Below are 67,500 nucleotides of genomic sequence, written 5' to 3' on the forward strand. Positions count from 1 at the left end.
TGTGTGTGTGAGGTGTGTGTGTGTGTGAGAGGTGTGTGTACCGTTCTGAGGTGTTTCCTGAGGATGTAGAGGATGAAGCCCCACAGTCTGCTCGCCACCCCGAGGAAGGTGCGGACCCCCAGCAGACACTGGCGGGTTTTCAACATGCTGGCGGCCGAGGAGCTGCTCTGGAGCCGGGGGGGGAGGCACACCGGGACCGCTGCTGCCCCGCTTTCTCAGTCTCGGTTAAAGACGCTGCTCAGGCCGACAGCCCCGTCAGCCGGGTGGGGAGGAGGCGGCCGCCGCGCTGAAGCCTCCTAATCTGCTCCCGGACCGAACCGAACCCGACCTGGCCCTAAAGCCGGAGCCGCATTATTTTCGCGGGGATTCTGGAAGCGCGAAGCGCGCGGACAGGGGGTGTATCTATGCTAAGCTAACACGAACACAGGCGCGAGCCGGCTAATGCTACACTAGCTTAGCTTAGCTTAGCTTGAGTCTGCTAGCCGGATAGCTTAGCCCGTGTTTAGGCGCGCTTTGGCCACTTTGTCCAGGCAGTAAAGCTCCAGAAACGGGCGGTATCCGAGCGCTTAAAAAGCTCGCAGAGAGCTCCGGGAGTTGAGGTGTAGCAGAAGCACCAGTCCGCCGCCGCCAAGCCGCTTCAGAGCAGCGAAACCCGGCCACAACTGCGGGCCGCCATCGGCACTCCAGCTCCGTCACTTCCGCCCAGCCGGCGGCGGAGCAGAGGGGTTTAAACCCCCCCCCTGCTGTCCCCCTGCTGTCCCCCTGAGGAACGCCTTAACACGCCTGTTTGATTGAATAAGGCCCACGGTTATTTTAGTATTGTTGTTGTCGCTGCTGTTGTTGTTTTGTTCTGTTTATAAACAATAGAGATTTTTCCCCTCAAAATAAAAAAATACTTAATATAACATTTCTCAAATTCTTTTGTGAATATTGTAATAATAATAACGATAAATTGGGATTTATTTTAAATAATCAGATCATTATTTCAACACAGTGCTTATTATTATATATATATAATATAATATATATATATATGCTATATTATTTGTTATTGTATTTGTCTAACTGCCACGCGACATCTTCTGTTTTATGCTCTGTATATTTTCAGGCCTGGAACAGTAGACAAGAAAAGACTCTTATCCTCCATTTATTTACACATATACATCTTTAAATTCCTTATAATGAACATTGTGGCCATAGAAATTATTTAAGGGTAGAACGACTGAATTCTGAGAAGTTATTCCGACAATTTCTTATCCAATATGGAAACATTATAGAGCCAATTATAATAATAACGTGATATTTCCTCTGAGCTTAAAAATAAGCTGTTATGATTTCTAAAAGTTGGTAATTGTGCTAAAATTGTGCAAACAATGAAGACCTGATTATATCAGTGCTCATATTTGACTAATCGGTGGTGTTACAGTTACACCTCTACATTAAAATAGTGTTTAAAATATTGGGTGTCGTTCTGGCTGTTAGGTGCTGATTGCTAGGGTGCATCATATTCATACATTACTGCACAATTTCAGAAAACAGAAAAGAGTTGTTAACAATATAAGGCAGGACTTTTATTTTGAAAAAACTAAACGTAATACTCCAGTGTTCTGTTGTAACGCTGCACTTTATCACACTATTAAAATAAATCCCTTTCTGAATTCTTACATATAATAAGCTGAACCTGTCTCCCGAGTGAAGTGTGTAGAGCTCATCTGTACTGATGTCAGAGGGAGCGCTTTGCTCTGTAGTTTGGAGACTTGGTGTTGGGGTGTGTGTGTGGGGGGGGGGGGGGGGGGGGTCTCTGCGTGGTCGTGGGGAACACACTTCAAGGACATGACCTGTCCACTAGTTGGCGACGACTCGAAACTTTTATTTTGAAAGGTCGCTGCTGCGTAAGACGTACTGCGCTGAATCCCAAGCAGCAAGCTGATAGGCGGACAGCTTGTGAGTAAGAACTACTAGCCAATCATAGAGTAGAAAAAGATATGACCACCCAATCGCAGCACAGGAGAGGCGGGACGGGCGGGAAAAGACTTCTATTATATTCATATGAGGAAATATTATTATTATTATTATTATTATTATTATTATTTTCATTATTATTATTATTATTATTTTCATTATTATTATTATTATTATTATTATTAATGCTAATATAGTAATTATGTTTATTTTTACTATTAATTTGCTCTTTAACTAGTTTTGCTCAATTAAAAATAATAAAAATAGCCCTGTGTCAGACTGAGTCTGAATGGTGGTCTGATCTCTGCATTCTTGTGAGCTGATTGTGTTGAGTGCTGATTGGCTGGGGTTTTTGCTACTGAGTGCTGAGTGGTTAGCACTCTGGATACTGTGTGCTGATTGGTTAGCACTCTGGATACTGTGTGCTGATTGGTTAGCACTCTGGATACTGAGTGCTGATTGGTTAGCACTCTGGATACTGTGTGCTGAGTGGTTAGCACTCTGGATACTGAGTGCTGAGTGGTTAGCACTCTGGATACTGTGTGCTGATTGGTTAGCACTCTGGATACTGAGTGCTGAGTGGTTAGCACTCTGGATACTGAGTGCTGATTGGTTAGCACTCTGGATACTGAGTGCTGATTGGTTAGCACTCTGGATACTGAGTGCTGAGTGGTTAGCACTCTGGATACTGTGTGCTGATTGGTTAGCACTCTGGATACTGAGTGCTGATTGGTTAGCACTCTGGATACTGAGTGCTGATTGGTTAGCACTCTGGATACTGAGTGCTGAGTGGTTAGCACTCTGGATACTGTGTGCTGATTGGTTAGCACTCTGGATACTGTGTGCTGAGTGGTTAGCACTCTGGATACTGTGTGCTGATTGGTTAGCACTCTGGATACTGAGTGCTGATTGGTTAGCACTCTGGATACTGAGTGCTGAGTGGTTAGCACTCTGGATACTGTGTGCTGATTGGTTAGCACTCTGGATACTGAGTGCTGATTGGTTAGCACTCTGGATACTGAGTGCTGAGTGGTTAGCACTCTGGATACTGTGTGCTGATTGGTTAGCACTCTGGATACTGAGTGCTGATTGGTTAGCACTCTGGATACTGAGTGCTGATTGGTTAGCACTCTGGATACTGAGTGCTGAGTGGTTAGCACTCTGGATACTGAGTGCTGATTGGTTAGCACTCTGGATACTGAGTGCTGAGTGGTTAGCACTCTGGATACTGAGTGCTGAGTGGTTAGCACTCTGGATACTGAGTGCTGATTGGTTAGCACTCTGGATACTGAGTGCTGATTGGTTAGCACTCTGGATACTGAGTGTTGAGTGGTTAGCACTCTGGATACTGTGTGCTGAGTGGTTAGCACTCTGGATACTGAGTGCTGATTGGTTAGCACTCTGGATACTGAGTGCTGAGTGGTTAGCACTCTGGATACTGAGTGCTGATTGGTTAGCACTCTGGATACTGTGTGCTGAGTGGTTAGCACTCTGGATACTGAGTGCTGAGTGGTTAGCACTCTGGATACTGAGTGCTGATTGGTTAGCACTCTGGATACTGAGTGCTGATTGGTTAGCACTCTGGATACTGAGTGCTGATTGGCTGGGGTTTTTGCTACTGAGTGCTGATTGGTTAGCCCTCTGGATACTGAGTGCTCTGGATACTGAGTGCTGATTGGTTAGCACTCTGGATACTGAGTGCTGATTGGTTAGCACTCTGGATACTGAGTGCTGATTGGCTGGGGTTTTTGCTACTGAGTGCTGATTGGTTAGCACTCTGGATACTGAGTGCTGATTGGTTAGCACTCTGGATACTGAGTGCTGATTGGTTAGCACTCTGGATACTGTGTGCTGATTGGTTAGCACTCTGGATACTGAGTGCTGATTGGTTAGCACTCTGGATACTGTGTGCTGATTGGTTAGCACTCTGAATACTGAGTGCTGAGTGGTTAGCACTCTGGATACTGAGTGCTGATTGGTTAGCACTCTGGATACTGAGTGCTGAGTGGTTAGCACTCTGGATACTGTGTGCTGATTGGTTAGTACTCTGGATACTGAGTGCTGAGTGGTTAGCACTCTGGATACTGAGTGCTGATTGGTTAGCACTCTGGATACTGAGTGCTGATTGGTTAGCACTCTGGATACTGAGTGCTGATTGGTTAGCACACTGGATACTGAGTGCTGATTGGTTAGCACTCTGGATACTGAGTGTTGAGTGGTTAGCACTCTGGATACTGAGTGCTGATTGGTTAGCACTCTGGATACTGAGTGCTGATTGGCTGGGGTTTTTGCTACTGAGTGCTGATTGGTTAGCCCTCTGGATACTGAGTGCTCTGGATACTGAGTGCTGATTGGTTAGCACTCTGGATACTGAGTGCTGATTGGTTAGCACTCTGGATACTGAGTGCTGATTGGTTAGCACTCTGGATACTGTGTGCTGATTGGTTAGCACTCTGGATACTGAGTGCTGATTGGTTAGCACTCTGGATACTGTGTGCTGATTGGTTAGCACTCTGAATACTGAGTGCTGAGTGGTTAGCACTCTGGATACTGAGTGCTGATTGGTTAGCACTCTGGATACTGAGTGCTGAGTGGTTAGCACTCTGGATACTGTGTGCTGATTGGTTAGTACTCTGGATACTGAGTGCTGAGTGGTTAGCACTCTGGATACTGAGTGCTGATTGGTTAGCACTCTGAATACTGAGTGCTGATTGGTTAGCACTCTGGATACTGAGTGCTGATTGGTTAGCACACTGGATACTGAGTGCTGATTGGTTAGCACTCTGGATACTGAGTGCTGATTGGTTAGCACTCTGGATACTGTGTGCTGATTGGTTAGCACTCTGGATACTGAGTGTTGAGTGGTTAGCACTCTGGATACTGAGTGCTGATTGGTTAGCACTCTGGATACTGAGTGCTGAGTGGTTAGCACTCTGGATACTGTGTGCTGATTGGTTAGCACTCTGGATACTGAGTGCTGAGTGGTTAGCACTCTGGATACTGAGTGCTGATTGGTTAGTACTCTGGATACTGAGTGCTGAGTGGTTAGCACTCTGGATACTGAGTGCTGAGTGGTTAGCACTCTGGATACTGAGTGCTGATTGGTTAGCACTCTGGATACTGTGTGCTGATTGGTTAGCACTCTGGATACTGTGTGCTGATTGGTTAGCACTCTGGATACTGAGAACTGAACTTTACATAACAAGTTCAGCTCAGGATAACTCAGGCTAACCCTAGCTAGCCGGGTTCATGGCGTTGCGGATTGCGCAGTAGGGGCTTGTGGGAGTGTGGGGAGAGGAATCAGGACGGAGCTCCTAATATGGGTGTAGTGTTGATTGCAGGATGGGGGGGTGAGCATGGAGGTGTGCTGTCAGGTGTGGTATTTTACAGTCAGACTCCGGGAGCGAGGGCGAGGACAGCTGTAAAGGTCAGCACTTGAAGCAGCTCTTAAAACGATAAAACTTTATGACCCCTGGATTCAAAGGGCAGTCAGTGGTGTTGCCGGCCCTCGCTGGGTGTAATGTCTGATCCCAGAGCAGATCTCCTCTCCAGCCTGCAGGAGAGAGGAAGAGGAGAGAGGAAGAGGAGAGAGGACGACTTCAGTCAGGTTGTGTTTTATTGATCACATGTATAAGCTGTACAGTCTGAGTCACAGTGTGAGCGTAGACTGTGTGTGTAGACGTACTTTAACTAATCAGATGTCAGAGATCAGATCATCTACATCAAATACAGTCAAATACAAGCATGTTAATGATCCCTAATCACAAAATATCATACACTTACCACATGAACTATATATGAACACACACACACACACACACACACACACACACACACATTACAGAGTTTTAAATAATTCCTCATGTAAAGTTAGAACCTTCAGCAGCGAGAGAACAGGTAGGTGTTCAGAACATCACAAAGCACATCCAATCACACAGTTCTGCTCCGACTGTTTGGCTTCATTAAATATAAAGATATTTATCATTTCACAATATTGAACAATATTCCAGTGTGACTACTCTGCCTGTCTCTACAAGAGCTTCCAGACTGTGAGGACAGCAACCGTATTAATCATAGGGCAACCTAGGAAATGGATGTTGGGTAACCATGGAAATGGGTGTAGGCGACGTAGTGTACCCATGGAAATTGCTGTAATGTGTCTGGTTCAACAACGGAAGTTGGTGTAATGTAACCATGATAATGGGGTAATATAGCCATAGAAATGGGTGTAGTGTAACTATGGATATGGAGATACTGCAACCATGGAAATGGGTGTAGTGTAACTATGGATATGGAGATACTGCAACCATGGAAATGGGTCTAGTGTAACTATGGATATGGAGATACTGCAACCATGGAAATGGGTGTAGTGTAACTATGGATATAGAGATACTACAACCATGGAAATGGGTGTAGTGTAACCATGCAGGTGAGAAGAATGTAACCACTGAAATCGTTCTAGTGCAAACATGGACATGTGGGTAATGTAACGATAGAAACTGTTGCAACCCTGAAAATGGGTCTGGTTTAACAATGAAAATGGGTGCAGTGTAACCATAGTAATGGGGTAATATAGCCATGGAAATGGGTCTAGTGTAACTATGGATGCAGAGTTTCTGTAACCATGGAAATGATTGTAATGTTACAATGAAAATGGGGGCAATGTAAACATTAAAACAATATAACAATGGAAATGGGTGTAGTGTAACCATGAAGATGAGAAGAATGTAACCATGGAAATTGTTTTAGTGCAAAGATGGAGATATGGGCAATGTAACCATGGAAAGGAGTGTACTGTAACCATGGAAATGTGGGTAATGTAATATTAGACCCAACATGTAACCATGGAAATGGAACAGGAGGAAGAAACCTTGGGAGGAACCGAGACTCACACAGAGGGACCGATCCTCCCCTGATCAGAACCACTTACAGACAGTGATATTAATATTATTAATAACAGCAATTAGGTAAAGGTAAATACACTGTATGTCCAAAAGTTTGTGGACACGCTTTCTAATAAATGTATTCAGCTACTTTAAGCTGCACCCATTGCTGATACAAATGTGCAAATGCACACACACAGCTTGTCTAGTCCCTGTAGAGAAGAAGTACTGCCAATAGAATAGGACCCTCTGGAGCAGATCAACATCATGACCCTATTGGCTCCATGCTGCCTAATAATGCCAGGCGTGGGCTAGAGGGGTATAAAGCCCCCCAGCATTGAGGAGCTGTGGAGCAGTGGAGGAGCTGTGTTCTCTGGAATGATGGTGGAGGAGCTCCATCCAGTACTTTTGGGATGAGTTGGGGATGATGAGGTGGGGTGGTGATCATCATCCTGACCTCACTAATGCACTTGTCACTGAATGCAATCAAATCCTCAAAGCAATGCTCCTCCTCCAGAATCTAGTAGAAAGTCTTCTTCTCTGGTCAGTAGAGACAGTTACTACAACAGAAGCAGGAGAAACTCTTTTAATACTCTTGATTTCAGAAGAAACAGTGAATGAGCAGGTGTCCCAATACTTTTGTCCAGGTAAACTTTGTCCAGTGTTTTTACTAGTGGCCTTAATGACACCTGCAGCCTCACACACTCCTCCCTGTTTGTGTACGTCAGAGAGAACACTGCTGTTTTATACCTCGGTGCTCTTCCTGAGCTGAACCCTCCACACACACACCACACACACCACACACACACACCACACACACTCTCTCTGTACAGGTGAGTTACTCTGGAGCTTTCATTATCATTTACAGACCAGTGCTTCTAGACTGACGATTTTACAGTGAAACTGGGTTCATTTGTAGTTAATCTGGATCTTAAAGCGTCTAAAGGTAAATAAAACTGTAGCTTTAATGGTTTATTAGATTTTACATTTAAAACATTTAAAATGACGTAGTGCGAAACCTTTATCATCTGAATCATTATTTAAGTTCACTTTTTTGATTATTTTAATTATTATCAAAAAGCAGTTGTGCAATATGTCTTGTGTAATGTTTAGTTGGTAACAATAATAATTTGTAATTGAATTATGTAATCGTAATCATATCGTTTATTTCTTGTGTATTAGAGTGTGAGATTTCCTCACCTCTGTTCTGAACAGTGTGTGTGAATCTTCACCAGTTCAACACAGCGGTAATCTCTTCTCTGGCAAAGCAGAGGCAGATAGGAGGTTTTATCACCTGCATTAGCAGCTATAAACAATCGCTAGCCAGAGGTGGAGCGTATAAAGAGACCATAAGGAATCAGACTGGTCTAATCTAATTAAAACTAAGAGTATTATTATTGAATTATTATCATTTCTTTAACTCTTCAACACTGAAGTCCTGCGTGGGTTCTTTCACTGAGTCGGTTTTCCTACTTGTTCTTTATGTTCTTTGCTTAATATCTCACACGTTATTGGTGTTTCGTTGTTTCGATGTTTTTGTTTAATTGTTAAGCTGTTTTAAACTCATAATGTTGCTTCAAGTGCAGAAGTGAATGCGGAAATGTTTACCAGAAATGTAGAAATTACAAAACTAAATTTACTGAAATATCGACATAAGTATGTCCTTAAATAAACAACCCTGCCGTATAGATGAATTAACATTAAATCAGTTCATTAAAACTGAAATATTGCTGATGGTCTCATTACTGATCAGTCATTCTTTAAACAATGACGATATTTTAGATCCATTTGAATACAATGGGCAAATCTTACAAATTTACAACTAAAATAATATTTAATTTGATCAATATGAACTTTAATTTGGCAAATATGAAATACAATGTTTTAGCAGTGAAGTGGGGAATGACTGCTTTTCAATATTTTATAAATACATATGAAGACTCCTAAATGGGACAAGAATCAAAATAGCAAGAGAAACCTGCATGAAAATACTGAATAAGTATCGTTTGACATACAACTTTATTTATGATTTATGATTTCACCTTAACTTAATTTCTATTTTTTAACAACATTTACATTCTAAACAGTTTCTGTGTTTATTTCCCTTTCAGAAACATGATGTGCTTTAGTCCAAGTTACAGTTACAGTAATTTAGTATTTTTAATTATTTGATGTTAAAGGATGTAATGATACTGATCCATTAAATAAACTCTTCTTTCATCATATCAGCTGTTCTCCAGACTATACTAGTGTAATGGCGAATTTACCACCCTATGGGTTCGCTGCTCCAGCTTATGGTATACCTGCAGCTCCACCTGGACTGGAGTATCTCACACAGGTAAGAGTCTTATACACAAACCAACAACACTGCTATTCTGTGTCATTAGAGCTTCATACTGGATATTAATGTCATTAGAGCTTCATACTGGATATTAATGTCATTAGAGCTTCATACTGGATATTAATGTCATTAGAGCTTCATACTGGATATTAATGTTATTAGAGCTTCATACTGGATATTAATGCTATTAGAGCTTCATACTGGATATTAATGATATTAGAACTTCGTACTGGATATTAATGTTATTAGAGATTCATACTGGATATTAATGTTATTAGAGCTTCATACTGGATATTAATGTCATTAGAGCTTCATACTGGATATTAATGTCATTAGAGCTTCATACTGGATATTAATGTTATTAGAACTTCATACTGGATATTAATGTCATTAGAGCTTCATACTGGATATTAATGATATTAGAACTTCACACTGGATATTAATGTTATTAGAACTTCATACTGGATATTAATGTTATTAGAGCTTCATACTGGATATTAATGTCATTAGAGCTTCATACTAGATATTAATGTTATTAGAGCTTCATACTGGATATTAATGTTATTAGAGCTTCATACTGGATATTAATGATATTAGAGCTTCATACTGGATATTAATGTTATTAGAGCTTCATACTGGATATTGATGCTATTAGAGCTTCATACTGGATATTAATGTTATTAGAGCTTCATACTGGATATTAATGTTATTAGAGCTTATACTGGATATTAATGATATTAGAGCTTCATACTGGATATTAATGTTATTAGAGCTTCATATTGGATATTAATGTTATTAGAGCTTCATACTAGATATTAATGTTATTAGAACTTCATACTGGATATTAATGTTATTAGAGCTTCATACTGGATATTAATGATATTAGAACTTCATACTGGATATTAATGTTATTAGAGCTTCATACTGGATATTAATGTTATTAGAACTTCATACTGGATATTAATGTTATGACAGCTTCATACTGGATATTATTGTTATTAGAGCTTCATACTGGATATTAATGATATTGTAATTTATTATATTAACCAGTCATTTGTAACAATGAACTGAAAGTGAACTTGGTTTATATTATTGGACATTACTGATTATACTTAATACTGTATCTTTGTTTAGGTCATTATCCTGCTGCCTTATCCACTACAGGTGTACCATAACTTTATGAACCTGTATTGACAGCAGGACTGTATCTCAGTTATCTGTGCCTTTTATTAGTAAGTGTGGAAACTGTGTCCTGAGTCACAGTAATAAACTGCAGCATTGCTCAATCTAACAGCTGCTATAAACTTTCAGACAGGAGTGTTTTATGAGGAGCCGGTGATTAGAACCAGTGAGTTCTAAAACTGTAGTGGAACCGTCTCCGGGTTGGATGGACTAGATTCTCTTTTTTGAAAAGTATTTAGTCTGAATGAAAATGCTACTTGCAACAATAACGCTGTACTTCATAACCCAGTTAATTCTGGATTAAATGAAAAATATTTACTTATATCCAGTCTGAAAAAAGCCAATAAATATGTGTTTAATTTATGCAACCATGCTAAATTTCAGAGTTTTCTGATGATTAAATTCTGATGGTTTACACGGTCAGATTTAAAAATCATATTTTAAATATTATATAACTGCTCAGAAAAAGAGCTGAACTGAGCTGAAATATTAACTGGGTATACATAAAAACAGCCTTTCACTGTAAATGGACTACATTCATCTAAAACATTCACACTTGTTAAAGTATTATTGGTTATGCTTCTTTCATCTAATCTTTCATCATCTAATCCTACGAAGTGTACTTTTAATTGTGAAGCTGTTTTGAAGTCACAGTGTAGCTTTAAATGTGTTATATATACATATATAAATATAGCTTCTCTATATACAAATAACATGACTTGATATAATATATAATATATACTAAGGTTAATAATAATAGGTTACTGGTTATTATTACGGGTAACTTTATTTTAAAATGATATGTTTATGTTTATTTAATCACTTTTAATTTTTTCAATAATTTTACAAAAATAATTACAAAGCTACCTGAGAGATTAAAGAACGTCTGACATAACTGACAGAAATACTTGAGTATCCTTGTATGTAGTGGTGGTGCAGTGGTGCAGTGGTGGCTTCCCGGGCTCGGCAAGCTGCCACTGTTGGGCCCTTGAGCAAGGCCCTTTACCCTCTCTGCTCCCCGGGCGCTGGAGTTGGCTGCCCATCGCTCTGGGTGTGTGTGTGTACTCACTGCCCCTAGTTCACTAGTGTGTGTGTGTGAGTGTGTGAGTGTGTTCACACCAGATGGGTTAAATGCAGAGAACACATTTCACTGTACAGTGACAAATACGCGCACCTTTACTTTACCTTTATGTATACTTATATTGAGTGTAATTATAAGTATTGAGTAATTTCTAGAAATGCAGCAGATCTAAAATCAAATGAATGATTTAATAGCACCCTTCATAATATTTTATTTTGTTTTTCAGATCGATCAGATTTTAGTCCACCAGAAAGTCGAGCTTCTAGAAGGTAAAATATATATTTCTAAAATGTACTTTATATATGTACGTGTTTTATCATATATTGATGGTTGATAGCAAATATATTATATAATATATTATATATCCATAATCTTTCTCTGTATATATATATATATATATATATATATATATATATATATATATAGAGAGAGAGAGAGAGAGAGAGACCATGTATTGTACACTACACAATGTGTACACAAAGGTATCAAATAGGTACTATTTGTTGGCCATTGTATTTAAATGCATTATTAGTTATAGTATAATATATTACAAATGCTGATCCGGAGATAAGGTTTTGTGGGACAATGACAATTAATATATTTACATAAGCTATACAATATTACAACACTGTTTAAAATGTTGCAATATTAGACTTGAAAATTGCACAATTTAAACTGGTGACATCATCAGTGTCAGAAGTGTCAGTGTATTTACAGATGTTGTTTATGTGCAGCTATCATCGGCTACGAGACGAACAACCGCTATGAGATAAAGAACAGTATGGGTCAGAAGATCTACAGCGCGAAAGAGCAGAACGACTGCTGCACACGCAACTGCTGCGGCCCCAACCGGAGCTTCGACCTCAAAATCACCGACCACGCCGAACAGGAGGTCATTCACCTAGTCAAACCCTTCCGCTGCACTTCCTGCTGGTGCCCCTGCTGCCTGCAAGAGGTACTGCAGCTCAGTACATCTCAGCACACATTAGTACATCTCAACACGTCTCAAAACATCTCAACACATCTGATAAAATCTCAACACGTCTCAAAAGATCTCAACACGTCTCAAAACATCTCAACACGTCTCAAAACATCTCAACACGTCTGAACACATCTGAAAACATCTCAACACGTCTCAACACATCTGAAAACATCTCAACACGTCTCAAAACATCTCAACACGTCTCAACACATCTGAAAACATCTCAACACGTCTCAAAACATCTCAACACGTCTCAACACACCTGCAAACATCTCAACACGTCTCAAAACATCTCAACACGTCTCAACACATCTGAAAACATCTCAACACGTCTCAAAACATCTCAACACGTCTCAACACACCTGCAAACATCTCAACACGTCTCAAAACATCTCAACACGTCTCAACACATCTGAAAACATCTCAACACGTCTCAAAACATCTCAACACACCTGAAAACATCGCAACACGTCTCAAAACATCTCAACACACCTGAAAACATCTCAACATGTCTCAAAACATCTTAACACACCTGAAAACATCGCAACACGTCTCAAAACATCTCAACACACCTGAAAATATTTCAACACGTCTCAAAACATCTCAACACACCTGAAAACATCTCAACACACCTGAAAACATCTCAACACGTCTCAAAACATCTCAACACATCTGAAAACATCTCAATACACTTCAACACATCTCAACACACCTGCAAACATCTCAACATGTCTCAAAACATCTCAACACGTCTCAACACATCTGAAAACATCTCAACACGTCTCAAAACATCTCAACACGTCTCAAAACATCTCAACACACCTGAAAACATCTCAACACGTCTCAAAACATCTCAACACACCTGAAAACATCTCAACACGTCTCAAAACATCTCAACACACCTGAAAACATCTCAACACGTCTCAAAACATCTCAACACACCTGAAAACATCGCAACACGTCTGAAAACATCTCAACACACCTTATTTTCTTTTTGGACAAAAAGGAACCTGTAGGTAGTTTTGTACTATAATGTTGGTGTTGGCGTGTTGTTAGAGTTGTGTGTTCAGCCGGGTTTACTGAACACTTTACTATCAGTATTTTATCTTTGAGATGTTGCTGAACGAGCAGATTAATTATTAAACCTGCAGATTAACTTTATTACCTTTATATGACAGATTCACCTCAGCCTTAAAAACGTATCCGTTCCTCTGTGGGTTCATCTGCTCCTGTTCTAAATACACAGAGGAGGCGGAGCTACAGTCTCTCATTAGGGTGAATATTAATAACGCTCTAAATGTAGGTATTGTGATATACACTGAGGAGGCGGAGCTACAGTCTCTCATTAGGGTGAATATTAATAACGCTCTAAATGTAGGTATTGTGATATACACTGAGGAGGCGGAGCTACAGTCTCTCATTAGGGTGAATATTAATAACTCTAAATGTAGGTATTGTGATATACAATGAGGAGGAGGAGCTACAGTCTCTCATTAGGGTGAATATTAATAACGCTCTAAATGTAGGTATTGTGATATACACTGAGGAGGCGGAGCTACAGTCTCTCATTAGGGTGAATATTAATAACGCTCTAAATGTAGGTATTGTGATATACACTGAGGAGGAGGAGCTACAGTCTCTCATTAGGGTGAATATTAATAATGCTCTAAATGTAGGTATTGTGATATACACTGAGGAGGCGGAGCTACAGTCTCTCATTAGGGTGAATATTAATAACGCTCTAAATGTAGGTATCATAATATACACCGAGGAGGCGGAGCTACAGTCTCTCATTAGGGGGAATATTAATAATGCTCTAAATGTAGGTATTGTGATATACAATGAGGAGGAGGAGCTACAGTCTCTCATTAGGGTGAATATTAATAACGCTCTAAATGTAGGTATTGTGATATACACTGAGGAGGCGGAGCTACAGTCTCTCATTAGGGGGAATATTAATAATGCTCTAAATGTGATATACACTGAGGAGGCGGAGCTACAGTCTCTCATCAGGGTGAATATTAATAAGGCTCTAAATGTAGGTATTGTGATATACACTGAGGAGGCGGAGCTACAGTCTCTCATTAGGGTGAATATTAATAACGCTGTAAATGTAGGTATTGTGATATACACTGAGGAGGAGCTACAGTCTCTCATTAGTGTGAATATTAATAACTCTAAATGTAGGTATTGTGATATACACTGAGGAGGAGGAGCTACAGTCTCTCATTAGGGTGAATATTAATAACGCTCTAAATGTAGGTATTGTGATATACACTGAGGAGGAGGAGCTACAGTCTCTCATTATGGTGAATATTAATAACTCTAAATGTAGGTATTGTGATATACACTGAGGAGGCGGAGCTACAGTCTCTCATTAGGATGAATATTAATAACACTCTAAATGTAGGTATTGTGATATACACTGAGGAGGAGGAGCTACAGTCTCTCATTAGGGTGAATATTAATAACACTCTGATTGTAGGTATTGTGATATACACTGAGGAGGCGGAGCTACAGTCTCTCGTTAGGGTGAATATTAATAACACTCTAATTGTAGGTATTGTGATATACACTGAGGAGGAGGAGCTACAGTCTCTCATTAGGGTGAATATTAATAATGCTCTAAATGTAGGTATTGTGATATACACTGAGGAGGCGGAGCTACAGTCTCTTATTAGGGTGAATATTAATAACGCTCTAAATGTAGGTATTGTGATGCGCAGTCTTACAGTGTATTGATTATGGATTATTTGATTGATGATTGGTTGCAGATGGAGGTTCAGGCTCCTCCAGGAAACCCAATCGGGTACGTGGTTCAGAACTGGCATCCGTTTCTGCCCAAGATCTCTCTGCTGGGAGCGGCACGTGAAACCCTGCTGACCATCGAGGGCCCGATGTGCACTATCAGCTGCTGCGGAGACGTTGACTTTGATGTAGGTGTGTGTGTGTGTGTGTGTGTGTGTACCAGCCTGAAAATCACCTGTAACACACTTTTACAGCTGTACCTGACCTGTACCACACCTGCTCACCAAAAACTCACCTGTCAACATGTAACACACCTGTACACACCTGCACTGTACTTGCTCACTTATAACACACCTCCACACCTATACCACACCTATATCACCTCTGTAACACACACACCTGCAGCACACCTGCACACCTGTAACACACCTGTGCTATGCCCTGTCAGGTGAAAGGTAAGGACGGCAGTGTGATTGGCCGGATCAGTAAGCAGTGGAGTGGACTGATTCAAGAGGGGCTGACCGACGCAGATCATTTCGGCATTAACTTCCCTCTGGATCTGGACGTCAGGCTGAAGGCCACTCTGCTGGGGGCCTGCTTCCTCATAGTGAGTCCCTCCCTTTACTCACTCCTTCACTTCTTCACTTATTTACCCATCTACATGTTCACTCCTTCACTTAATCATCTTTTCACTCCTTCACTTAATCACTACTTCTCTTATTCACTCCTTCACTCCATCAGTCATTTAAATATTCACTCCTTCATGCATGTACCTGTTTCCTCTTTCACTTGCTCACTCCATCACTTATTCACTCATTCACTTTCTCACTTGCTCACTCCATCACTTATTCACTCATTCACTTTCTCACTTGCTCACTCCATCACTTATTCACTCATTCACTTTCTCACTCCATCACTTATTCACTCATTCACTTTCTCACTTGCTCACTCCATCACTTATTCACTTGCTCACTCCATCACTTATTCACTCATTCACTTTCTCACTTGCTCACTCCATCACTTATTCACTCATTCACTTTCTCACTTGCTCACTCCATCACTTATTCACTCATTCACTTTCTCACTTGCTCACTCCATCACTTATTCACTTGCTCACTCCATCACTTATTCACTCATTCACTTTCTCACTTGCTCACTCCATCACTTATTCACTTATTCACTTTCTCACTTGCTCACTTGCTCACTGCATCACTTATTTACTTGTTCACTTTCTCACTTGCTCACTCCATCACTTATTCACTTGTTTACCTATTCCTCGCCCCTCTCTCTCTCTGCAGGATTTCATGTTCTTTGAGAATGTTGGGGACTCGGGTCAGCGCTGCAGTGTGTTCGGGTGAAGCTGAAGGACGGGTGGAGCTGAAGGACGGGTGGAGCTGAAGGATGGGTGGAGCTGAAGGATGGGTGGAGCTGAAGGACGGGTGGAGCTGAAGGACGGGTTCTGTGGTTGATGCTGATTGTGCTGTGTGTGTGTGTGTGTTTGTTTGTGTGTGTTTGTGTGTGTGTGTGTGTGTTGGTGTGTGTGTGTTTGGTGTGTGTGTGTGTGTGTTGGTGTGTGTGTGTTTGGTGTGTGTTAAGAGCACTGTATCACCTCTGTTGGTCGTTTGCCTCAAATTTGCATAAAAATGAGGAAGATGCGCCGCCGCCAGTCTCATCAATCAGAAATCATGACCAGTCACACTGCGGAGACCCGGATCTGTCCAAGACCAGCTGGACCCCACCCCGAGATCCTCACAGGTTCTGATGAGCTCTGTGCAAATCTGTGGAAGACCACCTCCACCAGCCCAGATATAAGATCCAGCACCTTTATTATGATAGATTATAACCTGTCATCACTGTAAGATATTGGGTCATTCGTTTGATTATCAGACATGCAGAGTTAGTGTTGTACATCCAGCTTATTAAAGCGTCTCAGAGAGTGAACGCAGAGGAGGATGTACTCGCTAATAAGCTCCCAGTAACAGAAACTTTACATTTAAATTATTTCTTAAAATAAAATCTGAAAAAATATATATATAATTTTCCCACCCTGTTACAGAAGACCTTTTCAATGTGAATGTAAAAATGATATTAATAAACACGTCAATAAAACAAGAATCAGGTAAAGTCAAACTGATGTGTGTGTTTACGCTGTGCGGTGGGAGGCGGTTGGACCAGTGGTTGATGTAGATGCAGGTACATGTAGACCAGGGGCCTCGTTTTCCAGAGTCTTCCTAAGAATGAAATGAGCTGCTGAGGGACGTCCTAACAGGACGCCTGGGTCAGACTGATGAGCTCTGCTCTTATAGAGATCATCCCCTCACTGTCCTTCACGCTCAGAGGAGTCGAGTAACACAGTACAGTTACTTCATTACTTTACTCAAGTAGAAATGCTGATTATCTAAACTGCAGTAATTAAATACTCCTACATTTTAAACACAGCCTACATTACATTTCCCTTTGTTTTCATCAATAAAACCCCTCTCCAGATAAATCTCTCCATCCGGAAAGTGAGAGTCTGATCCTGATTGGATGAGAAGTATAAACAGACTCCATTCTGACTCCCTATTGGTTTATAAGAGATCCATCACACCTGCACCCGTCCCGTCCCTCTCCAGCGAGCTCACAGCAGACGTCTGTAGTCTAGTATGAAGACTGTGTCCGTGGCAGAGACTCAAGAGAGCTGCAGTGAAACGTCCCGACTGAGCCCCACATTTACACTCCAATAAAGCTTATTGATCACACGCCTCTGAAGTCTGACTTTCTGCAGCTTTACAGAACTTCTAGACAACGACTCCTCATATTTTCCTCCATGAAGCTCATGTTGATGCTCAGTAGAGCACAGAGACGCTCCTTTAATAGAGCTGATATTACTGAAATGCTTCATTTTCAATGGGCAGATCTGCAGCTGAAACAGGAGCCTAGTGCAGCCCAACATTTTTAACATCAACATTTTAATAGATCATTCTCCTCATTATGACTTTTAGAGAAATGGGTTTTTGGGGAGGGGGGGGGTAGTGCACTATAGACCCCTGTGGCGCGGCCTAAGCTTTCAGTCTTTGTTTTCATTAGGTGAAGAACTTTCTGGGAGGAGCTTTTATTAGAGCTTCAAACGTCTGCTTCCCTTCACCTCCACTGTAGAACCACAGCTCTGACTGGGGGAGCTTATCTAGAACCTCCACTGTAGAACCACAGCTCTGACTGGGGAGCTTATCTAGAACCTCCACAGCTCTGACTGGGGGACCTTATCTAGAACCTCCACTGTAGAACTCTAGCTCTGACTGGGGAGCTTATCTAGAACCTCCACAGCACTGACTGAGGAAGGTTATCTAGAACCTCCACTGGAGAACTCCAGCTCTGACTGGGGAGCTTATCTAAAACCTCCACTGTAGAACTCCAGCTCTGACTGGGGAAGGTTATCTAGAACCTCCACTGTAGAACTCCAGCTCTGACTGGGGAGCTTATCTAGAACCTCCACTGTAGAACTCTAGCTCTGACTGGGGAGCTTATCTAGAACCTCCACAGCTCTGACTGAGGAAGGTAATCTAGAACCTCCACTGTAGAACTCTAGCTCTGACTGGGGAGCTTATCTAGAACCTCCACTGTAGAACTCCAGCTCTGACAGGGGAGGTTATCTAGAAATGGTGCAGGTAGTGGTGCAGGTAGTGGTGCAGGTAGTGTTGCAGGTAGTGGTGCAGGTAGTGGTGCAGGTAATGGTGCAGGTAATGGTGCAGGTAGTGGTGCAGGTAATGGTGAAGGTAGTGGTGCAGGTAATGGTGAAGGTAGTGGTGCAGGTAATGGTGCAGGTAGTGGTGCAGGTAATGGTGCAGGTAATGGTGAAGGTAGTGGTGCATGTAATGGTGCAGGTAGTGGTGCAGGTAGTGCTGCAGGTAATGGTGCAGGTAGTGGTGCAGGTAATGGTGCAGGTAGTGGTGCAGGTAATGGTGCAGGTAGTGGTGCAGGTAGTGGTGCAGGTAGTGGTGCAGGTAATGGTGCAGGTAGTGGTGCAGGTAATGGTGCAGGTAATGGTGCAGGTAGTGGTGCAGGTAGTGGTGCAGGTAATGGTGCAGGTAGTGGTGCAGGTAATGGTGCAGGTAGTGGTGCAGGTAGTGGTGCAGGTAGTGGTGCAGGTAGTGGTGCAGGTAATGGTGCAGGTAGTGGTGCAGGTAGTGGTGCAGGTAATGGTGCAGGTAGTGGTGCAGGTAGTGGTGCAGGTAATGGTGCAGGTAGTGGTGCAGGTAGTGGTGCAGGTAGTGGTGCAGGTAATGGTGCAGGTAGTGGTGCAGGTAATGGTGCAGGTAGTGGTGCAGGTAGTGGTGCAGGTAATGGTGCAGGTAGTGGTGCAGGTAGTGGTGCAGGTAATGGTGCAGGTAGTGGTGCAGGTAATGGTGCAGGTAATGGTGCAGGTAGTGGTGCAGGTAATGGTGCAGGTAGTGGTGCAGGTAATGGTGAAGGTAGTGGTGCAGGTAATGGTGCAGGTAGTGGTGCAGGTAGTGGTGCAGGTAATGGTGCAGGTAGTGGTGCAGGTAATGGTGCAGGTAGTGGTGCAGGTAGTGGTGCAGGTAATGGTGCAGGTAGTGGTGCAGGTAGTGGTGCAGGTAATGGTGCAGGTAATGGTGCAGGTAGTGGTGCAGGTAATGGTGCAGGTAGTGGTGCAGGTAATGGTGCAGGTAATGGTGCAGGTAGTGGTGCAGGTAGTGGTGCAGGTCTGGGGTTAAGGTGATATTAAACTGTAGGTGAATAAGGGCGTGTTGGCTGCAGGAAGGATGGGGTGTTCAGGCTACAGCAGAACCCCAGCGTCTCTTACTCGCTACTGTTTTAAATAAATGCATTATTCATGAGCACTGTTGTGTGCGCGGCTATGATTGGTCAGACCGAATCCCGAGTTTCGGATCGCGGGTTCTGATTGGAGATTCCCCGCGTGAGGTCATCTGCGCGCGGCGGAAGCGGAGTGTTTTCGCCGTAAAGTCGCGCCGGCGCTCAATGAATGAGACCCAAACAGAAGCCGAGGCGAAATTAAACCGAATCAAACCGAATTAAACCGAATTAGCCCGAATTTTATTGTTTAGATCGGTTTAGAATCGGTTTCTGCTCCTAAGAAAGAGAGTAAACTCGACCGATCTCGCGCTGGGGGAGCTCCGGGCTGCAGGTGAGTGTTCAACCGAACACACACACACACACACTGAACACACACACACACACACACACACACACACACTGAACACACACACACACACACACACACTGAACACACACACACACTGAACACACACACACACACACTGAACACACACACACTGAACACACACACACACACACACACACTGAACACACACACACACACACTGAACACACACACACTGAACACACACACACTGAACACACACACACACACACACTGAACACACACACACACACACACACACACACACTGAACACACACACACACACTGAACACACACACACACACCGCTCTAATTAAGCACTCTAACACACTCCTGCTGCAGTGTTTCCTGGCTCGGTTCGTGTAAACAGTCCTCCGGGTTCGGGTTCGGGTCCGGGTTCGGGTCTGTGGATCAGAGACAGAAATAAAGTGATCAATTAATTTCCAGCGTAAATCTGTTAATTAAACCTTCCTGATTGACACAGGGTATTATTATTTAGTGCAGAGTGGACGGACCTGTTATTAATATATATATATATATATATATATATATATATATATATATATATATATATATATATAAAATCAGGCATATAAACGTATTTACATGGTCGAATAGACAGTTAATAAGGTTTTAACACAATTACAAAATAAAAGTCCCTTTAACAGAAAGCTTTACTATTAGTATACTGCAGCGCCTCCCTGAGCACAGAGGTGAAGGGCCTCGCTGAAGGGCCCAACAGAGGCAGTATAGCAGACCTGGGTATCAAACCCACAACCCTGTAATCAATAACTCGAATGACGGCGAGCTGTTACTGTGCACAAATACACAGTCTTTATGCACAGGTCTCAAAGCCACATGTTGCTGCTGATTCTGACTGGAAATAACTGAATAATTCTGCTACAGAAACCTTCCAGACACACTTACTTACTTTTGCACACAGTCCATATCCATAAAAATATCAAATAAAATGATCCAATCTGTTACATTTATACAATAATGTGTATTAAAATGTTGGTCTCTGAGGATGATGACTTATTAACACTCAACATCAGTAATACATGGAGCACGAACTAATCAGGTGCACTTTCAGTTAAGATCAGTTTCCACATAATCACACATATATTAACTTATAATGAATGTATATATATATATAAATTATACATGTAATTGTATCTCTGATCATTTGTTGTTCTCGTATTACGTACCATCCGCCAACCCTGTTATGCTAATCTCCCTCATGCTCAGTGATATTTGACACATTATCATAAAGTAATATGAGTAAACATGATGTGTAGAAAGCCATAGAGAATAGAAACCGATTCCCTGACTGTTTTAAATTATTTGAAATTAGCCCAGTTTTGGCCCAAAAGAGAGAAACCCACACACTGCTCATATTTAACACAGTGAATAGGTGTAATATGAAATCCTTCACTCATTAAAAGGGGAATTCTGAGCTGAGCTCAGTCAGAGTCGGGGGTCCGATCTGAGCTTCACTGTAGAGAAACTGACCCACTCTGATCTCTGTACTGAGGAGGTGAATGGAAGCAGGCGTCGGTCGCCATGACTACAACAACACAGATACATCCCATAATTTATCTCCTATCCAAACCCACCAGTGCAGCTACACGAGTCTTCTGAGTTTTATATGGAATGATGATGATGATGATGATGATGATGAAGGTAAAATAGTGAATAGAGAATCTGAACTAATGCAGTTTTCTTTAGGGACTACTTTCTGTAGCAGCACTACACCCTGCAGCATGTATCCCTCCACCATTTTAATGATCTGGTTCTAAAAGCAGGTTCTAGAGCCGAACTCTTCTCAGAACTCTGGTAGAACCGTGTCTCAGGCATCAGGCAGCGTCTTCATCACCATTAGGTGAAGAACTTTCTGTGAGGGAGCTCTAATTACTCTATAATGCTCTATAATGTTCATATGATCCACACGCTCATTCTGACAGACTGTAATACACTACAGGAAGCGTAGGGGGCGCTCTATAATGCTCTATAATGTTCATATGATCCACACACTCATTCTGACAGACTGTAATACACTACAGGAAGCGTAGGGGGCGCTCTATAATGCTCTATAATGCTCATATGATCCACACGCTCATTCTGACAGACTGTAATACACTACAGGAAGCGTAGGGGGCGCTCTATAATGCTCTATAATGTTCATATGATCCACACGCTCATTCTGACAGACTGTAATACACTACAGGAAGCGTAGGGGGCGCTCTATAATGCTCTATAATGATCATATGATCCACACGCTCATTCTGACAGACTGTAATACACTACAGGAAGCGTAGGGGGCGCTCTATAATGCTCTATAATGCTCATATGATCCACACGCTCATTCTGACAGACTGTAATACACTACAGGAAGCGTAGGGGGCGCTCTATAATGCTCTATAATGTTCATATGATCCACACGCTCATTCTGACAGACTGTAATACACTACAGGAAGCGTAGGGGGCGCTCTATAATGCTCTATAATGATCATATGATCCACACGCTCATTCTGACAGACTGTAATACACTACAGGAAGCGTAGGGGGTGATATTCCATTGTTTCAGTATTAGTCTGGTGATTGTTGTTGTTTTTTGTTTTTCAGTCTTGAATTCCTGCTGAAGTGTGTGTGCTCTGTCTGGCCTGCTGTTGCAGTGTGTGTGTTAGCGTGTTAGCGCGGAGTCAGGCTGGCGCAGGTAGTGGGCTGCTCGTGGACCATGAGGGACAGTGCTAGCGGCCTAGCGCAGACGCACTGGCCCGATGAGCTAACGCTAACGGCGGATGAAGATGGCTCCGCCAGCGGGGGCTCAATCGGAGGGGGGCATCTGATGAACCCTTCGGCAGCTCAGTACGCGCCCAGCCCGGCTCAGCTCAAACTGGGCCGCGGGGCGGAGGACATTAACACGTGGGGCGCGGAGTACACCGTCCCTGAAGAAGAGGAGGATGAGGAGGAGCTGGACGGAGAAGAAGATGAGGAAATGGAGGAGGATGGAGAGGCGGTGGATGAAGACTTGAGTTTCCGTGGAAACGATACAAGAGAAGGAAACTGCAGGTTGTTGGTGGCGGCCTTGCGGCCAGCGCACAATCAGGTAGGCCTTAAAGCCAGGGACTTTACTGAGTACCCCTCCCAGGCCTGGCCCAGCGGGCTGGGGTTGAGTCGACAGGTGCGGTTGGGCCACAGAAACCGGAGATGTCTCAGCATTCGGTTCCGACTAGCGCAGCAGTGGAGAACCTGGCGGCAGAGGGCGAGGTGGGTGGGGTCTGTGGGGTTCAGAAGGACTCGCTGGAGGACCAAGAGGAGGCGCCAGAGGCAGCCAGAGAGGGCGCTGTCACACAAAGAGCTGCAGAACCACCAAGGGGACGGAGACGCAGCAGGTGAGTGATCAGCAGTGATCTCTGGCTGTATCCTGTGTGTGTGTGTGTGTGTGTGTGTGGGAGACTCTGCGGTGGTAGTTTTTAAAGGCAGATTAATAATGCAGTGTGATTTTCACCCAGCATGTATCTGACAGGTGTGGTTTTAGACTCTGACAGTAAATTCATGTTAATCCAGTATGAATTGTAACTATTTGGAGTGTAAACTGTGGTGTTTACAGTATAACACAAATAATAATAAAAAACAGTACTGATACACAACATGAAGAACATTTGCACTAGGATTATTGCACAGCTGTGCAGATGTTCATTTTCTGTACATGTTTTTTCTTATTATTCTTTTGATTATTCATTGTTTAGTGTGTGTTTCTCTGTGTAGTGCTTGTTTGTGTGTTTTCTTAAATGTGTTGCATTTGAGTGATTTGAGTCCAGTATGAATCTGAATCCAGTGTGAATTCTAATCCAGCGAGAGCTCAGAGCTGTCCAGAGCTGCCAGTGCTGGACTATCTGTGTTCAGTTTCTTCTGAGTTGTTTACACCTAGGTTTTCTAGCAAACCTAAAATATATTATATGTACTCTAAAAACAAGGTTCTTCAAGGGTTCTTTAGTGAAGGCAGTGGTTCTGTGTAGACTCTAGGTGCTGAAATAGTTCTTTGGGTTGGTGGAGAGAAACTCGTGTTGCTTATTTATAGCACAGAAAAGGGTTTGCAGGACTAGAGAACCCTTTCTTAATAAATATCAACAGTGCAGACTCTAATCAGTCTACAATTAATTAAAAATTAATAGACTATAAGCTTTCAAACTGTTTTAAATAATCATATTAATAATAATACCTTTAGGCTTATTAAGGGTCTGGACTCTGTGATGTCCACAGGTGGAGCGGTACTGATGAGAGTGAACCTAAAGCCCTGTGGGTCTTGTTTGTTTTCTCAGACTGCAGCTCAAACAGACTCTCCGTGTGTAAAGATGGTCACGGCTCCGTCACGCCGGACGGTGATGGACAGAACTCTCCCTGTGGTCTCCCAGCAACCCGAGACCGGCCCAACCCTCAGAACCAGCTCAGCAGCGAGCACATCTCCTGTGTACAAGGTACAGATAACGGCCTGCGGGTTCTCCATCCCAGTCCTGGTGATGGACTCCTGCGGGCTGAGTGGGTGGGGCTAAAGTGCTGCGGGCTGAGTGGGTGGGGCTAAAGTGCTGCGGGCTGAGTGGGTGGGGCTAAAGTGCTGCGGGTTGATTGGGTTCTGGTGTTCTGCAGGTATTCTGGATGAGTTCCTGCAGCAGTACGGCAGTCTGATCCCCATCCACGTGGACGAGGTGGTGGAGAGGCTGCAGAGCCTCTTCAGCGAGAGCTTCTCCAGCCCACACAGGTCTCCCACACCTTCATCATCCGTCATCTTCAGATGACCTTAGCCTACAGTCGGTGTGTGTGTTCTCGCTTTATCGAGCTGTGTGTGAGGCTGTGATTTGCTGGTCTGCCCTCAGGAAGGTGATGGTGCAGCACCTAATGCAGTCGTATCAGCGCATGTCCGGAACGGCGATGATGAGGGACTTCCGGGTGAACTACAAACGCCACGTTCTGACCATGGATGACCTGAGCACACTGTACGGACAGAACTGGCTCAATGACCAGGTACAACTTTAATCATTACTGTGGCGCCCCCTGTCCCGTCTGTCCCGATGAGCTACAGCACATTAGACTCACCTTTACCTTCTATTTCCTGTAGTCTTCATATTAATTGGGATAGTTATTGTTTTTAGATGTTTTTGTTATTAGGAATTTTTAATTTAATGATTACTGTAAGAGAATCCTTTATTAGTCCCACAGTGGGGAAATAGTTTTTATTATTTGAGTTGTGTAATTTTTGAAAAGTCGTACTGTTAGTGTTGTAATTTCATATTGTTTGGTATTATTAATTGTTGTTATTGTAAATTCTATGTTTTTAAAATAGTGTTTTTTATAGTCTTATTGTTTTATTAGTAATCTTTTTATAATTATTACTGTTATTAGAATTTTTTTGTTTTTATTATTTTATTAGTGTTTAAGTAATTGTTACTGTTAGGTTAGAATTTCATGTTTTACTTTCTATTGTTTTAATGTTTTTATTATTGTAAATTAATAATTAGTGTTATAGGATTATAATTTTGTATTGTGTGCTATTGGACTTTTTAATGCTGTAACCACGGACACACACTGTTTATTATTATTATTTAAAAATGTATTTCTTAATATCGTGTGTAATGTCTTTAATGGTCTGTTTCCTCAAGGTGATGAACATGTACGGAGATTTAGTCATGGACTCAGTTCCTGATAGGGTAGGAATCACACACACACACACACACACACACACACACACACACACACACACACACACACACACACACCAGATTCCATCTATCAGACATGTTTGGTATCTTCAGTCTAGAGATGCTAGGCTAACACTGCTAACAGACACTGGACTCAGACTGTCACCAGTTTACTCATCTCTGGAGACACGCCCCCTAAACCCGTTCCTCTCTCAGAGCTCCTCCAGATCTTCATTAGCTGGTAGATGGATGAGGTTTAGGAGACGGTGGGACTTCCTTTAGTCTGTAAACCCAAACAGAACCAGAACCACAGAGCTGAGGAACGCTGGAGGAACCGGAACCACCTTCACCTCAGCACAGTGTGTGGTATCGCTCCGCCCACTGCGCTCCAGTCTGAGGGTGGAGCAGCTCTACAGAGCGGGACGTGATGAGGAGGAAGCGTAGCTCCGGTTCTGGATTAGATGTGTGAATATGGTGTAGCAGTGCTGATTTTGGGGGGACATGTCTACACAGATGAGCAAATCAGTGTTTGTTAGCAGCGTTAGCCTAGCATCTCCTGTTGTACAGTACAGAGGCTCTCCTCAGATACCGAACACATCTGGACTGATCGAGTGAATCCTGATAATCTCTCTCTCTCTCTCTCTGTGTGTCTCTCTCTCTCTCTCTCTCTCTCTGTCTCTCTCTCTCTCTGTCTCTCTCTCTCTCTCTGTCTCTCTCTCTCTCTGTCTCTCTCTCTCTCTCTCTCTCTCTCTGTCTCTCTCTCTCTCTCTCTCTCTCTGTCTTGCTCTCTCTGTCTCTCTCTCGCTCTCTCTCGCTCTCGCTCTCTCTCGCTCTCTCTCTCTGTCTCTCTCTCTCTCTGTCTCTCTCTCTCTGTCTCTCTCTCTCTGTCTCTCTCTCTCTCTGTCTCTCCCTCTCTCTCTCTCTCTCTCTGTCTCTGTCTCTCTCTGTCCCTCTCTCTCTCTCTCTCTCTCTCTCTCTCTGTCTCCCTCTCTCTCTCTCTCTGTCTCTGTCTCTGTCTCTCTCTCTCTGTCTCTCTCTCTCTCTCTCTCTCTCTCTCTCTCTCTCTCTCTGTCTCTCTCTCTCTCGCAGGTTCATTTCTTCAACAGCTTCTTTTATGATAAGTTGAGGACAAAAGGATATGAAGGTGTCAAACGGTGGACAAAAAATGTTAGTACCCCTGTGTGTGTGTGTGTGTGTGTGTTTTAGAGACTCAGTTCTGCATTATTTTAACATGTTTGTTATTGTTGATGATAATAATATTAATAATAATATTAATTAACAGTGCTGGGGAGGGTGAAGCCTAGCATATCCTCCTGGTAACTGTTAGCACTTAGACAGCTGCTCCACTCTGGAGGCAGAAGAAGCTTATTTAACCCTCCTGTTGTGTTGGAGGTCAAATTGATGCAAATTGATGAGTTTAAAAATACATTTGTTGGGCTATGAACTGTGTTCAGCTGAATTAGTGCAATGAAAAAGTGTTTGAAGAGAGACATTCATTCATTCATTCATTCATTGAAAGACATGCCAAGCCTGCAGCCACAAATATTACATCTAAATAAAGTGTAAATAAAGTCATTTCAATAAAACGTGTTTTTTTAATCAAAATAAAATCAGTGACAAATAATTGAGTTATTATTCTGAACTAGCTGTAATCTGTCAGTTAATTACACTAAAATGTTTCAAACTGTAAATATGTTAAATGAATAGTAATGGAGGTGAAGACGCTGCTTGCTCAGTTAGTTGAACGGGCGTCTGTTTGACCCGGGTCACAGTCTCTGTTCCATCGTGTGCAGGTGGATATTTTCCAGAAGAAGTATCTGCTGATTCCCATCCATCTGGAGGTCCACTGGTCTCTGGTGTGCGTCAACGTTCTCGAGCGCACCATCACCTACTTCGACTCTCAGAGGACCCTCAACCGCCGCTGCCCCAAGGTCAGGGGGCTTCCTGTGTTGGTGTAGATGGATGTCTTGGTGGGCTGCTGTTTAATGCTGGAGGGAGCTTGTGTACTGTAAATAAAGCCACGAGGTCTTAGTTACAGTAGCAGTGTGTGAAACTACCTTCACCATGTTTGGAAGCTGTACTTTAGCCTGGCTAGCTCTCACTGTGAGCTGAAGCTGACCTGATTCTAAACGGTGCTCTATTACACCACCTAGAGGAGATTCAGATAACATAGGAGTTCTGGGACTTCTACACACCTCAGTCATCACACACACTCACCGTGAACTCACACACTGTTAAGGAGGAAGTCTTTAGGGGAATCTGTCCGATTGGTGGGGAAAGTGCTGTTGCTATGGCAACACGAGAAAATGACCAATAGCATGTTGTACTGGAAGCAGTGTTACAGGGTGGGGGTGGGTGTTCTGATGGGGTTCTGGTTAAATTGTGGTTCTGTTGTTTCAGCACATCGCCAAGTACCTGCTGGCGGAGGCCATCAAGAGACAGCAGAGAGACTTCTACACCGGCTGGAGGGGCCTGTTCAAAATGGTAAGCTGCCTGCCTGCCTTCCTGCCTGCCTTCCTGTCAGCCTGCCTTCCTGCCTTCCTGCCTGCCTGCCTGCCTGCCTTCCTGTCTGCCTGCCTTCCTGCCTTCCTGTCTGCCTGCCTTCCTGTCTGCCTGCCTTCCTGTCTTCCTGTCTGCCTGCCTTCCTGTCTTCCTGTCTGCCTGCCTTCCTGCCTTCCTGTCTGCCTGCCTTCCTGTCTTCCTGCCTTCCTGTCTGCCTGCCTTCCTGTCTGCCTTCCTGTCTGCCTGCCTTCCTGTCTGCCTTCCTGTCTGCCTTCCTGTCTGCCTGCCTGTCTGCCTGCCTGTCTGCCTGCCTGTCTGCCTGCCTGTCTGCCTGCCTGTCTGCCTTCCTGTCTGCCTTCCTGCTATCCTGCCTTCCTGCTATCCTGCCTGCCTGCTATCCTGCCTGCTATCCTGCCTGCTATCCTGCCTGCCTGTGTGCAGTGTTGACTCCTGTGTTTTGGACTGTTCTAGAACGTGGCCCGGCAGAACAATGACAGTGACTGTGGAGCTTTTGTCCTGCAGGTGAGGCGCCTCCTCTCTCCTCTCTGCTCTAGTTTGAAACAGATGAAACTCAGTTTATGTTGATTTAATTACTGGATATTTTAATAATTACTGGATATTTTATTGATTATTGGATATATAAACAGAGCTGCAGAATTGAATTCAGTGTATGTTCAGAACAGCCTGACCCGTCTGAGACCCATCTGAGACCCGTCTGAGACCGCTTTTTAGAAACCAAGACTGATATAATTGATCATTTTGGCTGAATTAATTTAGTAAAATTTATGCATGTGATTTTATTTATTTATTTTATAGTTAGCTTTAAGAGAACCTCCATACTTTACATTACATTTACTTTACTTTTACCTTCCATTCAGATCATTTAAATTACTGTTAAATTATTTTAGTTTAAATTTGCTTTACTTTTAGTTTCATTTACTTTTGATTTATGTTTCATTTAAATTACCTTTATACCGTTTCATTTTGCCCGCTTTAAGTTTGCCTTCACTTTTGACTTACTTTGCTTTAGTTTAGTTTATTTGAGTGGAGTTGACTGGTCTCTGTATCTGCTAATACTGAAGACTTCAAGATGGGCGTTGTAACAGGAATGGGGCTATAGCGCCACCTCTGGTTTAGATTTTCTTTTCTGAAAAGTAGGAGTTTAATTTTGGTTTCAGCTTCAGTTTTACTCTCATTCTTCTCACCATTAAACCCACACTGACACAGTCTCTCTGCGCTGCAGGGTGGTGTTAGTGGTAATAACCCTTATACGTACAAGCCTCCTAACTCCCCCTCTCCCTCGTTCTCTCAGTACTGTAAGTGCCTGGCGTTGGAGCAGGATTTCAGTTTTGGGCAGCAGGACATGCCGAAGCTGCGCCGGCTGATGTATAAGGAGTTGTGTCACTGCAGACTGTCCCTGTGAGGACGTCCCCCGGACCACCCGCCAAGAAGAGAGAGGGGTCCAACGCCTCTGTTTCCACCCGGAGTTCAGTGGACAGACGCGGCGATCTGCGATTTCTGATCTTTTTCCAGATGTGTTAGCCTTTTGTGGTTTGTTTTTGTTTCCTCTTCATTTTAGTTCTTTTTCCTGCGGCTCTCCGGCCGCTCGTTTACTGGGACAGTTAAAGAGGACGTTTTCTGACCGTGTGGGAGACATGGACATAAACTTACCTGGTGCCGGCCATTTCTTTGGCAATTTTTGTATTTTTTGTTATTATTATTATTGTTATTGTTATTGTTGTTATTATGGCTATTGTTGTTACTGTTTTTTTTCTTTTGTGTTGTTCTTGATGCTGGTGACTTGTATGCTAAGTGCTGAGGCACTTCCATATGTTCTAAACAAGACATATCCGTCGTATTCCCCGACGACGGAGTGGACCACGACGCCATGTTCCTGTTTCTGTTCTGTTCGGTCACTATTGTTTGTAGTTGCTGTGTTTGAGTGATCGCCATGGCAACAGAGCAGCTGTAAATTAAACCATTTTATATCTTTTCAGATGCAAACGATGTTGAACGCGTCCTAATAATAAAGCCACGCTCAGCACAAAGTAGGAGTTTCCAATAAAGTGGCCAGTATGAAGCACCAGGCATGTGTTTCCAATAAAGTGGAAACAGTGAGTGAAAACACTAGTTAGGTGTTTCTAATAAAGTGGCCCATGATGGAGGCACAAGGCAGGGGGTTCTAATAAAGTGGCCAGTCTGAGGAAGCATCTAGTGGAGGTATCTAATAAAGTGTCTGGTGAATAAAAGCGCAAGAGAGGTGTTTCTAATAAAGTGGCCGGTCTGTGGAAGCGTGAGGTAGGGGTTTCTAATAAAGTGGCCGGTCTGGGGAAGAGTGAGGTAGGGGTTTCTAATAAGGTGGCCGGTCTGGGGAAGCGTGTGGTAGGGGTTTCTAATAAAGTGGCCGGTCTGGGGAAGAGTGAGGTAGGGGTTTCTAATAAGGTGGCCGGTCTGTGGAAGCGTGTGGTAGGGGTTTCTAATAAAGTGGCCGGTCTGGGGAAGAGTGAGGTAGGGGTTTCTAATAAAGTGGCCGGTCTGGGGAAGCGTGAGGTAGGGGTTTCTAATAAAGTGGCCGCTCTGTGGAAGCAAAAGTAACAATTTATAAACCTTTTTTCATTTATTTTCTTCTAAAACGTATTTTCAATTACCAAAGTAATGTAATTTAATTACACCAACAGTTCAGTACTGTCCCTTTAATTACTACAAAAATTCTGGAGCCAAAAAAGTTCGCAGCTAAAACGTCATCTGCGACGTCAGCCAAATCATCCAATCACGTTGTGTCTGCTCATATCTATGTCCAATAGGGATACATCGAGGGTGGTCCTCCACAGAGTCCCGCCTCCTTTTCTCATTTTTTGGCTCGGTGAGGCGGTGATCATCCGTTACGCCGCACGTCGACCAATGAAAAGCGAGAGAGTGCTGTGCGGCACGTGATGGATGGCGCAGTGCTCCAATCAGCAGCAAGAGTTTGACTCGTGACGTGGAGGTATAAAAGCCGCTTTCGCCGCGAGTTCGCCCTTTGTCATAATGTCGGCAGGTTATGAAGAGAGGTAGGAGAGCGCTGAGGCGCGCTGTTTTCTCACTTTGTCGATTTTGACGCGTTTTGTGACTTTCCAGACGTCGATTAGACGACAGGGTGTTGTGTAGTGCTCTGTGTTTCTCATAAATGGTGAGGTTTAAGGGTCGGTAGCGCGCTTTCCCGGCGCGGTGGCGAAAAGGGAGGAGAAGGAGAGCAGTTGGTTAGCCTGCAAGCTAACGCGGACTAGCTGTAAAATAACCCCCAATCTGTGGAAATTACACCCATCACCCTGCGCCATGCTTACCTTTTCTTTATAAAGAGAGGCTCTGTCGATTGTTTTGGCAGATTAGGGGGACACATTGGTCGAGATTTGCCAGTTTATGGGGAGTAAACGTCAGTAGCATCAGTTACCGTTTAAAATGTCCCTCACACACTAGCCCTGTTCCCTATGCCCTAAACCCTACATCCTACACCCTCAGTGTCCCACATGACGCCCTGAACTCGAGCCAGGTCCCTTCCAGATGACGTCTGTGTAGGTTTCCAGTGGTGTACTCGACGCTGTGGGCTCTGGGAAGTGTGCACAGGTTCCCTCAATAAGGCAGTCCTGGTTCTGCTGCGGTGTGGTTCTGCAATTGACTGTCAAGTTCATCTCCGCTGGAAATGTAGTGTAGCTCACAGCGCCCCTAGAGGCAGACTGAGGGACTGCAGGGGGGTCTGGGAACACTAACAAATGCAGTCTTTTGTTTTTATGGTCTTTACTAATCACTTCACTGATTATTTTATGTGATATCCAGGCTAGTGGTGTGGAACTGACCCGGTGTCGATGTGTTTACTGATCCAAAACAATCCTTTTTTATGATTTGCAGAACCAGGGAGCGGGACAATGGGCCCGAGGGCATGGAGCCCGATGGTGTCATTGAGGTGAGCAGTCCAGGACCACCTTTCGCTTTCTGTTGGTGGAGATGGTAATTCTCTGTCTGGATCCGGTCTGTTTACAATGTCTCCTGTTGCTGCTGGTGGACCAGGACAGGTCTTGACCCCTGTCCTGACCCTCTGAAAGAATGTTCTTGCACTTGGATGTCAACTTTCCACAGCTGTATGTGCTGAGGGGGTGTAAAGAACACCTAGATAAGACCTAAGGGAGGTGTGTGTGTGTGTGTGTGTGTGTGTGTGTGTGTGTGTGTGTGTGTGTGTGATCAGCAGGACGAGTGTTAAACAGAATTTCTGTGATTTCTTTCTCCAGAGCAACTGGCATGAGATCGTGGACACGTTTGACGATATGAACCTGCGCGAGACTCTTCTCAGGGGGATCTACGCTTATGGTTTCGAGAAGCCTTCCGCCATCCAGCAGAGGGCCATCCTCCCTTGTATCAAGGGTAAGAGCGCAGCAGTGCAGATGTTACAGCTGTGAGAGCGCGGTGGTGGGCGTCCAGAGATGCGTTTAAGCACCGACAGCAGGTTTGCTGCAGCAGCTGCTCGTCTCGGTTAACTCCTCTCTGCGGACTGGCTGATATTTTAAAATTGGACAAAATGGCCGCAAATATCAGTGTTTACAAAAGTGCCCCTCCTCCTGGGAGAAGAATCCGACAGTCCAATTAATCTAGACTCTTCCTCACTGTTTAACAAAAGTCCAACCAGTATCCAAAACATTAGGACCGCTCCCAAATGAAGATAACAGTGTTGAAGTGGTAGCAGGCGGTAACGGTTCCCCTAGTCGTGGAGAGATGGGCAGCGTGTGAAGGCCTGAGACACTTTGACAACTCGGCAGTGATCTGAGGAAGGACAGAACCCCAAAACACGAGGCACATTGACTCGCCAACCCAGCTGTGTGGAACTGACAGAAGTTCTGCTGCAGCACCACAGGAACAGAACTGGATGATGGTTAAGGGAGGAGGAACAGTCAGCACCATGCAGTGATCCATGCTGCATATGGAGCTGGGTAGAGCTGCAGACTGGTGGGAGTGCCCATGCCAAACCCCATCCAGTCACATGAGCGTCAGAACTGGCCTTTAGAGTGCTGGAAAGTGGCGGTCTGGTCTGACGAGTCCGGTTTTCTTCATCCTTTGGACAGGACGCGTCTGATCCGCCTTCAGAGGCCCTGTAGAGGGAGTGAGTGAGGATGTCTGTTTGATTTATTAAGTTTATTAATTTGATTTATTGATGTTTGTGTTTACAGGTTACGATGTGATCGCACAGGCTCAGTCTGGAACAGGTAAAACTGCCACCTTTGCCATTTCCATCCTGCAGCAGCTGGACCCAGAGCTGAGGGCCACACAGGCACTGGTTCTGGCCCCCACCCGCGAGCTTGCCCAGCAGGTTGGTACTGCAGCACACACTGGATCTAGACTGGATATGCTTTTTGTTTTTTTATTTTAATATTTATAAAGTTACATTTTTTCTTTACTGTTGAAAGTGAATCTGTTTCTTAGTTTTAAGAATCTGTGCACTAATTATGCTTTTAAAATGCTTTATATATAAAAATCACACAAACATCAACATGGCAGGTTTACAGGATAACGGCCTCACTTTCGGAGGACAGTGTAAAGTTTCAGTGTCTCTATCGCACCGTGCACAGGCGCAGTAGATCTGCGGTGTCTGATTACACTTTTTAAGCCTTTCTGTTGCTTTGTCTAGATCTAGGGTTTTATTAATCTTACCATGTTAACATCGTAGTAAACACTGCAGAGCAAAACACAGCAATGCCAGATTTGTTATGGTGAAGGGGATGACTCTGCTGTGTTTGTGTGTGTGTAGATCCAGAAGGTTGTGATGGCTCTTGGAGACTATATGGGAGCAAATTGTCATGCGTGTATCGGTGGAACCAACGTGCGCAACGAAGTGGCGAAGCTGCAGGCCGAGGCCCCGCACATCGTCGTGGGAACGCCAGGCCGCGTCTTCGACATGCTGAGCCGCAAATTCCTCTGTACGTACATTAAATTCAGGTTGCTTACTGGGCTTTAACGAAATCTCACCTTTTACTATATCTGTTGTTTTTCATTAAACTGTTCTCTCATTTCCTCGCAATTTGCTTCCACAACCACGCCATCGCTCAGACCTATCCAGCTACGTCCTCACTAATGCTTTCATTAGAAAACGATCTCAAACAGATACAGCTTCCTGTCTGATCTGTCCTCGCTAAACCGCCGGAAATCCAGCACACGGTTTGCTGAGTGGCAGGAAATACCATAAAGGAGGACGGCAGTATAATCTTCTGTACCATCGTTCTGTTTTCAGTGTTTTCATGTCTTGAATCCAGTGAATGTAACCTCCATCACTGTACAAACTTGGACCCCAGTGTCAGAACACACCCGCCACAGCAGAGACAGATACTCTTTCTCCCTCATCACTCTCGTCTAGATCACACATCAGCGGAGCTGTTTACCTGGCTTTACTAAGAGTTTGGTATCTAGAGAGTATCTGGATCTACTTTTATTGTTTTCTTTACACTCATCATCAAACTTTCCACTGAGATCAGATGAGCTCGGACTCCCGCTTAAAAAAACACACCAGCATGTTCATTTCCATTTCACTTCCTGTAAACAATGGTTTTTCATCCTGCTCCTAGATGGACTCGTGTCTGTCTGACACTATTAATATCACCACTATTAACTTTCTGTTGTACCTGGTTTGGTAATTTTTATCATTAATGTTTAAAACTGTCTGGCCAGAGGAGGATGGGTCCCCCTTGTGAGTCTTGGTTCCTCCCAAGGTTTCTTCCTCCAGCTCTGAGGGAGTTTTTCCTTGCCACTGTCGCCGTTGGCTTGCTCACGGGGGTCTTTGACGCTTCATGTTATTTCTTCTTTCTTCTCTGTCTGTTCTTTATTAAGTAATAATTATGTAAAGCTGCTTTGTGACGACAACAGTTGTAAAAAGCTCTATACAAATAAATTTGACTTGACTTGACTTGACTTGACTCTAGGAGACTGGGGGTTCTTCTACAACGAGCAGTGGAAGGTTCTTGCGTTCCTTTAACGACTCTATCAGGAAAATGACAGCAGGGAACTCTACTGCTCTCAAGCATGAGCGTACACAGCGAGAGATGGAAAGAGAAGCGAAGATCCTCAGTAATTAGCCTCTGAATGTTTGAATGATGAACATTCGTTATTGGTCAGTGTGTAGAGGGTCATCCAGGTCCTGTACTCGGCTGCTAGTTGAGGCTGCTGCCTCTTGCCTGTCGGAGCGTTTCCAGAAGTCTGCAGTTCTGCCCGTCCACTCACTGACACTCCCTAACTAAGAGCCTTCATAGACCCTGGTCTGCTTTCTCCATGAGTTCAGTACATTTGGTCAAGTGTGGAAGCTGGTGATGAGCCCTGCAGCTGGCGGAGAACCCATCTCGGGTCCTTCTCAGTGGTGCTCTTAGGTTCTTGTCGGAAAGGCTTGTTGTGGACAGTGGAGGTGGAAGGCCGTGTAGATATGGAGGGCTGTTCCTCGCCACTTGAGTGTTCCTATCCGAGCCAAATAATAAAGCATGTCTTGCAGAAAAGTGACGTATGGAATTGCACAATTAATCCACGGTTCGGGTGGAGTTCGCCTGAATACGACTGGCCGTAATGAGCACCTCCGCCAGACGAGCCCCCCATCGAGTGTCCGTCTTAACGGCTTGGAAATGCCGGGGGAGTGTAGGCAGGTGTAAACGTGGCAAGAGTGATTAAACACAAGTGCTTTAAGGCAGATGTAGGGAGGTGGACAAGCTTCAAACAGACTGCGCCTTCAAGACCGATATATGTAAATGAGACTGGGTTTGATTGGCTGCCCTGTACTGAGCCTCGTTCAGAAAGCGGCCTGTGCTGAAACGCGCCTAATAACTCCACAGTGAAGTGAATGTGAGACTAAGTGAGTGGCAGACGGAGACGCTGGGCTCGGTTTCTGACAGAAAGGCCGCACTGTGAGCTGCTCCTTTAGAGTGCGGCTGAAGTCTGGGGCTGCCGGCTGATTGGTCTGCAGGTTGTTTACGTTGGGGGACCCGGCTTTTCCGGTGTAGATGCCCAATAGTTCCTGCAGCAGAGTGATACTACATTTGAACAGTCGCTCACTGTTGGCACACGTGCGAAAGAAGGACCTGTGTGTTAAAGCAGGACCTGGGTGTTGCGCTACGCAGTGGTGGTCAGATTAGAATCCAGCCTCTAGTGTGGCTGTAAATGTGCTGCATTGTTTACGTTTGACGTCCCGGTGTGTTTATAAAAGCGAGAAAGACCCTTCCCTGTAATATGGGCTCTTAAACTAAACCACGTCTGATTTCTGTAAATCATCAGGCCCCTGCAACTCATCCAGAACACAGCAGGTCGGGTCGTCTTCAATGTTCCTAAACTCAGCCATGTCTCTTCACTGGCTTCCTGTAGCTGCTGCCCTCTTCAGATTCAGACCCTGACTCTGGTCTACAAAGCCAGACTGGACCAGCCAGCCCCTCCGTACTTGATGGCGATGGTCAGAAGCTGATCTGCACCAAGAGCCCTTCCAGCTTCAAGTACGGCTCGGCTCGACCCGCCATCCTTTAAGATCCACGGAAGACGAGGGTCCAGACTTTTTACTGTCCTGCACCAAAGTGGAGGAACGAACTTCCCCTGGGTGTCTGAACAGCAGAGTCCAACGCTCGCTGTCCTCAAACCCAGACTGAAGACCCTCCTCTTCTGAGAGGACTTGGGTGAATAGAGTTCTATGGTCACCTTACTGTCGTGTTTAGTAATGTCTAAAGATTAGAGGATCTTTGAATTATTAGTCTATTCTAACTAGCTGAGGTTTTTTTGGGTAAATAGCAAAGCACTTTGTAAGTCGCTCTGGAGAAGAGCATCTGCTAAATGCCGTAAATGTAATTGTGTGGCTTTGTTCGCTCTGTTGGTGACGCCTGTCTCTGTTTCCTCCTCAGCTTCCAAAAATATTAAAATGTTTGTGCTGGATGAGGCTGACGAGATGCTGAGTCGTGGCTTTAAGGACCAGATCTACGAGATTTTCCAGAAGCTCCCCAGCAGCACGCAGGTGAGGCTGGGAAACAGGGCTGCACTCAGCTGAGTGGGATGGCGTCGGTGGAGTAGTATTCACTAGGGGCGTGTTTAGGGTGACATCTGAGCTCTTGCTCAGTTTGGGGTCTAAGTTTATCTAATGTGTAAAATAAGCAAACACCAATAGAGCTGGTTATGATAACAGTAAGCTATTCTGATCATATGGAGGAGACTGTTAGTGCTTAATAAACACTGATCAGCTGCAGGGTTTATTACTAACAGTGTAATTAGACTGAAGGGTTCATTAGATGAAGAGCAGCAGATGTTGAGTAGAAATCAGTGTTCAGTACAGGAGAGGACCTGAACAGAAGTTTATAAGAATCTGATACTCATGTATTTAGTCTGTAGTTACATGTATTGTGATCAATATTGATTATTGCAAAGATATCTTTCAATATTGTGATATAGTATTTTTGCCTTGGTGTCCAGCCCTACACTTGATTTGACACATTGGAATTGAATCTTGGGATTGAACTTGTAGAATATTGTAGGAAATTGTGTTTTCAGATAGACTCCAGGTCCAAGGCAGTGAAATGCAGTAAATGTCTACAAGAAATGCAGTTAAAAATAATAGCTTATAAGAGCAGAATGTGCTGTGAAGAAGAGCTGGGCAATATGACACTTTATTATGTTGTGATGAATTAAATTTATCACATGATACAATATGCTTTTGGAAGCATATGGAGGATATTGGTGCTTAATAGACACTGATCAACCAACAGTGTAATTAGATGAAGAGCAGCAGATGTTGAGTGTTACTGTATTCTGTGTGGGAGAGGATCTGAACAGTAGTGTTTAGATGTCGTTTATCTCCCATGCCTCTATTGTGATATAGTATCTCATATCGGTATTTCATATCGCCCAGCCCTGGTGTGAATATCAATCTGATTTTAGGAAATATTCCAAAATGTAATCTTTTCATAGAAATGTTGGGAACTTTTGGCAACAGCAGACATGAAGGCTTAATAATACAAATAACTGATGGTTGCAGCTGCCAGGTTTCTAGAATCATCTGGGTGTGTGCTGAACATGTGCTGAGGGGAATGAACAGTGAATTTAGGGGGTGTGGTCTCAATAGCCCTTCAGTGTGTAATGTGCCTGAGATTTAGGAGCAGCTTTGCTATTCAACTGTTTTGGGATCAGATCTAATTATTTTAGCCAGGATTATGCTTCCATATATTTTTATCAACTATATGATGAAAGTCTTACCTTTAGCTTCATATGTTCCCCTTTTATTCCCCATTTTACAACCTCATATATGATGAATTAAAAATCCTTGTACAAATTGGTAGAAAAGTGCAGAATATTACTTACAGTCTGTTCCAGATAAATGTCTATAGTGTTCAGTGAAGAGTGAGTAAATGCTAGGGTTAATTAGGTCTAGTGTCCAGGAATACCACTGAAGTATTATTGCTGTACAACAAACCCTTAAATAGCTGTGTTTTAATACCATGTGCAGTTTATTTTTGTCAGTGGCTCTTGGACTGAATTTCACTCTATGGTGTAACTCTGATTCCACTAGACTAGTCTAATCAACCTAATCAATAACGTGGCGTCGTCTCTAATCAGGACTGTCAGTCAGTCTAACTCAGGACGACGGTCAGTGTTCAGTCCTGAGTGAATGTGCTGAATGTAACTGTAGGCTTTGTGTGTGTTGGCCTGTAGGTGGTGCTCTTATCCGCCACCATGCCCGTGGAGGTGCTGGAGGTCACCACCAAGTTCATGCGTGAGCCGGTGCGTATCCTGGTGAAGAAAGATGAGCTGACCCTGGAGGGTATCCGCCAGTTCTACATCAACGTGGAGAAAGAGGTGAGAGCAGTTCTGCAGATCAGAGGTTTCCTCAGTAGTGATGATCATATTAATTTAACGAGGCGTGTTTACAGCAGACTTCATTCACTGTGATTCAGGTAGCTTACATAAACACACCACAGCTTGGGTGAAATGGGCATCAAATACAGGGCTTATAGAAGAGTAGTTGCCTCCCTTTACTGTTTACCTGCATTTCCTCAGTATAAGTGATTAATGCGTTTTGAAATTTCCCATCAAACTAACTCTGTGATGAACATCCTGCATAACGGCATGCTGCTGAAAGACGTTTGACGTGTCTGTTTCTGAGGCTATGTTCACATTATCAGACTGAAGTGACTCAAATCAGATTGTTTTGCTTTGATGTGATGCAGATCTGTGTGGACGTGCCAAATCCCATCTTTTCAAATCCGGTTTGAGTCACTTTTGTGCTCATGGATCAGAAACGAGACGTCTTCATCTCTTTGCCTGATGTACACAAGTGTACATGTGCTGTAATCAGACGGCACCAGCAGTGCGGCATAACCTGAGACACTCTGGTCAGGCTGGCCAAATCCCATCTGAGTAAAAATGTGGATGAATGAGGCTGTGGTTTGAACGTAGCCGAAGCTTGTGCTGTAAACTGGGATCAGTGTGGTCACTGAGGGAAATGGTCACTAAATGTGTAAGGATCATTTTTCCTGAAAACGCTGGATGACTAATGTTTGATAGTGTTTTATATAAGATACTAGATGAAGCTGAACTGTTACTTTACGTTATGGTTCCGTACGTCTCCAAACAAAGGAAAGGCAAGCGTAACTAGATTAAACCTTAAGGTTAAAATTGATTATAGTTTATTACTTTTGGAAAGTGTTTTTTTTATTTTGGCTGTCATCTCTGAGCCTACAGCCTTTCGGTTGGCTTTCTTGGCCTCTGATATGAGCAGGGCTTCTATTGGCTGCTTTTGCTCCACTGAATAACCTATAAGATCGTTCAGTCACATCGTAAACCCCCGGCCCTCGTGGTGAGGGTCCCAGCACTCTGCTTTTATAGCACCCTCTAGTGCTTTAGCGCAGTAGTAGTGTCTGGAAGAGTGAGAGGCTGTTCTCCACTGTGGCCGGGCTTCTCATCCCTCTCCACAACTAAAACACAGCACACACTCGTACACACACAGCTCTGCACTGCTGTCGTGTGTGTGTGATTAATTTCTACAGTGTAGGTTTCAGTGTAATTCATACTGATGTTTCACTGATGTTTATTATTGAGTAAGAACTTAAAATATTTAATCAAATGACGTTTAGTGAAACGTTGCGTTCTGAATTAAGATGTTCTAGATTTTAGATATTTTAGATTGTAACTCCTGCATCATGGGCCGTCAAAGACTGAAGACTGGTCATAGGAGCTGCTTATAGCTGATTCAGTGTTTTAGCAGTTCCTACAGTTTTAGTTCTGTTTTTAATGGTTTATTTTAGAAAAAGGTGTTTAGATGTAGTTAAATGACGTTATGGGGCTCTTTTACTCAGTGTCTTGCTTTTCCTCCTCTTGATCTTGTTAGGAGTGGAAGTTGGACACCTTGTGTGATCTGTACGAGACTCTGACCATCACCCAGGCTGTGATTTTCATCAACACTCGCCGGAAGGTGGACTGGCTGACTGAGAAAATGCACGCCAGGGATTTCACCGTCTCTGCTCTGGTGAGAACACACACCTGTTTAACTGCCCTTGTGAACTGTGACTGTACAGTTGGCGAGGCTGTTTGGGAGTTTTCAGCAGAGGTTCAAACGCTGGTCCAGTATTTTCTCTTTATAAATTAAAATAACTGCAGCTTTTTAGGTTCTGATTTGGGACCCTGGGCCTGTTTACACCTGGCATTAACATGCCTTTCATATGCAGATGGCACCTGGATCTACTCTCCTTGTGTTCTGCTTACACTCGTCACAGAAATGCGTCTCATTACTGTTCTGTGTAAAAGAGTACAAAATTTCCCTTTTACTTCCTGTAGCCGCCAGGTTCTCAAGGTTGGTGGGGGGGGGTCCCACAGCAGTGGAACAGTAGATGCTTCTCATTCTAATTACAGCTGTAAAATGGCTACGACTATTGAACACGGTCATCCTGCTGTCATCTACCAGTACATGTGTGAGAACGCAAGAGAGCATAAGAAACCAGTAGTTCTAACCGTAATAAACATCTTCAGCTGAAACCGAACAAAATTAAACTTTAGGTTGAAGCCCAAATAATAATGAGGGTTTTATTTAATTAGCATGTTCATTTTATTTATTATATAAACATTAATTTATTATATAAAATTAATGTTGCCACTTTTTTCACTACTGCATAAATTAAAGCCTAATTGTCTTCTCAAAGAAAAAACTATTTGAATAATTTACTGAACACTGAATATTTACCTCCCAGCAGACACAACAAAGCATAATGACTTAAATCAAAAGCATTTAATTAAAGTGGGAAAGCTGTGGCTTTTAAGGTGAAAGGGAAAATTGGGGGTGAGTCTGTCTAATAAAGGGTCTGATCTTCAGCTTCATGACTGATTCAGTGAAACTCGAGCTGAACCTGGTGTCTGACTGCTCTCTGTCCTGTGTTTAAACACGCGAGTGATTCTCAGGTTTTCTGACGGGACGTTCTGCTGACTGCTGCAGTAGTGGTGCACTGTAGACCGTGTTGGTGTGTCTGACAGGCTGCTGCTGAGCTAGTGGGACTGACTGTTAATGGACTGTAGGAGGAGCCAAAGCCGTCTGTGTTTGTAATTAAATAAAAAAAAATCCAACAAAACTGTGTTAACTGCATCTCTCACTCGCATTCTCTCTCTCTCCCTCACAGCATGGGGATATGGACCAAAAGGATCGTGATGTGATCATGAGGGAATTCCGCTCTGGGTCCAGCAGAGTCCTGATTACCACTGATCTGCTGGTGAGTGTGTGCACACAGCTCTCAGACCTCTACACAGACCTCGACCCCTGACTGCACTGGCATATGAGCGATAACATACTGCAGTAAGGAGCGGACAGACGCACTCTCCGTTCTCAGCAGTTACTCAGTGTGTTCTGATCCTGCTGGTGAACACCAGCACAGTCTCCACAACCATATTTATTCAGTCCACTGAATAACCTGTAACCTGTAACTGCATGATCCACACACTACGCTAGTACAGTAGGGTTCCAGAACTCAGACTCTTTAGCACCCCCTAGTGCTTCAGGGCAGTAGTCGTGTCTGGGAGATTGAGAGGCTGTTCTCCACTGTGGTCGGGCTTCTCGTCCCACTCCACAACTAAAACACAGCACACACTCGTACACACAGCTCTGCACTGCTTTCATGTGTACAGTTATTTGTACAGTTTGGATTTAACTATAAATAAAGGTATTTATAAATTGATAATTAAATATTTGAAGTAATTTGGGAAAACTGCATAAATTGTAAGTGATTTTGAGATTAAACATTCTGGATATTAATGTTAAATGAACCTGATTAAATTAAATGATTAAATCTTTTAATGCATTTGGGAATGGCAGTCTCTAAATTATACTAATGTTTGGTGTTTCCAGATGTGTAAACACTGTTGTGTGTCCTGTGATTATTTCTGAGCAATAAGAATATAATGTTTAATTTGTTTAAGTAAATATCATGAGCAGTTTAGCACTGAATGGAGGTTGGTGTGGCACAACAGAACCACTTCCAGCCAGTGAGCTATTACACCACTGGGGTTCGATTCCTGGTCTGGGTGACTGTGCTGCGCTACACCAATAAGAGTCCTTGGGCAGAACTCCTAACACTGCACTGACCCTCCTCTGTAATCCCAGTAACCTTGTAAGTCACTCTGGAAAAGAGCGTCAGATAAATGCCGTAAATGAATGGCTACAAATGAAGAGTCTTCCCCTCAGGGTTAATGACACTGACCCGAAGTGTTTCTCCTGCAGGCTAGAGGTATTGATGTCCAGCAGGTGTCTCTGGTCATCAACTATGACCTGCCGACCAACCGGGAGAACTATATTCACAGGTAAACACTTAACACCCAGCACTGCACAGAAGGGCCTGTCCCAATCCAGTGAAAACTACTCCCCTATTCACTACTGCTGTTCCCCTATACGTCACTGCTTCTCCTCAGAGAGGCGGCTGTTTTTTAGGCCTGTGATATAAGCAGGGTTTCTATTGGCTGGTAAAGACCAGTAAAATCTCTCAATTTGTTTACATTCTGTTTCTACCCCCGAATACCTGGAAGATCTGGGACTGACATTTGCTCATTCAATTTTAACTCCAGCACTCATGCTGTGGGGCTCCAGCACTCTTTAGCACCCCCTAGTGCTTTAGAGCAGTAGTGATCTGATCCCTCTCCTCAACTGAAATATGGTAAATCCACTCTGTATGGTAAAGTCAGAATGATGGATAATCACCTCACCTCATCCCCAACTTGTCCCCAAAAGTACTGGATGGAGCTCCTCCACCATCATTCCAGAGAACACAGCTCCTCCACTGCTCCACAGCTCCTCAATGCTGGGGGGCTTTATACCCCTCTAGTCCACGCCTGGCATTATTAGGCAGCATGGAGCCAATAGGGTCATGATGTTGATCTGCTGCAGAGAGTCCTATTCTATTGGCAGTACCTCTCTACAATAGGTGCAGCAGAAAATAGCTGAATTAGAAAAGGGTGTCCACAAACATTTGGACATAGTGTCTGTGGTAATACTGCCACTGCTACAAACCTGTGTACTTAAATGTGTCTCCTCTGATTGGCAGGATTGGCAGAGGAGGCCGTTTCGGCAGGAAGGGCGTGGCCATTAACATGGTGACTGAAGACGACAAGCGTACGCTGCGCGACATCGAGACCTTCTACAACACCACCGTCGAGGAGATGCCCATGAACGTGGCCGACCTCATCTAAAGAGCCAATCAGAACACAGAACCGTCTCCATCCTCCCCGTCATCCTGAGGGTAGCGCACAAATCGGGGTTTCCTCACTAAACCCGGATTGTTGAGGCTTATAGTGAGGGCTGTCCAATAGGAATGTTCCTGATCTCCTATTGGATGGGCTGGCCTCAGCCTTAAAGCGATAGTTTGTCCAGAAAAGGTTTTCCTCAGATGTAGCCATGAGGCTACGCTACGAGCAACAAGCAGTAGAACCCGTATCCCAGCGATCAGCCTCATGTCTATTTTCCTGCAGCGTCAGAAACCATAAGCAAGTCTGTTAGCTTACTAATCACCTCCACACAGCTCGAGGAGCTCATGCTAATTGGTGGAGTATACGCTTCCATTGCTTGTTAGCTACATTAGCTTCATAGTTCCTGGTCTGGTTCTAGACAACATTTGGAGTTTGGTATCTCTCCAAACTATCGCTTTCAGTCCTGGCTCTCCGTGGAATCCTGATTTGTGGGATACCCCACCGCTTTCTCTCTCTGGGTCACAGTTTGCATCCTAAAGTTGGCGTCCGTTTGAGTTTCAGCCCCTTCAAATTTCATTTGCAAATCGATCTTGATCAACATAAGCTAGCTAGCGAAGTAGCTTAGCGTGACATGTTAATGTGGCTAACGATGAGTGGCAGGTGGTAGCATGTTCAGGAGACACAGTTAATTCACTGTTAGCAGCGTTAGCATTTTCACCTGAACTCTTCCCTCATCATTTTGGCCACCTTCACCTCGGGCTAGCATTAGCACTGCTAACAGTCAGACACACTCACTCCTGTACCGTCAGATATGCTACTGGGAGTTGTGGTTTTTGGCCAGAGGATTGGACTACACGTGCTAACATGGTTAACCGTGAACAGAAGCCAGCAGCTGCGATTAGCATTTTAGCAACTACTGATGCTAGCCGGCAGCTGTTAGCTTGTGTTTAGTGTTAGCCGTGTTAGCTTTCTGACTGAGCTGTTTCCTGAAGCACTGTTTGAGCACTTAATGTAGGAAAGCATTTTAAAACCGAACTGATTACAATTTATTACCAAGACCAGAATGTATTTTAGCCTCCACAGAGAGGATTATGGGTACTATTATGGTCGCAATGAGCCAGAACTGGTCTAAGTTTGACCAATCAAATAGAACGCCAGAATGCCGCCTGCCTGACCTTCAATACGGAAAAGTGAAGCCTTCAGTGTGAATGTCCAGAAACTCTACCGCCCTCTAGTGGTAGGAGGTCGTCTTAGGGTGCAAAACAGGTTTTCATACAGCAGCAGCAGCAGCGTAACCTATTTATTGTTCTTTTATACATTTTTTTTTTCATCGGGGGAGGAGGCGACTTTAATAAAGCTCCAAACTGAATCATTACATGTTTGTCTCTTTATTGACCGTTTATCATTTAACCCCCTCATGTCCAACAGCTACATTTAGTCTGAGGAGGTAAATCACAGCAGAGCTGGATCAGGTTGATAAAGAGAGTAATGTGTATTTATACTGTTTATGGATCATTGTTACATGTATTTGATTGATTTATTAAATCTCTGGTTCCCTTTAACTTTACAGTTAGAGAAATTCTTGAGTGAAGGGCAGTAATTGAATGATGAGAATAATGAGGATTGAGGTCAGATATTTAATAATGTAGATCAGTTCATGTCAGATGTGTGTAAAGCAGGGGATCTAAACCTTACTTTTGAATATATTGATAAAAGCTGTCTACAAGCCTAACTGCAGTTGTAGTTGTAGAGTTACTCCACATGGGGGTGCCCTTGCACCAACTACTCGTTTTACCCTACTGCACTACACATACTACCTCACATGTATTATACATGTGTATTAATTACTTGATACATATACATGTGCACTAATATGCTTCAAATATGACAATTCTATACATGTAATATATATGTACTATACTGAACAAACAAATGATTTAGAACTGTTACAAATTAATTTACATAAGTCAAGTCGAGTGGGTTTTATTGTCATTTCAGCTACATACAGAGAACACAGTGAAACCAAACAACGCTCCTCCAGGACCATGGAGCAACATAGACACAGTGCAGACAGAGGATAATAAATAATTGGGGGTAGTGTGCAAATTCTGCAGTGTGTAATAAATATTGAATCCAGTGAGGTAGTAAAGTTATTAGTGCAAATGCTTCCCATTTTATCGAGAGAGAGAGAGAGAGAGAGAGTGCGTGCATGTAACAGAAAAGACATCAGGTCAGAAGCTGAGTTGAGTTGAGAGGTCTGATGGCTTGGGGGAAGAAGCTGTTGCAGAGTCTGGTCGTGTTGGACCGGATGCTGCGGTACCTTCTTCCTGATGGCAGGAGGTAGATATAACTTTACAACATACACTACACAATACACACTGTATGTTACCTGCTACACAAGTTTACTGCTGCGTCACAGTAACACGTGTCTCTCACAAGCACAGTAAATCCACATTAACCTGCACTGCCCACCCCCTGTTTTAACATGTACAATAATAAAGAAATTATAAAAACACATATTTACTATTTATAAACAGGCATTATATATATTTATACATACACCCACTGTATTAAACATATTTCCCATATACATACACTGAGTGTAATATTATACTATACTGTAAATATACGAAAACACCATCCTCTCTGTGAAGCATGGTGGTGGCAGCATCATGCTATGGGGATGCTTCTCGGCAGCAGGCCCTGGGAGGCTTGTTTAGGTAGAGGGTAAAATAAATGCAGTGATCAGTAAATCCTGGAGGACAGTCTGATTCAGTCGGCAGGAGAACCACCGCTTAGGAGACGGGTTCATTCAGCAGGATGAAGACCTAAAGCCGCAGTGAAAGCCATGCAGAGAAGGTTTAAAGCCAGAGGAATGGAGTAAAGTTACAGTGTCCAGAGATACAAGCCTGAGAGAGGCCTGTCCACACAGATGCACAGAAGGCACTGACTCACAATCGCAATCACTTATTTTACATTATATCTTTTTATTTATTGGACATTTCACATTAAAGAGTTTTTCTGTGATTATATAAATAAATAAATAAACGAAGCATGATTTCATTTATTAAAGCAATAAAAGTGAAAACATTCTAGGGTCCTGTATTAAACTATATGTAAAGTATAAAATATATCCATACTATACTACACCATACTATAGTACACTGTACTGTACTACCCTCTCTTTACCGTGGTTCTGTAATGTTTGGGACAAATGTGTATAAATAAATTTTTGCTGACTTTGGACTTTTATTAAAGGTCATTTTTCTACATTTTAGAGATCATTTGAGACATCAGCCCAACCCTCGACCTACCAAAAGCAGCTGTGTGACCATTATTAGGAGCAAGGATAGAAGTGGTGACCTCAGTGACCCAGAGCCCGAGTTTCCCGCTGCGCTGTTTAAGGTGGAACAGGATTCAGCGAATAAGAGCTGAGCCTCCGCTTTCACTGAGCCAAGACGATTTAGCAACATGCTAACTGGTGGGGTTTAGGCTTTCATCACTTGTTAGCTTCATTAGCCTAAGACTAAAGAGTCAGTGAACACGTCTGGACTGATGGACGACGTGAGGGGTAGGAGTGGGTGGGGTCTGATGAACTATCGCTTTAAAGCTGTGTCCTGCGTGGTGCAGGTGGCCTGTGCTCGGTCGTTGGCTGTGTGTGTGTGTGTGTGTGTGTGTGTGTGTGTGTGTGATGGATGTGCCGGAGTCTGAGGGCCCATTACCATGACAACAGGTTCCGCTGGGTTTCTGAATAAAAGCCTTTTCAGTCCGAGAGTCATTCAAAAGCTTTCACACCCCCCTAAAACCCCCACCCCCACCAAACCCGGCCTCCTCCTCCTTTCTTCTCTCCTCTTCACCCCGCCCCCCAAACCCCTCTCTCTCACCACCACCACCATCCACCTCTCCCCTGTCTCGTCCATCCGTCTTTCTGTTCTTCGCTTTACCCCCCAACTCCCTCCCCTTACCCCCCCTGCACTTCTTCATTTGATAAACAGTGTGCGTGTGTGTGTGTGTGTGTGTGTGTGTGTGTGTGTGAAAGGAAAACAGTGCCCGGGGTGTGTTTGCTATCAGATTGATGCTCAGACCTGCACCACAACATTTCTAGCATTTCTGAGACAGGGCTTTAATCAGCTGCACTGTAAAGTGTGTGTGTGTGTGTGTGTGTGTGTGTGTGTGTGTGTGTTTACACTTCCAGATAACACACAGTGACCGTAGGCCCAGCTTCAACACACCCTACACACCGTCACACGACTAACCACTGTAGTTCGGGTTGGACTGCAGACTGCAGCTGGACTCTTCTGCAGCTTTTCTGCTCCACCTTAAAAGCTCCTGCTAACCTGGGCAGCATTTAGAGTTACTGCTGCCCCGTTTAAGGTGGAACAGAAAATGTGGATAAGAAGCTGCTTAAACAGAACTCAGAGTGTGGAGTGGGTGGAGGACTGTGTCTCCAGACTGACTTCTGTGTTCAGTAGAGTCTAAGATTAGAGGATCTTCTGGAGTCTAGTCTGTATGAACTAGATAAGGGTCTTTCTGAGTGAAGAGCCTCTGCTAAACACCTTCAATATGAATGTAAAATAAGACCTAAATATCTGTTTAAGCATTAACTTTCCTTTAGCTCTTTTGTTTACAATTCTTAATTATTTAATTGTTTTAGACATTATTTACTCTTTCATTTTTGTTTTACTTCTATTTATTATGAATGTATTTTTGCCATTTGACTTATAATTAATGTGGTTTCCATGGTTTGTTTAAATTAGACTGTTCTGTATGTATGGACTCGGCTGTACCGTTGATAAGAGTCACCCTCACTGTGTTTACATAAAGGTTAAAATAATTTATAAGCAGTTTTTAATTCATTCAATAAATTGATAAATAAGATCAACAGTGATCGGGTTGTCTTCTTTATCAGTCAGGGTAAAGCTCTCAGCTTCAGCAGATCTTTCTCAGTAAGTTTCTACTATCAAACTCCAGTCAGGATCAGTCCTTTACTCACAGATCATCATCTGATCTTCTCATTTCCTCCTGTTCAGTCTGATCTTTCTTTAACTCAGATGCTCTTTGTCTGTTTATTAATGAGTTATGAACTCTTATAAACAGCAGAAAGGCTCTTATTGTAAAGCGTTAGTTAATGAGCTCCAAATATGAAGCTCAGCTACATCTCTCAGAGCTCAGACTGTGAGAGTACTCTCTTCATATGTAAATGAGCTGATCAGATGATCATTAGTGAGGAATTAAAGCTCCTGTTGGGGTTCAGCTGTGGTCCGGTATTAACAGAGCTCTACTGAAGCTGACAGCTAGAACACTGACTGACGGAGAACCCATCCACCTGATCTGATTCCGTCCACCAGAACCGACTATGGCCAACTGAACTGAAGTGAATCGTTGTTTTGACACCAGTAATGTGATTCCTCTCACATTATAGCACCTGACACTCACCACAGCTGGATGTGTGTGTGTGTGTGTGGGGGTGTGTGTGGGTGTGTGGTAGGTGTTTGGGGGGTTGGCAATGAAGGTGTGAAGTGACGCTCATAGAAACTAATGTGTGTGAGGTGTTCGGGAGGAGCTGATCACACCTGAGTCTAGATCAGCGGCAGCATCAGCAGGTGGGACAGCACCATGCTAACTGGTGGGGTTTAGGCTCGCTTTCTAGCTTCATTAGCCTGAGACTAAAGAGTCAGTGAACATGTGTAACAGCTGACAGCTAAGAACACTGACCGGTGAAGAACCCATCCACCAGATCTGCTGACCACAACCACCAGCACTAACTGCATCCACCAGATCTGCTGACCACGTCCACCAGCACTAACCACGTCCACCAGCACTGACCAGGTCTAACACCACTGACCCTGCCCACCAGCACTGACCACGTCCACCAGCACTGACCACGTCCACCAGCACTGACCAGGTCCACCAGCACTGACCACATCCACCAGCACTAACCACATCCACCAGCACTGACCAGGTCCAACAGCACTGACCCCGTCCACCAGCACTGACCACGTCCACCAGCACTGACCAGGTCTAACACCACTGACCCTGCCCACCAGCACTGACCACGTCCACCAGCACTGACCACGTCCACCAGCACTGACCAGGTCCACCAGCACTGACCACATCCACCAGCACTAACCACATCCACCAGCACTGACCAGGTCCAACAGCACTGACCCCGTCCACCAGCACTGACCACGTCCACCAGCACTGACCCTGTCCAACAGCACTAACCCCGTCCACCAGCACTGACCAGGCCCACCAGCACTGACCACATCCAACAGCACTGACCCCGTCCACCACAATTCAAGTGAATCGTTGTTTTGACAGCAGTAGTGTAAACTATTGATTCAGTTCAGTTCAGTTCAGTGTGATTCCTCTCACATTATAGCACCTGACACCACCACTCACACTCACCACAGCTGGAGGGGGTGTTCTGCCTGCTTTTTGGAGAGGGGGGGGTGAAGGTGTGAAGTGACACTCTTAGAAACTAATGTGTGTGAGGTGTTCGAGAGGAGCTGATCTGATCACACCTGAGTCTGAGTCATCTGATCTTCTCTGAGAGATGGAGGTATAAATATATATATAATATATATAATTATATAAATGTCATTTTCCTGTGAGGAGAAAGTTCACCCCCACATTTATCACTCCTTCTAATGTGTAGAATCAGAGTCAGGAGCAGAAGATCAGCTGCAGATGATCAGAACATGGTGGAGAGGATGATTCTGGAGGAGTCTGTCTGATCTAAACCTCAGACGTTTAGTCTGGTCTCCTCCTGATGGTGGAAGTGAGGGGTGAAGAAGATCACCATGGCCAGATCCAGAGAGCTCTCTGAGGCCTTCAGAAAGAAGGGTGGAGATGCAGAGGAGTCTGGGAAGGGGTTTTAACAGATCTCAGAACAGTTAGAGATCAGCCGCTGTTCCAACCTCAAGACGAGTCGAGAAGATTCCAACAGTCCTGAAATCTCATCAGGGTAGCAGGTAGATCCCACCACAGCTGGAGTCGAAGCGGCCCAGCGGCACAGTGGTCGACACACGGGGATATTGATGACAGGGTTGTGGGGACAGCCAGGTTCCCCAAGCTGCCACTGTTGGGAGAGCAAAACCCCTCACCCTCTCTGCTCCCTAATACTGGGGTATATAGTGTGTGTGTGTGTGTGTGTGTGTGTGTGTGTGTCCAACTCTAATGCTGAATCTGGGCGTCTCTCTGTCTTTGGGTCTGATTACTGTAGTAATAACGTGTTTGCTGATTTGCATATGCTGTGGTGTTGTTGTTTGTTGGACTGTACTGTAGAGAAACTGACCCACTCTGATCTCTGTACAGTGGAGGTGAAGGGAAGCAGGCGTCGGTCGCCATGACTGAGACACAGATACAGCCCATAATTTACCTCCTACCCAAACCCCCCAGTGCAGCTACACGAGTCTCCTATGGAGGGATGATGAAGATGATGATGATGATGATGATGATGATGATGAAGGTAAAATAGTGAATAGAGAATCTGAACTAATGCAGTTCTCTTTAGGGACTACTTTCTGTAGCTGCACTACACCCTGCAGCATGTATCCCTCCACCACTTTAATGATCTGATTTTAAAAGCAGGTTCTAGAGCCGAACTCTTCTCAGAACTCTGGTAGAACAGTGTCTCAGGCATCAGGCAGCGTCTTCATCACCATTAGGTGAAGAACTTTCTGTGAGGAGCTTTTATTAGAGCTTCAGACGTCTGCTTCCCTTCACCTCCACTGTAGAACCACAGCTCTGACTGGCGGAGCTTATCTAGAACCTTCACTGTAGAACAGCTCCAGTGCTAATTGGTGGGTATAAGCAAACCTAAGACACGTTCCTGCTACACTGGTTGAAGTATCGCTTTAATGTGTGTGTGCTGGCTTTGCAGGTGAGGCCAGAAACTTTTTTCATTTGCAAAGTGACCCCTCCCTCTTTCTGCCCCCACCCCCAGACCTGCCCCCATGAGTGTGTGTGTGAGAGTGGCTCTCTTCACTCTGAGCTGGTGGGGCAGGGAGGCAGAAGCAGCTCTTTCACTCTGGACACCAAGAGGTTCTACTGGAGGAGCACACACACTGATCTCCTCAGACCGGGAATGCTTCGGGAAAGTTTCGGGAACGTTTATAGCCGTTAAACTCCAGGCGGGACTCTTTCCGGGGTGCTCTGACTCTGACGCAGGTCGGATAGAGGATTTATTTAGAAGGTTGTTTTCAGCTCAAAGTTGGTGACCATGTACAGCATGCTGGAGCACGAGATCTCCATGAAAGGCCCAATGTCGGTCCAGCAGCAGCAGCAGCAGCAGCAGCAGGTCGGGCAGGGCAGCGTGATGGTTCCTGGACCTGGAGGAACCCACAGTGGGGTTGGTGGGGTCAGCAAAGCAGCCCTGCACAGCCAACACAAGGCTGCCCCCGACCCTATGGATAAGGTTAAGAGGCCCATGAACGCCTTCATGGTGTGGTCCCGAGGTCAGCGGCGCAAGATGGCCCAGGAGAACCCCAAAATGCACAACTCGGAGATCAGCAAGCGCCTGGGCGCAGAGTGGAAGCTGCTGACGGACACAGAGAAGCGGCCCTTCATCGACGAGGCCAAGCGCCTGCGCGCCCTGCACATGAAGGAGCACCCGGACTACAAGTACAAACCCAGACGCAAGAGCAAACCCACCTTGAAGAAGGAGAACCCAGGGGCCAAGTACCCTCTAGGAGGCGCCGGACTGATGCCCATGCAAGGATCGGGGGGCAGTCCACGGATGGACAGCTACGGCTGGGGTCCGGCCGGTGGGTACGCAGCCATGCAGCCAGAAGCCCTGGGGTACGGCCAGCAGCTCCACCGCTACGAGCTGCAGGGCCTGCAGTACCCCGGTGCCATGGCGACCGCTCAGGGCTACATGAACGGAGGGAACTCATACAGGTAAGGGTCACTAATTAACTTCAGTCCTCATCATAGAGAACCTAGAGAACCACGGCTCCACGCAGTTCTGATGGAGAACGTCTCAGATCCACTTCACTCATCATTCACTCTTGAGACTCTTCTCTGGGTTTAAAGTGATGGTGGTGTTTCACTGCTCTACTGTAGATCACTCCTCTCACTCTGGAGCTGATTTACTGTAGATCACTCCTCTCACTCTGGAGCTGCTTTACTGTAGATCACTCCTCTCACTCTGGAGCTGCTTTACTGTAGATCACTCCTCTCACTCTGGAGCTGCTTTACTGTAGATCACTCCTCTCACTCTGGAGCTGCTCTACTGTAGATCACTCCTCTCACTCTGGAGCTGCTTTACTGTAGATCACTCCTCTCACTCTGGAGCTGCTGCTTTACTGTAGATCACTCCTCTCACTCTGGAGCTGATTTACTGTAGATCACTCCTCTCACTCTGGAGCTGATTTACTGTAGATCACTCCTCTCACTCTGGAGCTGCTTTACTGTAGATCACTCCTCTCACTCTGGAGCTGCTCTACTGTAGATCACTCCTCTCACTCTGGAGCTGCTTTACTGTAGATCACTCCTCTCACTCTGGAGCTGCTTTACTGTAGATCCCTCCTCTCACTCTGGAGCTGCTCTACTGTAGATCACTCCTCTCACTCTGGAGCTGCTTTACTGTAGATCCCTCCTCTCACTCTGGAGCTGCTCTACTGTAGATCACTCCTCTCACTCTGGAGCTGCTTTACTGTAGATCACTCCTCTCAATCTGGAGCTGCTTTACTGTAGATCGCTCCTCTCACTCTGGAGCTGCTTTACTGTAGATCACTCCTCTCAATCTGGAGCTGCTTTACTGTAGATCACTCCTTTCACTCTGGAGCTGCTTTACTGTAGATCACTCCTCTCATTCTGGAGCTGCTTTACTGTAGATCACTCTTCTCACTCTGGAGCTGCTGCTTTACTGTAGATCACTAATCTTACTCTGGAGCTGCTGCTTTACTGTAGATCACTAATCTTACTCTGGAGCAGCTGCTTTACTGTAGATCACTCCTCTCACTCTGGAGATGCTGCTTTACTGTAGATCACTCCTCTCACTCTAGAGCTGCTGCTTTACTGTAGATCACTCCTCTTACTCTGGAGCTGCTTTACTGTAGATCACTCCTCTCACTCTAGAGCTGTTTTACTGTAGATCACTCCTCTCACTTTGGAGCTGCTGCTTTACTGTAGATCACTCCTCTCACTCTAGAGCTGCTGCTTTACTGTAGATCACTCCTTTCACTCTGGAGCTGCTGCTTTACTGTAGATCACTCCTCTCACTCTAGAGCTGCTGCTTTACTGTAGATCACTCCTTTCACTCTGGAGCTGCTGCTTTACTGTAGATCACTCCTCTCACTCTGCAGCTGCTCTACTGTAGATCACTCCTCTCACTCTGGAGCTGCTGCTTTACTGTAGATCACTTCTCTCACTCTGGATCTGCTCTACTGTAGATCACTCCTCTCACTCTGGATCTGCTCTACTGTAGATCACTCCTCTCACTCTGGAGCTGCTTTACTGTAGATCACTCCTCTCACTCTGGAGCTGCTCTACTGTAGATCACTCCTCTCACTCTGGAGCTGCTCTACTGTAGATCACTCCTCTCACTCTGGAGCTGCTCTACTGTAGATCACTCCTCTCACTCTGGAGCTGCTCTACTGTAGATCACTCCAGTACTGCATTGGTCTTTTGGGCTGCTGTTCTTGTTCAGCACTTTTACTATAGGATGGCTTTAGGATACTTTACACGCTTCTGTGACCAACCAGTATGAATTATTCAGTATCCACTATAAATTATGTATCAACTAAGGTATTCATTTTCAACTATGAACACTTCAGCATCTACTGTAAAGTATTTAATATCCACTATGAATTATCTAGTATTAATAATTTAGCACCAACTATAATTTATTCATTATCCACTATGAATTATTTAGTATCTATTAAATGTGTCTATGAAATATGTATTTTATGCACCACTACACACTGTATACTGCACCACTATATACTGATGGCTTAACACACCGCCTGCATGTACTCTACACTGTGTACTGTACCAGTATGTACTGCGTACTGAATAATACACTAGTATGTACTATATACTGCTCCAGAATGTACTGTACACTGTGAACCGCACCAGTTTGACTGCACCAGTATGTATTACATACTGAAAAATTTACCAGTACATAATGTAGTTATGCATACAGCACTAGTATGTACTGTGTACCACATACCACTGGTATCTACTGGTGTATTAGTATCCAGTAGTATCCAGTATGATAACCGGATTCATATTCATACCGGATCCAGTATTCATACCGGATATCAGCCTGTCATTGGTTGGTTCATTACAGTTTTAATGAAACCTCTCTCTCTCTCTCTTTCTCTCTCTCTCTTTCTTTAGCTCCATGTCCTATGGCTCCACCCCCCAGCAGTCGGTGGTGTCCATGGTGAAACCGGACGCAGTGTCTCCGCCCCCATCCACAGTCTCCGCCCCCCAACGCAGCGCTCTACACACTGACCTGCGGGACATGATCAGCATGTACATCCCCAGCCCTGGAGACACACACACCACCGACACACACACACAGAGGGGTTACACCACCAACATCCAGCAGCATTACCTTGCCGGGACCACGCCCCTCACGCACATCTGAGCCACGCCACGCTGACGGGTCACGTGACTTTGTAAGCCCGGACTGATTGGGCCGTCGGCAGAGCAACCGCCTGGCATCGTCACAATCAAGCGTCAATCAAACTCTTCCATCAGCAGTACTGTCGCTAAGGGTGATGCTAACGGCAACATGCTAGGCTGCTAGCACACACACACGACTGGTCATGGCAGAAGGAGGCCTCACACTGATTGGTCAACTGTGGCTTATTTGCATTATTTGTCATTTAAAACAGAGCAAAGCTATCGGCTAACAACGTAAAGCTAAAACGCAATTTTTGCAAAAACATTAAACAAGTAGCTAAACAGCTAACAGGAAGCCGCTGAAGCAGAGAAAGAGTACGCTGCATTTCCGACGGTTCTGCTGTGTTTACACTAAAACAAGGGGCAAAAAATAGTGAGTAAATAAGGTTCTACAATATAATGCACAAGTGATCAAAGGTTCCGTTTCTGGTGAAGATCTTCATAAGGTCCCTAAAGTTAGCGCAAACAGCAACAACAAGCAAGCTAGCTAAGTTAGCCTACATCATACACATATCAAAGCAACGAGCTGACTAGCTCTGTTTACACGCACTGCGACGAGCGACGCGAGGTTACAGCGGGATGAAGCGATGAACTCTTGCTAAGTGTTCCAAAGTTTACAAAGTGCTGAAGCTAACGTGGCTACGATAGGTAAGCTAGGCCTGTTACAGCTAGTTAGCCCAGCTACAGACAGTGGTGTAGCTAGCTCATCACTAAGTAACCCATTCTAAGCTAAAACAGCTGCAAGATTACTGGAGAAGGTTGTGTAACGCTCGGGCTGTGTCCCAATTACGTGCTAGATGCTAATACTAGGTATAGGTATAGACATGCTAATAATAACAGTGAGGGTTTGGCAGGTTAGTACAGTAAATATTCATGTATTGAGGCTTTTTGTACTAACAGGAAGTGATGAAATGTTGCTATGCCAACATACATCACCACTGCACTTTCACTTGTTAGCCTCCATGTTTTAAAATATCTAGTGTTGTGTCCATCGCAACAACCCTTTTATCTACACTACGTCCTGAAACACTAGTTAGTGTTAGTAATCAAGCCAGAACTGGACGCACCCTGACTTAGCTGGCTAATCGCTAAGACGCATGTAAACCTACAGCTTGCACACACAAACCAACCATTTAGCTACATTAGCTACATTAGCTACACTAGCGATGCTAAATCAATTCACAGATAATAAGAGAAACAAACCTGGATGTTTTAATAAGAGAAGATGGTGGAGCCACAGGTTTACCTACACCTTGCACATAACAAACCAATGCTAGCTAGCACAATATGTGGTGGTATTGTTTTTCTTTCCAAGCTATCTAGAACGTACCAGAACACTGTTCTAGACTGTTTCCTAATTCCCTGCTGTGTACTCTGCCACACTATTTATCCCTGTTAGCTAAGGTTAGCCTGTGTTAGCTTGAGTTACACCTGGAAGGTACACTGGAAGGTCAACCAGCACCAGACCAGTATAACCAGTACAGACCAGCACGGAATTCACAACTGAATCTGGTAGCCGAGGGAGTGGGGCTAGGACTGGGTCCAGGTGAACCCCTGCACCTGTGACTGAAGCCTAAGCAGAACTGTAACACTGATGTCCCGGCGGAGGGGTGGGTCTGTGCTCTCCAGAGAGAGACTGAGGCTGGTGCTTGGGCCCGGCGCTGGACTCCTCCGAGGACGTTAGGGAGGACGAGGTGGTTGATTGAATAAGGTTCTTCGTGTGAAGACTAGCGGACGCTGTTTGACTGAGAATTACAGTGATGGGTTTGTTTTCGGGGTTGAGTTAAAGCCCTTACAGTAAGGGTCAGCAATGAGTTCCTGGGACTTTATGAAGAAAAACAAAAAACAAAAAAGTAATAAAGTATTTTATTATTTTTGTACATGTGACCTGTCTGAGTCTTTCTTCTACACTTTACAGGAGCACACTACATGTCCATATGTTTGTGGACACGCCTTCTAATAAATGTTTTATTCAGCTAATTTAAGTTGCATCCAACATCCTGACCTCACTAACACACTTGTCACTGAATACAGTCAAATCCTCACAGCAATGTTCCTCCAGAATCTAGTAGAAAGTCTTCTTCTCTGCACAGTAGAGACAGTTACTCCTACAGAAGCAGGATCAGCTCCTGATTTCAGAAGATACAGTAGCCGCTTTTCCGCTGCAGGGCTAAGCGGTTCTGAGAACGGTTCTGGTGGCTTTCCATACGGACACGGTTCAGCACAGGACGCTTACAAACTGGGCTGAACAGCACAGTCAGCTAATCGTACTTGGGGCCACAGAACCAGTCATGGGGGGCCTACTGAGGTAGGGATCTGCTGATTGGCTCCATATTCACTTCACCTTTGTGCCGCAAGATCCGGGGTCTGTATATTCCCAGTACGGTAACTGGTGGAGAGACTGGGTCTAGTAAGTACAGGAGTAAAGTATGTGTCCCACTTCTGACACATACTTTAGGGGGTTTTAGCGGTTAGAGCGCCGGGATATTGATAACAGGGTTGTGGGTTCGGTTCCCGGGCTCGGCAAGCTGCCACTGTTGGGCCCTTGAGCAAGGCCCTTTACCCTCTCTGCTCCCCGGGCGCTGGAGTTGGCTGCCCACCGCTCTGGGTGTGTGTGTGTACTCACTGCCCCTAACACATGTGTGTGTGTGTGTGTGTGTGTGTGTGAGTGTGTTCACTACCAGATGGGTTAAATGCGGAGGACACATTTCGCTGTACAGTGACAAATACGTGCACCTTTAGCTGTTCCAGTTTTAGCGACTAAGATAGTCCTTTATTAGTCCCGCAGTGGGGAAATTCCCACATTAGTGCTCTGTAGCAGGATAAAGATTAGCATATCCGAGTCGGCTACGGGCCTCATGCAACATTACTAGCACAGCGCTAGCACAGCACACCACTGGTCTCGATCCAACATCGCCACCCCAACATTAGCATTAGTGGAGCTAGCATTACCTTTGCGAGGCAAAGCTGCAGGGTTTCACTGGTGTGGATTGTGTGTAGCTCCGTTTCACATTGCATTGTGGGATATCTACTACGTCCTGAAACACTAGTTAGTGTTAGTAATCAAGCCAGAACTGGACGCACCCTGACTTAGCTGGCTAATCGCTAAGACGCATGTAAACCTACAGCTTGCACACACAAACCAACCATTTAGCTACATTAGCTACATTAGCTACACTAGCGATGCTAAATCAATTCACAGATAATAAGAGAAACAAACCTGGATGTTTTAATAAGAGAAGATGGTGGAGCCACAGGTTTACCTACACCTTGCACATAACAAACCAATGCTAGCTAGCACAATATGTGGTGGTATTGTTTTTCTTTCCAAGCTATCTAGAACGTACCAGAACACTGTTCTAGACTGTTTTACTCATGAAGCCTAATTTTAAAACCCTCCCTGCTGTGTGGAACAGGGCTGGGCTGTGTTCATGATTCTGAGACTGTATATGGTCTTTTATGCAGGACCACGGCTATAGCTATCCGTTAGCATAGTGCTAACTCATCACACAGTTGCGTCAAACCTCACTGAGTTTTGGACAGCCTTGTTTAAGTGGATTCCAGCATTATTTGGCACTATATCTATGAAATAGTCTCCTTGGCGTGGTTTGAGACAACTGAGGTTTATGCAGCTAACAGATGAGTCACAGCTTCAGTGATTTAGCTAGCATTAGCTGGCTACATTAGCCTAGTAGTTGTAGTCCAATATTTATTACGAGATAATGAGTGAGCACTTCCTGGTCCTGATTTAGCAGCTCAGCAGATGGTAGAAGAAACCGGAACCGATCTAACGGGTCGGCACCAGCGCAGAGCAGTAAAGTAACCATTAGACCCTGCAGTGTAGGTGTCCCAATACTTTTGTACATATAGCGTAACATGAGTTATCACACAGGGGAGAACACTCTTCTAGATGTTCAGAGAAGGTCTAATGATTTCTAGGAATTATTAAAGCTCCGCCTCTGTGGGTGGAGCTGGATGGAGCTGGGGTTTAAGCTCTGCAGTAGCTCTGCACTAGTCTAAGTACAATATTCAGTTCTGCTGGAAACTCAAGGGTTACATGAGAGAAACACTAAACTGAAAACTGTCCAATCAGGAAGGTTCTCTCAGTGGTATCTGGACAGATTCAGCTAAACCTGCTCTCCCATTGGTCGGGACTTCAGCAGTAGAACTGAAGACCATTAGATTAACCACCAACACACTAAGGAACCAATCAACGATCAATCAACCACTTGATCCTGCTTCTGTTGGAGTAACTGTCTCTACTGTCCAGAGAAGAAGACTTTCTACTAGATTCTGGAGGAGCAGCATTGCTGTGAGGATTTGATTGCATATACGACAAGAGCGTTAGTGAGGTCAGGATGTTGGATGATGATCACCACCCCATCCAAAAGTACTGGATGGAGCTCCTCCACCATCATTCCAGACACAGTTCCTCCGCTGCTCCACAGCTCCTCAATGCTGGGGGGCTTTATACCCCTCTAGTCCACGCCTGGCATTATTAGGCAGCATGGAGCCAATAGGGTCATGATGTTGATCTGCTCCAGAGAGTCCTATTCTATTGGCAGTACTTCTTCTCTACAGGGACTAGACAAGCTGTGTGTGCATTTGCACATCTGTGTCAGCAATGAGTGCAGCTTAAAGTAGCTGAATACATTCATTAGAAATGGTGTCCACAAACATTTGGACATTATTGAACATGTACTGTACTTGATGCTTTGATGCTGAATGTTCAAACAGTCGACTCCATATAAATCACATTATAATCAGCTCAAACAAGGTATACACCCTAAAGCAAACACACACACACACACACACACACACACACACACTCTGGCTGACCTTATGACCTCCACTAGAAATCAGTGGATGATGAATTAAAACTGATAAAAGTGAAAATGATCAAATTATTTTTTTTAAACCTTTCACTCATCCTCTCTCTCTCTCTATCATTGTTTCATTCTCTCTCTCTTTTTCATACTCCTTCCTCCACTCTATATTTCTCCTTTCCCTCTCGCTCATTCTCTCTCTCTACTTTTTTCCTGTGTGTGTGTGCAGTGTATGTGTGTGTGTGTGTGTGCAGTGTGTGTGTGTGCAGTGTATGTGTGTGTGTGTGTGCAGTGTGTGTGTGTGTGTGCAGTGTGTGTGTGTGTGTGTGTGTGCAGTGTGTGTGTGTGTGTGTGCAGTGTGTAATTGGCTGTTTGGAGGGGTGTATTGTGTGTATTGTGCTGCTGCAGGTGCGCTGGGGGGAGAGGGTAAATCCCTCCATTTCTCAGCGCCTCTTATTCCTCCTTTATTCCTCTTTTCTTCTCCTTTCCCTCGCTCTCCTGCTGGGCAGAAAATTAGCGCTGCATTGAGTGGCCTCTCCGCTCACTCTCAGCTTAACCCTCTCACCGCTAACGCTATTCTAATGCTAATGCCGTCAGGGGCGGCTAATCGGGGGCTCTGGGAGGGGGGGACGCTGGCAGGACAACTGGAGAGGGGGGCAGAGGGAGGACACTAAACTTTCACTAAATATTCACCATTAAACACTAAACACTTTCATGCACTCACAACTTTCATTAAATATTCACCATTACATCATAAACACTGTAATACACTTACAACTTTCATTAAATATTCACCATTACATCATAAACACTGTAATACACTTACAACTTTCATTAAATATTCACCATTAAACACTAAACACTGTCATGCACTCACAACTTTCACTAAATATTCACCATTACATCCTAAACACTGTAATGCACTCACAACTTTCACTAAATATTCACCATTAAACACTAAACACTGTCATGCACTCACAACTTTCACTAAATATTCACCATTACATCCTAAACACTGTAATGCACTCACAACTTTCACTAAATATTCACCATTAAACACTAAACACTGTCATGCACTCACAACTTTCACTAAATATTCACCATTAAACACTAAACACTGTCATGCACTCACAACTTTCACTAAATATTCACCATTAAACACTAAACACTGTCATGCACTCACAACTTTCACTAAATATTCACCATTACATCCTAAACACTGTAATGCACTCACAACTGCAGTGCTCTCAGAAGTGTGATGATGAAACAGTCATAGTAAACTGATTACAGCTTCAGTGATTAAACGGTCTGAACCCGCTCCACTGCCTCCATTAACTTTACCGTTTACCATTAAACAGTAAACGCTGTCATGCACTCACAACTTTCACTAAATATTCACCATTACATCCTAAACGCTGTCAAACACTCACAACTTTCACTAAATATTCACCATTACATCCTAAACGCTGTCACACACTCACAACTTTCACTAAATATTCACCATTACATCCTAAACACTGTAAGGCACTCACAACTTTCACTAAATATTCACCATTACATCCTAAACACTGTAATGCACTCACAACTTTCACTAAATATTCACCATTACATCCTAAACACTGTAATGCACTCACAACTTTCACTAAATATTCACCATTACATCCTAAACACTGTAATGCACTCACAACTTTCACTAAATATTCACCATTACATCCTAAACGCTGTCACACACTCACAACTTTCACTAAATATTCACCATTACATCCTAAACACTGTCACACACTCACAACTTTCACTAAATATTCACCATTACATCCTAAACGCTGTCACACACTCACAACTTTCACTAAATATTCACCATTACATCCTAAACACTGTCACACACTCACAACTTTCACTAAATATTCACCATTACATCCTAAACACTGTCACACACTCACAACTTTCACTAAATATTCACCATTACATCCTAAACACTGTCACACACTCACAACTTTCACTAAATATTCACCATTACATCCTAAACACTGTCACACACTCACAACTTTCACTAAATATTCACCATTACATCCTAAACACTGTAATGCACTCACAACTGCAGTGCTCTCAGAAGTGTGATGATGAAACAGTCATAGTAAACTGATTACAGCTTCAGTGATTAAACGGTCTGAACCCGCTCCACTGCCTCCATTAACTTTACCGTTTACCATTAAACAGTAAACGCTGTCATGCACTCACAACTTTCACTAAATATTCACCATTACATCCTAAACACTGTAATGCACTCACAACTTTCACTAAATATTCACCATTACATCCTAAACACTGTAATGCACTCACAACTTTCACTAAATATTCACCATTACATCCTAAACACTGTCACACACTCACAACTTTCACTAAATATTCACCATTACATCCTAAACACTGTAATGCACTCACAACTTTCACTAAATATTCACCATTACATCCTAAACACTGTAATGCACTCACAACTGCAGTGCTCTCACAAGTGTGATGATGAAACAGTCATAGTAAACTGATTACAGCTTCAGTGATTAAACGGTCTGAACCCGCTCCACTGCCTCCATTAACTTTACCGTTTACCATTAAACAGTAAACGCTGTAATGCACTCACAACTTTCACTAAATATTCACCATTACATCCTAAACGCTGTCACACACTCACAACTTTCACTAAATATTCACCATTACATCCTAAACGCTGTCACACACTCACAACTTTCACTAAATATTCACCATTACATCCTAAACACTGTAATGCACTCACAACTTTCACTAAATATTCACCATTACATCCTAAACGCTGTCACACACTCACAACTTTCACTAAATATTCACCATTACATCCTAAACGCTGTCACACACTCACAACTTTCACTAAATATTCACCATTACATCCTAAACACTGTAATGCACTCACAACTTTCACTAAATATTCACCATTACATCCTAAACACTGTCACACACTCACAACTTTCACTAAATATTCACCATTACATCCTAAACGCTGTCACACACTCACAACTTTCACTAAATATTCACCATTACATCCTAAACACTGTAATGCACTCACAACTGCAGTGCTCTCAGAAGTGTGATGATGAAACAGTCATAGTAAACTGATTACAGCTTCAGTGATTAAACGGTCTGAACCCGCTCCACTGCCTCCATTAACTTTACTGTAGGAAGTGGGAGTGTCTCATTTTATGAGGAAACAACACCCTAAACAGCCCTAAAGCATTCTGGGAAATAACATGAACAATACACAAGCCAATAAAAGAATCACCAACTTTGTCTCTCATTAACCATTAATACCATTAATACCAAACTCAGTACTTACAAATCTCAGTGCTAATTAAGTACTTTCTTCTATTACTTTTTAATTCCAATCCATTTTTTAATGACTTAAATATCTCACTACTTATTTCTCTCATTATTTTTGCATCTCAGTAACGCGTTTCTTCCATTACTTTTTTAAAATCAGTACTTTCTGTCTGTACCGTGTTTATTCATTTCAGTACTTTATTAGTTTGCTGCTGTTGATTGAAGCTGTGTTCTTTAACATCTCACTCCTGATTCATTAGTAACCAAACTACACATCAGAGAGAGAGAGTGTGTGTGTGTGTGTGTGTGTGTGTGTGTGTGTGTGTGTGTGTGTGGAGGGGTCACATTTTGTCCTTGAAAGCATGAGGTCTCCTGGCAACAAGCAAAGGCTTCCTCTGTATCCCAGGCAACGGCAGTCCCCCAAAACTAAAGTCGGACACTATAAGCCCCCCTACCCACCCACCGGCCGAGAGAGAGACACTCACAGAATACTAACTCTCTCTCTCATTAACATACTTCTGCTTATATAACATTTATAACAAAACCCTTTAACAGCACCACACTAATACTAGTACTCTACTAATACTCTAATACTCTACTAATACTCTAATACTGTATCAAATACTCTAATACTCTACTAATACTGTACCAAACACTCTAATACTTTACTAACACTGTACTGATACTGTAATACTGTACCAAATACTTTACTAATACTAATCTAATCACAGTAATTTCACTTCATTCAGCCAGCTGCTGTGTGTGTGTGTGTGTGTGTGTATGTAGACAAACAGATGAATGTGTTTATTTGTGCATATTTACAATCTGTGTGTATAGGTGTGTGTGTATAGGTGTGTGTGTGTGTTGTGAATATAAACACTCAGTAGCAGAGAGAGCATGCCCACACTGGATAAGAGCTGCTGTGGATACATGTGGATGTCTGGGTCTGTGTGGATATGTCTATGTGTGTGTGTGTCTGTGTGTGTCTTCACAGGAGGAGGAAACACCCTCTGATCTTTCACTGGATGCCAGTGTAGAAGATTTACTTCCAGGTCATTTTGGAGACAAAAGTATTGGGACACCTGCTCATTCATTGTTTCCTCTGAAATCAAGGGTAATAAAAGAGCTGACCTGCTTTCGTTTTTATAGGAACATTGATGTGAGGATTTGATTGCATTCAGCAACAAGAGCATCAGTGAAGTCAGGATGTTGGATGATTGATCACTACCACACCTCATCATCACCACCTCATCCCAAAAGTACTGGATGGAGCTCCTCCACCATCATTCCAGAGAACACAGCTCCTCCACTGCTCCACAGCTCCTCAATGCTGGGGGGCTTTATACCCCTCTAGCCCACGCCTGGCATTAGGCAGCATGGAGCCAATAGGGTCATGATGTTGATCTGCTCCAGAGAGTCCTATTCTATTGGCAGTACTTCTTCTCTACAGGGACTAGACAAGCTGTGTGTGCATTTGCACATCTGTGTCAGCAATGGGTGCAACTTAAAGTGGCTAAATGCATTTATTAGAAGGAGTGTCCACAAATATTTAGACACATAGTGTGTGTGTCCAATAATAGTATTTATATGATGTACATGTATACAGTATACACACACACACACACACACTTATGTATAATCAGACATAAATACTATTTGTTTTAACAAATCCGAATGAACAGCTACTTTTTTTGACAAGGTTTCAGACTTTGATTGGCAGATGAGGCCTGAGACTCATCACCACCTGTAATTCGGAGTAGTCATCTGAACCAAATTTCCAAGATTGATAAATTCTAGGACTCCACCCACCCAAGCGTAATTAGGCTGCTGAGCAGACAGTAGCGCAGGGTAATATAAATGCTTTTCAAATGACTTATTTATCTTAGTACTAACTTATTTCACTACTTATTTATGAAAGTAGTAGGTAATTTCAGTACTAACCCAACCCAGCACCGCAGTGCTTATTTATCTCAGTACTCATATGAGTACTTATTATCTGTCCAAGTACTAATTTACCTGAGAGCTTCTTTCCCTCAGTACTAATACCTCCGTCACTTTTTTAATGTCTGAGCCAGTTTACTTCACTGCCTCTTCATTTCAGTTCTTATTTATTTCAGTTCTTATTGAAGTATAAGCTGTGATTTCTGCCAAAGGGGGTGTTACTAAATACCGAGTCTGAGAGGTGTCTAAACTTTGGCACAGAACCCATTACTGACTTGTATTCTGACAGCCAGAGTAACTAAATACAGATCTGCTGTATCGTGTTTCATGTTTGATTAGTTACAGACGCTTTGTTTAACACTGCTCTACTCATAATAATTACTGACAATCTGAGTAATCTGGATAAGGGTGTCCAGACTTTTGAATAAGACTGTAAATGATGCTCTGTAACTAACAGCTGAACCGCAGTCAGTGGCAGCCGAAGGCCAACAGCCTGTTCAGCAGATCAGGCTTTAATGACCACTGCTGCTGTCCTCAGAGAGCAGCTCACTGCCCCCTGCTGGACAGTGTGAGGAGAGACATGCTCATTCAGTCATCTCAGAGGCCTCAGGGTGTGTGTGTGTGTGTGTGTGTGTGTGTGTGTGTGTGACACAGGAGCCTACAGACATAAACACAAGGGTCTACAAACATAGATAAGCCCCCCCCCCCACACACACACACATACACTTCAGAGGCCCTCAGGTAACTGACAGAAGATACGAATCAGGGCAGGTACCCCCCCCCCCCCCCCCACACACACACACACCTGGCCAAGCAGGCCAGACCTCCAACTAAGTGAACCCATGAGACATTACATCATCACCTTTGATCCCCACTCACATTCAGCCTACAGCATTGTAGCCCCGCCCCTTTAGCTTACAGCAGTTTAGCTCCACCCATTCAGCCTATGGCAGTTTAGCCCCACCCATTCCTCCTACAGCAGTTTAGCTCCACCCCTTTAGCATACAGCAGTTTAGCCCCACCCATTCAGCCTTTTGAACAAGATACATTACAGGGCAGCTAATCAGAACAGAGCTCATTTGCATATATCAGTCTTAAAGGTAGAGTGTGTGTCAGATCTGAAAGGCCTGTAAATTAGAATCCTGATTGATCTCGGAGTCCAGACTCAGTCAAACAGTCCAGACTCAGTCAAACAGCCCAGACTCAGTCAAACAGTCCAGACTCAGTCAAACAGCCCAGACTCAGTCAAACAGCCCAGACTCAGTCAAACAGCCCAGACTCAGTCAAACAGTCCAGACTCAGTCAAACAGCCCAGACTCAGTCAAACAGCCCAGACTCAGTCAAACAGTCCAGACTCAGTCAAACAGCCCAGACTCAGTCAAACAGTCCAGACTTATAGACTAAAGGAAGTCCCACCGTCTCCTAAACCTCATCCATCTACCAGCTAATGAAGATCTGGAGGAGCTCTGAGAGAGGAACGGGTTTGGAGGCGTGTCTACATAGATGCGCCTGGGCCGAT

The 67,500-nt window shown here is 44.0% G+C and overlaps 5 protein-coding genes across 5 annotated transcripts in view; 4 read left to right on the plus strand and 1 right to left on the minus strand.

Annotated features, from left to right (window-relative positions):
- The window catches only part of LOC140563274 (CTD nuclear envelope phosphatase 1A), a 13,982-nt gene extending 13,309 nt beyond the window's left edge, over window positions 1–673 (minus strand). The window contains exon 1 of the mRNA XM_072688844.1: window positions 42–673. Coding sequence (XP_072544945.1) covers window positions 42–146 — 105 coding nt within the window. The 5' untranslated portion in view covers window positions 147–673. The remainder of the gene's footprint in view (window positions 1–41) is intronic.
- A 6,969-nt stretch (window positions 674–7,642) lies between these two features.
- plscr3a (phospholipid scramblase 3a) lies at window positions 7,643–16,537 on the plus strand. Its single transcript, XM_072695965.1, has 7 exons — window positions 7,643–7,678; window positions 9,075–9,183; window positions 11,676–11,718; window positions 12,184–12,404; window positions 15,206–15,367; window positions 15,628–15,786; window positions 16,478–16,537. Exons 2-7 carry the CDS (start codon window positions 9,100–9,102, stop codon window positions 16,535–16,537), a joined length of 729 nt encoding a protein of 242 aa, XP_072552066.1. The 5' UTR covers window positions 7,643–7,678; window positions 9,075–9,099.
- Window positions 16,538–20,146: 3,609 nt separating this feature from the next.
- On the plus strand, window positions 20,147–30,712 carry senp3a (SUMO specific peptidase 3a). The gene is made up of 11 exons (XM_072692662.1): window positions 20,147–20,325; window positions 22,967–23,736; window positions 24,667–24,822; window positions 24,992–25,103; window positions 25,219–25,366; window positions 26,002–26,049; window positions 27,130–27,207; window positions 27,834–27,971; window positions 28,441–28,524; window positions 29,014–29,064; window positions 29,855–30,712. The coding sequence occupies exons 2-11, from the start codon at window positions 23,079–23,081 to the stop codon at window positions 29,963–29,965; spliced, it is 1,584 nt and encodes a 527-aa protein (XP_072548763.1). The 5' UTR covers window positions 20,147–20,325; window positions 22,967–23,078; the 3' UTR covers window positions 29,966–30,712.
- Window positions 30,713–31,549: 837 nt separating this feature from the next.
- On the plus strand, window positions 31,550–45,598 carry LOC140563429 (eukaryotic initiation factor 4A-I-like). The gene is made up of 11 exons (XM_072688857.1): window positions 31,550–31,592; window positions 32,428–32,482; window positions 32,805–32,937; window positions 33,738–33,877; window positions 34,316–34,484; window positions 37,425–37,534; window positions 39,223–39,366; window positions 40,898–41,035; window positions 42,177–42,266; window positions 43,271–43,350; window positions 44,088–45,598. The coding sequence occupies exons 1-11, from the start codon at window positions 31,570–31,572 to the stop codon at window positions 44,230–44,232; spliced, it is 1,227 nt and encodes a 408-aa protein (XP_072544958.1). The 5' UTR covers window positions 31,550–31,569; the 3' UTR covers window positions 44,233–45,598.
- Window positions 45,599–52,233: 6,635 nt separating this feature from the next.
- On the plus strand, window positions 52,234–57,746 carry sox19a (SRY-box transcription factor 19a). The gene is made up of 2 exons (XM_072688870.1): window positions 52,234–53,130; window positions 55,576–57,746. The coding sequence occupies exons 1-2, from the start codon at window positions 52,454–52,456 to the stop codon at window positions 55,826–55,828; spliced, it is 930 nt and encodes a 309-aa protein (XP_072544971.1). The 5' UTR covers window positions 52,234–52,453; the 3' UTR covers window positions 55,829–57,746.
- Window positions 57,747–67,500: the final 9,754 nt, after the last annotated feature.

The sequence above is a fragment of the Salminus brasiliensis genome, chromosome 1 (assembly GCF_030463535.1).
Source record: "Salminus brasiliensis chromosome 1, fSalBra1.hap2, whole genome shotgun sequence".
Lineage (NCBI taxonomy): Eukaryota > Metazoa > Chordata > Actinopteri > Characiformes > Bryconidae > Salminus > Salminus brasiliensis.

Excerpts from the sequence above, each read along its gene's own strand:
- sox19a (XM_072688870.1), top strand. The coding sequence starts at position 52,454 with ATGTACAGCATGCTGGAGCACGAGATCTCCATGAAAGGCCCAATGTCG. Across the intron at positions 53,131-55,575 it reads AACGGAGGGAACTCATACAG|CTCCATGTCCTATGGCTCCA; the intron begins GTAAGGGTCACT and ends CTCTTTCTTTAG.
- LOC140563429 (XM_072688857.1), top strand. The coding sequence starts at position 31,570 with ATGTCGGCAGGTTATGAAGAGAG. Across the intron at positions 34,485-37,424 it reads GCTGAGCCGCAAATTCCTCT|CTTCCAAAAATATTAAAATG; the intron begins GTACGTACATTA and ends TTTCCTCCTCAG. Across the intron at positions 41,036-42,176 it reads ATTTCACCGTCTCTGCTCTG|CATGGGGATATGGACCAAAA; the intron begins GTGAGAACACAC and ends TCTCCCTCACAG.
- senp3a (XM_072692662.1), top strand. The coding sequence starts at position 23,079 with ATGAGGGACAGTGCTAGCGGCCTAGCGCAGACGCACTGGCCCGATGAG. Across the intron at positions 25,367-26,001 it reads AGAACTGGCTCAATGACCAG|GTGATGAACATGTACGGAGA; the intron begins GTACAACTTTAA and ends TGTTTCCTCAAG. Across the intron at positions 27,208-27,833 it reads TCAAACGGTGGACAAAAAAT|GTGGATATTTTCCAGAAGAA; the intron begins GTTAGTACCCCT and ends CATCGTGTGCAG.
- plscr3a (XM_072695965.1), top strand. The coding sequence starts at position 9,100 with ATGGCGAATTTACCACCCTATGGGTTCGCTGCTCCAGCTTATGGTATA. Across the intron at positions 11,719-12,183 it reads GAAAGTCGAGCTTCTAGAAG|CTATCATCGGCTACGAGACG; the intron begins GTAAAATATATA and ends GTTTATGTGCAG. Across the intron at positions 15,368-15,627 it reads GCGGAGACGTTGACTTTGAT|GTGAAAGGTAAGGACGGCAG; the intron begins GTAGGTGTGTGT and ends ATGCCCTGTCAG.